Source organism: Miscanthus floridulus, chromosome 7, assembly GCF_019320115.1.
Source record: "Miscanthus floridulus cultivar M001 chromosome 7, ASM1932011v1, whole genome shotgun sequence".
Taxonomy (NCBI): Eukaryota; Viridiplantae; Streptophyta; class Magnoliopsida; order Poales; family Poaceae; genus Miscanthus; species Miscanthus floridulus.
In genome coordinates this window covers 107110065-107182153 of record NC_089586.1, presented here as the reverse complement: position 1 = coordinate 107182153, position 72089 = coordinate 107110065, and the positions used below count along the sequence as shown (strand labels likewise).

The 72089-nt window shown below is 46.6% G+C and overlaps 2 protein-coding genes across 3 annotated transcripts in view; one reads left to right on the top strand and one right to left on the bottom strand.

Moving 5' to 3' along the window:
• Positions 1–8411, bottom strand: part of LOC136467494 (calcium-dependent protein kinase 5-like) — a 13026-nt gene extending 4615 nt beyond the window's left edge. Inside the window, exons 1-5 of one of the 2 annotated variants that reach the window (XM_066466210.1) lie at positions 7252–8408; positions 6259–6402; positions 5924–6076; positions 5579–5694; positions 4953–5120 (exon numbers count right to left, since the gene is read on the bottom strand). In XM_066466210.1, the coding sequence (XP_066322307.1) occupies positions 4953–5120; positions 5579–5694; positions 5924–6076; positions 6259–6402; positions 7252–8008 (1338 nt within the window). In that variant the 5' untranslated portion in view covers positions 8009–8408. Of the gene's footprint in view, positions 1–4952; positions 5121–5578; positions 5695–5923; positions 6077–6258; positions 6403–7251 lie in introns of both variants that reach the window. The other variant, XM_066466211.1, reaches the window with a different exon arrangement.
• A 27128-nt stretch (positions 8412–35539) lies between these two features.
• On the top strand, positions 35540–38303 carry LOC136464161 (probable protein phosphatase 2C 25). Its single transcript, XM_066463117.1, has 5 exons — positions 35540–35707; positions 35878–36304; positions 36981–37345; positions 37539–37775; positions 37860–38303. Exons 2-5 carry the CDS (start codon positions 35989–35991, stop codon positions 38118–38120), a joined length of 1179 nt encoding a protein of 392 aa, XP_066319214.1. The 5' UTR covers positions 35540–35707; positions 35878–35988; the 3' UTR covers positions 38121–38303.
• Positions 38304–72089: the final 33786 nt, after the last annotated feature.

Below are 72089 nucleotides of genomic sequence, written 5' to 3'. Positions count from 1 at the left end.
GCTTGGCACCACTCCTAGAGTGCTCGGCATCCCTCCCGGAGTGCTCGGCACCGCCCCAAGAGTGCTCGGCTCTGTGGAGTGGTCGGCACCTCCTCTCCAGCGTCTCCACCACCATGAATGACCAAGTGCTTGACGACGAAGATGCTGGTGAAGCCGCCAGCTTCTCCTATGCCCGGACTGTCCCAGTCCCACCCGGACTGTCCCAGTCCCAGGCCGCCTTCTCGTCAAAAACGACGTCGCGCGAGAAAACCACCTTGCCTCCACGTGGGTCGTAGAGTCGGTACGCCTTGTTACCTTCCTCGTAGCCCAGGAGCACCATCGGTGTGCTCCTGTCCTCCAGTTTGGTGAGGACCGACTTCGTCTTCCTAACGTGGCTGATGCAGTCGAATGTCCGGAGGAAGGACACGCTCGGCTTGCGCCCATACCAAGCTTCAAACGGCGTCACGCCCTTTAGGGCCTTTGTGGGCGCGCGGTTGAGGATGAACACCATCGTAGTCACCGTCTCATCCCAGAACCTTGCCGGCATGCTCTTGGCCTTCATCATGGATCGAGCCATGCCAACCACCATCTGGTTCAGCCGCTCCACCATGCCATTTTGCTGTGGCGAGTACGGTGCGGTGTGGTGTCGCACCACACCTTGATCCGCGCAGTACGCAACGAACTCCACCGAAGTGAATTCGTCGCCGCGATCAGTCCACAACACGCGCAACTTCTTACCGCTCTCCGCCTCCACGCGCGCCTTGAACTTCTTGATCGCCTCCGCCGCCTCGTCCTTGCTCGTCAGGAGTTGCAGCCACATAGCGACTGCAATCATCCACGAGCAGGAGGAAGTACCGCCGACCACCGTTTGTGGCTGGCGTGATTGGCCCGCAGAGATCACCGTGGACGAGCTCGAGAGCGTCCGCCGTGCGATACTTGGCCGCCTTTGGGAATGGCAGGATCCTCTGCTTCCCGGCCAGGCAACTGTCACACAGCTCGCCTGCGTGCTTGATGTGGGGCAGCCCTCGAACCATCTTCTCCAGCCGACCGAGTGCGTCGAAGCTAAGATGGCCGAACCGGGCATGCCACAGCCACGGCTCCTCGGTGTACCGTGCTGCCAGGCACACCGGCTGCTCCACCTTCAAGTCGAGCAGGTACAGCCGGTTCCGAGACCTCTTCACCTTGGCAAGAATCCGTTGTTCCCGGTCCCTGATCCTGAGGACGCCGTCCTTGATCAATACCTCGCTGCCGCGCTCATCCAGCTGACCAATGCTGATGATGCTTGAACGCAGCTGCGGGATGTAATATACATCCGTCAGCGCGCGGTGCTCGCCGTTCTGGCACCTAAAGATGATGGTGTCGAGTCCTCGGATCGCTACCCTTGAGCCGTCACCGAACTTCACCGTGCCGATCACGTGGCCGTCGAGCTCGGAGAAGGCTTCCTTGGAGCCAGTGATGTGGTTGCCGGCGCCGGAGTCCAGGTACCACCGCTGCTCCTGCTCGCCGCCCACACTTCCGAGGTGGACTTGGGCGCGCGGTTCGTCGAGGTTGACAGCCTTCAGAGCCTTGCCGTGCCCTTTCACCGCCAGCACCTCTCCCTTCTCCTTAGTCTCAACATCGTGCAGTGCACAGAACGCAGCCATCAGGAGAGTGGCATCATCGTCCTCATCAGCATACGCTAAATGAGCCTTAGCCTTCTTCTCCTGCTTGCGATTTGGGCACTCATTTGCCCAATGACACGTCTTCCCGTAGCGCCGACAGGCGTTGAGGTCAACCTTATTCTTCTTCTCCGAAGAAGCCTTGCCGCGGCGCCTGCCATCGCCACCGCGGCAAGAGGAGGCTTCCCCGGACTTTTTCATCCGGACAGCCCACTCCTCCTCTATCAGCAGCAGCTTGCCTCTGTCCGTCGTTGCTGTGGCCTGCTCCATGCGCTCGTCCACCGCCCGCAGACTGGCCTGTCATATCCTCGATGGTGAGGGTGGACAAGTCCAGCATCAGTCTCTATGGAGAGAGCGATCTGGATGTACTTCACCGGCACGGAGTGGTGGTACTTGGAGACCGCTCCTCTTCTTCGTCGATGGTGACGTCAGTGGCTCCTCAGCTTGCTGATGAGCGACTGCATGCGGAGGGAGAAGTCCTCCACCGACTCACCATCCTTGAACTTGATGGTGGCGTACTCCTGCTTCAGCAGCTTGGCCATCGCCTTCTTTGCGCGGTCGGAGCCGACGCGCATCGCTGCAATGGCCTCCCACGCCTCCTTAGCAGAGTTCTTCGCCCCCTAACGGCTCCCTGTACTCCGCTGGCACAGCAGCGAGGATAGCCTCCAACGCTGACATGTCGCCTTCTTCGTTGTCGGTACCCTTGTCAATGGCATTCCAGAGCCGTCGGGCTCTGAGCTTGACCTTCATGGTCACCGCCCACTCACCATAGTTGGTGCGAGTCAGCGTCGGCCAACTGGTGCCGCTGACCTCCCGCACCTTGCGCACGACGACCTCCTGTCGTGGCTGGACAGCCATAGCAGCGCCGCTACTGTCGTCCATCTCCAAACCGTCCGTCATCGCCAGCAGTTAGTTCGACGACGACGCTTGTACGGCTCTGATACCACTTGTTGGCCCCTGGATCTCCGGCACGGGTGAGCCGACCGCTCACCGACGTTGCCGACCACACTATGGCTAGAGGTAGAAGAAGGGAGGGAGAACAGAGCACACACACAGCACAAGCACCAGCGTTGGCCACAGCTCTGCAGAGGAGATGGCAAAATGGAACTCACTCACTTTATTGAGTTGCAGTGGAAAGCTATATATACAACTCTACCCATCTAATCCTAGTGCACAGACATGTCAGACTGCCATGCTGCTACAGTGACTAGATGGGACAGCAGGGCTGACTTTAGCGCCTACCCCTGCTGTGGCTACAGTGCGGCAGGTGAGCCTTTCGGCGCCTTCCCTTGCAGCGGCTACAGTGCAGCAGCAGGGGAGCCTTTTCGGCGCTGCCACTGCCGCGCCGTACAGAGGAGAGCAGCAGATTACTTAACATGTTGCAGCCTTTATCCAGGATGCCAATCCAGCATAGGATTTCTCTATATGCAGATGACGTGGCCCTCTTTCTCCAGCCGACAGCTGCAGACATTAACTTGACACTGAACATACTCCAACTATCTGGAGATGCTTCCGGTCGACCAATGTGCAAAAGAGCAACGTGCTGCCAATTTAGTTTTCGGAAGAAAATATGGCTCTCATTCAGAATCTGCTACCTTGTGAAATCCTCGACTTCCCTAGCAAGTACCTTGGGCTACCACTCTCCCTTAGGAAACTAACTAGAGAGCAATTCCAGCCCATTATTGACAGAATTGCCGATCAGTAGAGCAGAAAGAGTGGTACAGGTTCAGTTTGTTCTCACGGCAATGTTAGTTTATCTGGCCATGACAACTAACCTGCCACCTTGGGCAATTAAAGCAATCGATAAAATCAAATGAGCTTTTGTCTGGAGGGGTCGCAAAGAAGCAAAAGGAGGACACTGTCTCATTGCTTGGCCTAAAGTGTGTCGATCTCGGGAACTTGGTGGACTGAATATCTCTGATCTGAAATCCCTGAATTATTCCGTAAGGGTTAGATGGCCATGGCTCCAGAAAACTGAACCTGACAAGCCCTGGGCAACCCTGCCACTTCAAGTTTGTAAGGAGGTTGAAAGCCTCCTCTCCCTGGCAGTGTGTACTGAAATTGGAGATGGGGCCAACACTTTATTTTGGAGAGATAGATGGCTGGCCGGGAAGAGCATCCAGTACCTTGCCCCAAAGGTGTATGCATTAGTGACTAAAAGGAGGTCTGGAAGGCGCACTGTGATGGAGGCCCTCAATAATGATAAATGGCTGGAGGATATTCAAGGCGCCATCTCCCTGGAAGCACTAATGGAGTACCTGGAGCTTTGGGACATAATTTCTGCTGTGGTACTTCAGGAAGGCGTACCTGACAGACATATTTGGAGGCTATCCACTACTGGTCAGTACACCGCAAAATCTGCTTATGATGCTCTTTTTTAGGGTGCCATCTGCTTTGAACCCTATGAACGAATATGGAAGTCATGGGCTCCACCAAAGTGTCGCTTCTTCATGTGGCTGGTGGCACATAACCGATGTTGGACAGCAGATCGGCTGGCCAAGTGAGGGCTCCCCCACCATGATCGCTGCCTCATGAGGAAGACATCCAACACCTCTTGATTGGATGCGTGTTTGCCAGACAGTTCTGGTTTTCCCTTCTTCAGCAGGTCGGCCTCTCCACCCTCGCTCCGCAGCCCAGCGATACATCTCTGGATGAATGGTGTCCAGTGCGGAAAGGGTGGTTACGGATGATGTAAAGAAAGGGCTAACTCTATTATCATCCTTGGATCCTGGATTATTTGGAGGCACCGCAATGACTGTGTTCAATGGAGCTGCTCCCAACACTAGAGCGGCTTTGGCCCTTGATATGGAGGAGGTAAAGCGGTGGAGTCTGGCAGGGGCAAAGGGGCTCACCCTGCTCACTGCTAGGGAGAGAGGTTAAGGTTGTGCTCTCCCAACATTGGTCGGGTCTTGCCTTTATGTAATAGGTGATTAGGATCAGAAACTTCTAGTGGTGTGTGTGTGGGGTGGGGGGGGGGGGGGGGGGGGGGGGGGGGGGGTCAATGATACGCAGCTTTCCTGCGTGTTCGAGAGAAGAGAGAGAGAGAGAGAGAGAGAGATCTTTAGTATCCAAAACATTCCCAGCTCTGGCAAATTTAAATATCACCTAAAGTCCTTAACACTAGGACGGCAAGAACAGCATACATGTCATACCATATTTCCTAATCCAAGAATACTGATCATATTGTGCAAGAAAAACCCGCTGGCAAAAGCTTAAACGTAAGGTCCTTTTCGTCAACAACCTAAAGCTGTCTCATAGCAGATCCAAAACAACAACAAAAAGTCCTAAGCGATAATTGATATTAAAAAAACTTACCGCCTCCATGAGATCACGAATTTCAGTATCCTTTAATGTGGAACCATACTTTCTCAATCCTTCTTTCAGTTCATCATATGTAATTGCACCGCTATTATCTGTATCCATTGCCATGAACATTTCCTTCAGCCCTGCAATCTCCTCCTCCGAAAGGCTCTCGGCAATTACCTGGTCGAAGTAGAATAAATACAAATCCTCTATTAACAGAAAAGTCAAGAAAGCTGCTCGAATACAATGCAGCAACATGAGGACGATACCAACACAACTATACTAAAAATACTAATAGCCTTGGGCTGGTAGCAGTTGGTAATCTTAGGTAAAGATGGCAGATCAGTTGCAGAAAATGGAACCCAGTTGATTTATATAAATAATTAATCATGTAAAGCAATAATCAAAATTGCATGTAATATAATAGTGGAAGCACTAGCCTTCACAAGACAGAGGTCCTACATAATATAGATTAGAAAAAAGTAAGAAGAAACAAAAACTAAGCACATATGCAAATGGCAGGAACTTCACTGTTATGCACCCAGACAGGAACAAGCATTGTGAAGGCCAATGAACCATTACTACACCTATGTAAAAAAACTATATAATCCACCCAAAGAAAAAATAAATGCTCTTACCTGCAAAGCCATCTTCTTTAACTTATTCATCGCTGAGAACTGCTTGATGCGAGACAGGACGGCTGGATCAAGAGGACGATCAGGAGCAACTCCATGGTCACAAATCCATGGATGACCTGAACACAAGAAAATTGTGTTTCTTATCAGAACAACTGTGCAGATATTAATACTAGGCATTAAAAAAAGTGGGTGCACAGTCACTGTTCACAATTTCAAGTAGCCATGCTTAGCATATACTTGTATCTGCACAATAGAAATGTACAGAAGAACAGTATATTCAACTAACCAACGAAATTATTAGAGAAAAGGGAAGCAACAAGCTCTGTACAGGTGAAACTAACTAACATAGAACTTCATGTGCTGTTAAGCGCTCCGATGGGAGAGGATTCAACATTCTTATTATAAGATCCTTCGCACTCTCAGAGATCACAGGCCAGGGATCCGAATCAAAATCAATTACACCTTTCAAAACAGCATCGAAAATTCCTTGCTGTGTCTCTGCAATGATTACATTTAGAAAATCAGTCTTGAAGAGGAAAAGATCTGTCCATTAAAAACTGAATTTGGACCTTTGGTAATCAAGGGTCAATAGAATGCCAATACCTCGCGTAAAAATATTATGGACTTTGAACAGCAAACATTTTACTGAAAATAGGAAGAAAACAAAGATGAAGCTGTACCTGCCCAAAATGGCGGTACGCCACTTAGAAGTATGTAAAGAATTATTCCAGCTGTCCACACATCAGCTTCTGGTCCATATCGTTTCCGCAGCACTTCTGGAGCTACATAGTAAGGGCTTCCCACAACATCGGTAAAAATTTGACCTAAAATAAATAAACAACAAGGGGAAACATGGTTTACGATCTGCAGCAAGCAGCATTGAACGTAAACTTCAATATCCTAATCAAATGAATGCATTTGCACAAGAGAACAAGGGGGAGAGGGTTTTAAGAGATAGTAGTAGAATAACGTTTCAAGTAAGCAAATGAATGCTAATTTGAATGACTTCAAAACTTGCCTTCAGCAATAGAAAAATAGTCGAAATACTTTGCCAGTAATTTCAGTGACGTTATCTAGAATAATGTTTTTGCAGTAATGTTTTCCCCTTTCAATGCTATCTTGAATAATGTTTCGCAAGTTCTCTCAGTAATCTATAATATAATTGTCATGATTCTTTTGGGACAGTAAAATGAAACTGACCCACAATCGCAAATCACTGCATAACAAATCAAATATGTAAACTGTTCAGCACACACTAACAATTGCAGTGCATAATAAATCATGTCTACAGAGTTGCAGTGACATAACTCTTGAAAATTGCATGGACACAAACTTTGGGCGCAGCATTTCCTTCAATAGTAGTATGATTCCAAGATGGAACCTCCCCAATTCTTGACAGCCAACGTTACTAAGTCATTCTCTGTTTTGCTTTTAACTCATTTTATTGTTTTCTGTTCCTCTCTCCTCACCTCATTGTAAAAATCTACAAGGACTTCCATGTCTCATTGTAATTATACACCACTTGCAATAAAAGTTCAGGTTGCCTATTGGGCCACCGTAGTTTATTCCTTTTTTAATTAAGTCATTGTAATGCAGACTATATCGATGTTTCACCAATTAGCATCAAGACAAAGCAAGCACAATGAACACAAGCCCCCCCAACGGTGACTCACCAGGCTTGAAGAACACTGAGAGGCCGAAGTCGATGGCCTTGAGCGACATATCGTCATCCTTGTTCGCGAGCAAGAAGTTCTCGGGCTTGAGATCCCTGTGCATTACCCCGAGCGAGTGGCACGCTTCGACGACCCCAACGATAATGCGCGTGAGTTCCGCGGCCTTACGCTCGCTGTAATGTCCACGCTGTATGATACGGTCGAACAGCTCCCCGCCCGCGCAGAGCTCCATAACGATGTGGACGTACTGCTGGTCCTCGAACGCGCCCTTGATGGCGACGACGTTACGGTGGTCGGCCAGGTGGTGCATAATCTGGATCTCGCGGCGCACGTCCTCGACATCCTCCCTGGTGATGAGCTTCCGCTTGGCTATACTCTTGCAGGCGTAGTCCACGCCCGTGGCGAGGTCCGTGCAGAGGTAGGTGGTGCCGAACTGCCCCTGCCCCAGCTTGCGGCCGAGCGCGTAGTGGTCGCGGAGGCTCGGGGTCGGGTGGCCCAGCACGTTGGCCGTGAGCTCCGCGGGGGCCGGCACCCCGCGCCGCATGCCTGGGGCGGGGGGCGGGGCTAAGCCGTCCGCCGCGGCTCCCGCCTCGGCCGGACGCGTGGCTCGCTTCCCGTTCCCGTGCGGCGCGGGCTCATCGGCGGCCGCGGAGGCGGCGACGGGTGCGTAACCCGCCGCGTCGCGGCGCTGCGACGCGCTTCCGCGGAAGCTGGCGAAGTACTTGGATCTAAGCGTGACGCCGCACGTGTTGCCCATCACACTCTCGGCGCGGGCGCGGGCGCGGGCGCGGGCGCGGCGGGGACGCCGATCACTCTCGCATGTACCTCGGCCTCCCTCGGGGTTTAGGGGGGAGAAGAAGTCGCGGCGTGGCGTGGGCACGAGACGCGGGGCGCGGGCGATGGAGATGGAAAGGAGAGAGCGCCTCGGGTGCGAATTGGAGTCGGGGCTCGGATGTCGGCGCAAGTGGGAGAGAGGAGCGCGGGCGGGGAGGAGGAGGGTTCACGGCGGCTTCGCGGTCAGTCGGTCTCGCTGCGGGGAAAGCGAAGCGAAGGCCGCTTTGCTGCGGTCGCGCTGTGCCCTGTCTGGCTGGCGGTGGCGCTGCTCCGGTTGGATCGGCAGACTGGAGAGGATATACTATCTGCCATTGTCAGCGCGCTGCTACCACAGCCGTACTCCTATGCAAAAATATCCAGTCAAACAGCCTGCTAGCTGGTGTTGGTTCGTTGTGAGGAAAAAATACTGATAAGTTCTGGTTGAAACCAAGCAACGAACATGCTGAAGAAAAAGTTTTGACCGGTTATTTCCGTTGTTGGCATTGGAAACGTTTTCGATTTCTTCTTGCGCTAAGGTTTCCCTCATTTGGTCATTTGGCTTACGCATTGAGTGACTTTTGGTGTGTTTGATTTGTGAGTCAACTAAGCTTTATGAGGTGATGCATCATGAGTTCATCCTATGTATTTTGGTGGAATCAACTTATTACTAATTATTAGCCTGTAAGAAATGAGGTGATGATAGATCAACTCAGTGCATTTCACGAACCAAATACAAAAAAGTGAGAAGTAGAAAAATGATGAATCACCTCATTTCTCAACCAAACACATAACAATGTCTAGAGTAGTTCATACGAGGAGAGGGTCATCCTCCTAAACCGAATATTGTTGTTAGATTCACGACAATTCCATCTCTTAGGGCGTGGTTAATTAGGTTTCGTTTCTACGTAGCCATGATGATATCTGTCAACGAGGCTCTCGCAGGCTTACATTCTTTGCAATGCAAGATAGCAAGATAGTTTGTTTGGCTCACATTTTCTGTTCGTAGTGTGTGACCGTTGAAGATGATTAATTTGGTCTCTTGCTACTCACAGCCTATAAGAAACTAGGTGGTTTTTCTCCCAAAATCAAATAATACTTCGGTTGTAAGTTCACAGACCCCATGCTTGCTGCCTTCGTGTTGAAGATTGTTGATCGGAGTCGTCGGAGCTCAGCAGACCGCACACGGCTAGTATGTGCGCCACGGGCAACGTGCGGCGGCGGGGATCAGGGGCGCTCGTGCGTACGGGCGGATACCGGATAGGTGCGCGCTCCGGCTTGCCAGTTGCCACGCGCGCCGGCACCCTTTCTCTCGCTGCCATGCGGTGCCGGACAGATACGGACCCTGCTGACAGTGAAGCTTTGTGCTGCAGCAAGAGCGTTTCTCGTTAATTTTTAGCTGGTCCGTGGACGTTTTAGCTGTTCGAGGCCAACTGCAGCCAGGGTATAGCTGTGCCTGTCCGCTAGGGCGAGTGCCAAGTGGGGTGGGAAATGATGGGCATAGGGAAAGAGGCGGTCCGTGGTGCTGGCAGCTGCAGCCAGGAGAAGCCAGCAACTGGAGGAAACAGGAAAGTGCCACTCGGTGCATGACTTTCGACGGCACACAACGTATGGATGCGATCGTGGAGGAGCTGCGGGTCACTGGATCAGATCCGTTTTCAACCAAAAGGCTTGCCGGTTATCATTGCTTCTCGTGCTGCTTTAGAGCTTTATCAGCTCTCGTAAATGCACAAATTAGGCTCCCTAGGCCCTAGCGATGTTTCAGAAGAGTCGTCATCCCTCCATTTCTTTTATATAGGAGTTGCATATATTTTAAGGTCCAAACATTGCAAACTTTAGTCATAAGTCAAACTTTGTATCAAGTGACATTTGATTCGCTCTTATCCAATCTCTTGACCAGTTCTGCATGCATGCATACAAAATCGGTCTCTTCTAGCTCATCTTAACTTTGTTTTTTGAAATTGGGATCCATTTTTTAATTAGATTTCAAATATTGTCATCAGCTATTTCTGTGGAGATGACTCTCCTGAGTGCACACAAGATATAAAAAAAGTTGTTGAAAGGAGGAAAGATACAGAGAGAGGTTTTTGTTTAAATGGCTCTTCAAATGAGAATTTGGAGAGTGGACTTAAGAATGACTATTGAAAATGCCCTAATGGAATCAAAATCCCCACCACTATAAGGACGCCAACATGGAGAGCACAGCATGTTCGCTTGTTGGTTTCAGCCAGCCCAAACCAGCCAGCCAATAGTGTTTTTCTCTCACAACAAACCAGCATCAGCCAGCCCAAACCAGCCCAGAAACCAACCAGCGAACAGGGCCCATGTCGAGGAACAAAGACACGAAAACTGATGGATCGCTTGGAAGATTAATATATTTTTTAATAAAGACACTCAAACTAGCACCTCAATCAAATACATAATATATATATCAAGGAAATAGCTAGTACAAAAGATACATAACTTGATTTTGTTTGTATAATATAAGGACGCCGTGTCAAAGAATGCGAGCCTGTCACTATCGACCTTGCTCTTGTGTTTCAGGTAACTTAAATTATTTTATCAACAAAACTATACCGATTATTACGAACCATACCGAACCAGATCACATCGCTTGTCATATTTTTTTTGAATCGCATCACGTCATATTTTGAAACCGGTCGAGCAGTAACAAGTTAAAATTCGACCGAAGTGCAAAAGGCCCATGGCCCATGGGCCCTTCGACTTAGTAGACTATTGGCCCAAATGAACTTAAACGGGCCATTTATTCAGCATTTCCATGATGTTTCCAAAAGTAGTAGAACTGATCTCCTTCTCTCTCGAACTGAAAAGTTGACCCGAGTTTAAGCTCCACCCACCAGCTTATCATGTGATAAGTCGTATCGTGGATTTATTTGCTCACGAGAAGGTTCAGCCGCGATTAAGCAAACGCTAGTTTGGGCAAACAATCACCCTGTTCGCTTATGCTGATAGCCTGATACTTATACTGAAATATTGTGAGAGAAAAACACTATTCTATGGCTGAAAAGTAGCTCTAAGCGAACAGAGCAAATGTAGGAAGAGGAAAGAGACATGGAACCATCACAGATCACACCCACGCCTCGCCGTAGCACAAGTCCTGAAAAGGCAGAGACCATCCGTGGTCAAAGCTCACAGACAGTTCATGCGATCGACCATCATCGCCTAGCTGTGTCAGTTATCGGCGACCAACTTTGAGCAGTGAGCGATGGTGATCTTAGGAAAGGGAAGCCGATACAGCACGTATCGCATGTGTACAGTACTTGTACGAAACACGGTCTTGAAGCTTAGCTCGTTACGGACGGCGCCAGAAATGGTGTGGTAGCATAGCAACTAGCAAGTGCCATCTGACTCGGATCCACAGGTCACATTCACCTCGAGACCCACGCACACATGGCCACCACTTCCCTCGCCATCATCAAGCTCGCTAGGTTGCCTACGGGCGGCGACCGCTCTCGAGGCAAAGCAGAGCCACTGACCTTACCGGCCTAGCGATCTGCTCCCACCTCCCCTTGCCCCGACGACCTTATCACATCAGCGGCCACGCTTTTCGATCGCCGGAAACGGAGATCGCTAGCCTAGCGGTAGTAGCGGCTGCCGCCGCGGCCCGCGTGCGTGTGCATGCCCGACAGACGTTGCAAGCGCTCAGAAAACTGGCCACGCACACACACGCGCTCATTGAAGGCGAGGTGCCGAGGTGCTGCTGGCTGGACCACCACACCAGCTGAGCGCGTCGTTACGTGGACGAAAAGCGCCACCCGGCCAGCTCCGTTCGCTGCGCTTTTTCCTTTTGTCCGTGGCCGCTTTATCACCGAAGGCACGAGGAGCGGAGCGGAGCGGAGGTCGGGAGGAGCAAAGGAGGCCATGGCTATCTATCGTTAACCCTGCTTATCGCGATCGCCGCAGGGCTTGACTTGCCCTTGCGCGATGCGCGCGCACGCTGCTTGCGTGGAGCTCATCAAAACCGGCGGTCGCAGTTGCAATCCTCACCATGAGGTCCATGACTGATGACTCGATCTGGAAGTTTGTTGCGTGCGTGCGTGCGTGCGTGGTTTAGGGCCGTTCATTCTGGCCGTGGTTTGACTTTTGACGGTTGGGTGTTGTTGGGTGGTTGACGCAGCCGCCCGTCCGGCGTCCGGTACCGTTCACCTGTCTCGCGGAGTTCTCGCTGCTGTGATCTCATTCCGTGTGCTCTTTTCTGCACCTTTTTTTCGCGCCTTTTCACGTTATATATGCCCATGGCCTGATCTGGAGCTCAGAGGGTCTCGGCAAGGAGCCTTTTGCTACGGCGTCTTTCTGTACACTTCCAGCTATCAATGCATCATGAGTGCTTCCCTTCAATGGCAGCGAAAGTTTTGTGTGCGCTTTAGTTTGCCACCGTTCAAATCCTCATGCCTTTTTTTTTTTGCAGAAAATAAAATTTCATAGCCTGTCGCGTGCATGATTCCACCGTCTGCAACAACCCAATCTCTGTCTTCGGATTATTTAGGCCTTCCTTTGGTAGAGCTCTTAGTGGCTCCAGCTTTGATGTATGCGCTGTTTATAGAAGCTCTTTTTCTTTCTGCTCTCCCGAGCTCTACTAAATGAAGCCTTAATGTTCACGACCGAGCGCCAGTGTCCATATATAATTATGTCTCTGTTTAGATTAGCTAAACCTTTTATAAGCTTCAATGGCCGGAAGGAGCTAGCTAATAGCTTTTTTATAAGTTGAATGGTTGAATAGTTCAAAATTTGATCTACAAGACTTACTGTTTGATCAGCTAGAGCTATTTTTAGCAACTAGCAACTTAGTAGTTTTTCTCTCATCCCAGGTTATCAGCCACGGTACAGTGTTTTCCTCTCATAATAAAATAACATCAACTGACTTATCAGTCGCAAAAACCATCAGCCGAACAGCTTAAGGGTTCTCTTGCCTGCTGTCATATGTGAGTCGTAGCTTGTTCTCTTGCCTTTGGGAAGAATCTTCACCTTTTCATAGGAACTCATCATTGGACTGCAAAGAGAGCGACCGAAGCAGATTACATCACAATCTTACTCAGTTCATCTCCAACTCCTCATTGATAGTAGCTCCATGAAACAGATGAATAAGAAAAGGTGGTTCAGCAAAAGCTACTCACTGACAGAGGGCTCCTCTCAGGTATAGAGAGCAGAGAGGGCAGATGAATGGAATATTGGAATGACATTATCAGAGAACAAACGAAGCTTCTCATGACCCTGGTAATTCACACATGAGCAATTGGATTAAATTCATCCTCCCTGTTCTTTCTGTCCAGCGACAGCAGCTCCTCCTCTCGACACTCAACCGATCAGCACACCTCCTAGCGCGATGGACCATGCCCCTGACGACGCCGATCCTCCTCCCATCGTTGTCATCGCCGATCCTCCTCTCAATCGCCGTCGTCGCCGATCCTCCTCTCATTGTCGTCGTCGCCGATCAGCCGCTGGCCGATCCTGCTACTCCTCCTCCTCCCACTGTCAATGATCAGCTGCCGATCCTGCTGCTGCTGCTCCTCCTCCCACAATCGATGATCAGCTGCCCCTATTTTAGCCTGAAGCAGTGTGCGTGCCCTAGTGACGGAACTATGACGGAACTAGGACTTTTGGTTAAGGGGAAGACAACATGATGACACCTCGTAAATATAATAAATATATACATAGAGTTACTCTCTCTATCTCTAAATAACTGTCGCTTTTGGTTTCTATGCCGTAATAAATATATACATCGAATGTACTCCATCCCTAAATAATTGTCGTTTTTTTGTTTCCGCGCCGCAAATTTGACTGGATTTATAGAAAACACGTACAACTTTTGTATCTCCAAATAAATTTATTATCAAAATAGATTCAACTATCTATCTAATTATATTAATTATGTATCATAAATATTAATATTTTTATTTTTTTTGTGAAATTGTTGCTCGGAAAGCGAAAACATCATTTATTTAGGGACGGAGTAAAGATGGCAACGGGTAGAGAATACCCGCAAACTCGTGGGCAACAAACCCGATGGGCGCGGATACGGGCGCCAAACTGTGCCCACGGGCACGGGTGCGGGCACAGCTGTCAACCCGATGGATATTTGATAACGGGCAAAGAAATAATCTACCCGCACCCGCAAACCCGATAGACCCGCTCCGATCACTGACAAGTGGACCGCCACTCTCCTCCCTAACACCACACCGCACCCTCCTCCTCCTCCTCTATCTCACTTCTCTCTCTTTTCACGTTCTTTGCCAAGAACAGAAAGAACAGAGAAACAAATCCTCTTCTTCCTCTCCCAAATCCCACCTCCAAATCCAGGAATCAGGTTATGCATGTCACACCACCGCATTCTCACCACCACATTCTCCATCTTGAGAGCTTTCCATTCTCCTATGGGGCTCTCGCTAGCATGGAATATCGGAGGAGATCAAAGAAGGTTGCCCTCCATGGCCACCTCAACTGTTTCCATGCCGCTTGCGTCACCAGGGTTGGGCGCGCCCAGCACCTGCCCAGCTTGGCAACCGCCACCAGGCCATGCTCCCCATCTCTACATCGGCGACATCTTCCTGCTCGACCTCCTCTGTCCAGGCGTGGGATTCGCGGGAGCACAGGACGAGCGCGTGCATGAGCGGTGAAGCAGGAGTGCGGGACGGGCGCGCGCGGGGAGGCGAATTAGGGAAGAATACGGCGGAGCACTAGATCTAGAGAGCAAAGGCTAGAAATGGCCAGAGCCCTCCCCTCCTGTCTCATGCTTCCTCGAGCGGGGGCCATGGCGGCGGGGCCACCGGACGACGGCGAGCCATCCTCTTCGCTCGTCCTCGTTGCTCCACCAGCCATCCTCGTCGCTCCGCCCACCGTCCTCGTCGATCGCCCGGGCCAGCCGCCTTCCTCGTAGCTCGCCCTCGTTGCTCCGCCGGCCATCCTCGTCGCTCGCCCTGGCCGGCCACCTTCCTCGTCGCTCTCCCCGGCCGGCCGCCGTCCTCGTTGACCTACCGACGGGCACACGGGCATGCCCGCTGAAAGCTCTAGTTTGGTTTTGGTGAATTGATGAAACCCTAAGTGCTAACTTAGTTTATCAAGTGATCATGAGATAGGTAGCACATTCCAAGTGGTGAAGCAAATAAAGATCATGACATGATAATGGTGATACCATGGTGATGATCAAGTGCTTGGACATGAAAAGAAGAAAGAGAAAAATAAAAGGCTCAAGGCAAATATATAAATGGTAGGAGCTATTTTGTTTTGGTGATCAAGACACTTGGAGAGTGTGATCACATTTAGGTTCGATAGTCGTACTATTAAGAAGGATGAAACTCGTATCGAAATCCGATTATCAAAGTGCCACTAGATGCTCTAACTCATTGCATATGCGTTTAGGATCTAGTGGAGTGCTAACACCCTTGAAAATGTTTGTGAAAATATGCTAACACATGTGCACAAGGTTATACACTTGGTGGTTGGCACATTTGAGCAAGGGTTAGGAACTTCACCGGTGGAGTGTCTGCCCATAGAGTGCGGATAGTCCGACAGTGCCACCGACGCCCTAGACAGAAAAGATGGAGGTCACTGTAAGTGACTAGACACTGGTCTCTGAAGGACCGGCACGTTCGGTCAGTAGCAACAGAAAAAGCGCAGCGTCGGTCGTCGACCGGACACTGACGCTGAAATGACCGGACGCTGGCTGGATACGTCCAGTCACATTGACATGGTCGCGCACAGAGGAGTCGCCGAGTGACCGGACGCTGGGTGCGTCCGGTTGAAAGCTCTAGTTTGGTTTTGGTTAATTGATGAAACCCAAAGTGCTAACCTAGTTTATTAAAGTGATCATGAGATAGGTAGCACTATTCTAAGTGATGAAGCAATGACGAAGATCATGACAATGGTGATGGCATGGTTATGATCAAAGGCTTGAACTTGAAAAGAAGAAATAGAAAAACAAAAGGCTCAAGACAAAGGTATAAAATGAAGGAGCCATTTTGTTTTAGTGATCAAGACACTTAGTGAGTGTGATCACATTTAGGATAGATAGCCATACTATTAAGAGGAGTGAAACTCGTATCGAAATACAGTTATCAAAGTGCCACTAGATGCTCTAATTCATTGCATATGCATTTAGGATCTAGTTGAGTGCTAACACCCTTGAAAATATTTGTGAAAATATGCTAACACATGTGCACAAGGTGATACACTTGGTGGCTGACATATTTGAGCAAGGGTGAAGGAGATAGAGATGACAGAGGGTCAGTCTTACTATTTTACAACTGACCGAACGCTGGTCTCAGGGGGACCGACGCGTCTGGTCAGGCGTGGCAGTGATACCCTAGCGTCGGTCTTATGACCGAACGCTGGGCCTCTGACTGACCGGACGCTGGAAGGCAGTATCCAATCAGAGGTGATGTAGCTGTATAGTAATCAGGGAGACTGACCGGACGCTGGCTGAGTCTGGTCAAGTGCCACCGGACGAGTCCGGTTGAAGAAAACTGGTTTTGGAACCTTACTATAAACAACCGAACGCTGGGGGTTCAGCGTCCGATCACTTGTGCCAGAGCGTCCGGTCAACTATTGACCGTTGAGATCAGATGATTCCTGTTGAACACATGATGACATGTGGCCACCATCGGGCGACCGGACGCTAGGCCCTGCGTCCGATCAATATGACCGAAGCGTCCAGTCGGCCCGTGTTCAGTGCAGTGAGGAGCCCAATGGCTCTATTTCATGAGGGCTTCTATTTAAGCCCCATGGCTGGCTCAAGCTCACCCTCTTGCACATTTTCATTGACATAGCAACCTTGTGAGCTTAGCCAAAGCCATCCCACTCATCTCCATCATTGATTCATCATCTTTGTGAGATTGGAAGAGAATCCAAGTGCATTGCTTGAGTGATTGCATCTAGAGGCACTTGGTATCCATGTTGCGCTGCGGATTTTGCTTGTTACTCTTGGTGATCGCCACCACCTAGATGGCTCGGTGCAGCGGTGGAGGATCGGCATGAGTTGGTGATTGTTCGTGGCCATCTCCAGTGATTGTGAGGGGAGTTGTACCTTCCCCGGCGGAGTGTCGAAAGGTAACTCTAGTGAATTGCTCGTGTCATTGAGTTACCTCACTTGTGAGTAGGTTCTTGCGGTGTCCAATTGTGTGGACGAGGTTTGTGAAACACCTCTTAGCCGCCGAACCACCAAGTGTTGGTTGACACAACGGGAATGTAGCATGTTGGCAAGCACGTGAACCTCAGGAGAAAATCGGTTGTCTCTTGTCATTTACATTCTCTCGGTGATTGGCGTAATCTTCATCTTGTGATTGGTTCATTCCTCTACACAACAGTATAATCATCCTACTCACTCGTTTATATTCTTGCAAATTAGTTGTAGCAAGCTCTTTAGTGTAATTAGATTTGAGAGCTTGCTTTTCTATTTAAGTTTGCTTAGTGGAGCTCTTTAGAGTAGAAAGATTGAGAGCTCTTAGTGAGTAGTATCATAGCAAATTGTGTGTCTAGCTATCATTGCAACTAGAATTGTTGGATAGGTGGCTTGCAACCCTTGTAGAGCTAGAGCAAGTTTGCATTTTGCTATTTGTCATACTAATCAAATTGCTCTAGTTGATTTGTAGATTTTTTTAAATAGGCTATTCACCCCCCCCTCTAGCCATATTAGGACCTTTCAAGTGGTATCAGAGCCGTGGTCACCGTTTGATTGAAGGCCTAACAACCTTAGTGTCAAATTATGGCTCAAGTTGTGTTCAACCATGTGGGGGGGGGCAAACCACCGTTCTTTGATGGCACATGCTATGATTATTGGAAGAGAAAGATGAGGATGTATCTTGGTTCAATCAATGATCAAGTATGGGAAGTGACCGAAAATGACTATGATATCATTGATCCCGATGATCCCACCAACCAAGATAAGATCAACAAGCAATGTAATACAATGGCTCTCAACACTATCTACAATGCCATTGATTCTAAGGTGTTTGAGCAAATCAAGGATTGTGAAAGAGCAAATGAGGTGTGGAAGAGATTGGAAGAAACATATGAGGGCACACCGGCGGTGAAGAGTGCCAAGTTGTACATCCTCAAGGACAAGTTGACAAGCTTCAAGATGAAGGATGATGAGAGCATTCCAAAGATGTTCCATCGGTTACAAGTAATTGTCAATGACTTGAAGGCTTTGGGAGAAAAGATCAAAGATGATGATGTCTCTCATCGGTTTTTGATGTGCCTACCTCCAAGATTTGAGATATTGAGATTGCTCATCATAAGAGGAGGATTGAAGGAGATAACCCCCAAACAAGTACTAGGTGATGTCATGACACAAGAGACATATCATGTGGAAAGGAAGGGGGATGACAAGGATGACAAGAAGGAAGAAGAAGACAAGAAGAAGAAAAGCATAGCATTCAAGGCTAGCTCATTGTCGATAGAATATGCTCGGCAGTCCACCGAGGGGTATCCCGTGATGGTAGATTTGTCGGTGGAGATGCGCGTAATCAGGAACCGGATGGTGACACAAGGCGCAGAGACAGCGATTTAGACAGGTTCGGGCCGCCCAATCGGCGTAATACCCTACGTCCTGTATCTTTGGTGTATTGTATTGAATACATAATGTCGAGTAGAGGACCCCTGCCTCTCCTTATATACTCTGGAGGGGCAGGGTTACAAGTAAAGTATCCTATTTGGTACTATACAATGTCTTGCGATGCACGCCGTGCACGCTTTGATCTTGTGGGCCGGGCCACCTCCGATGGTGCGGCCCATGTCTTGGGGGCCATACCCCCACAGTTAGTCCCTGAGTCTGACAGTAGGTGACGCAGTCACGTGGTGCCAGGGTCATAAAGTAGAAGACCAGCTAAGCAGGCAGCTAGTTCCCGAGCGTAGCCTCGAGATGAGAACAAGCACATTCACCGCAAGGTGAAGTGTGCCCACTTAGTCCCCAAGCCTGCTGGAAGATGAAGAATGAATCTTGTAGCAGGGTCAAAGAATTCTAAAAGCTTGCTGACGTCGTCTGACATGCGCGTATCAAGACCCCCGACGTGCTGCCCAAGATCAGCACCCTGATCCGAACAGCATGGAGCAGCTTGATAGCACACCGACGAGACATAGCAAGATCCAAGCAGCAAGGAGTCCCCGGCGTCGCTGGCGATGTCCGAGCACCGAGGAGCGAGGAGTTCCCAGCGTCGCTGGCGATGACCGAGCACCGAGGAGCGAGGAGTCCCCGGCATCGCTGGCGATGTCCAAGCACCGAGGAGCGAGGAGTCCCTAGCGTCGCTGGCGATGTCCGAGCATCGAGGAGCGAGGAGTCCCCAGCGTCGCTGGCGATGACTGAGCACCGAGGAGCGAGGAGTCCCCGACGTCGCTGGCAATGTCCGAGCACCAAGGAGCGAGGAGTCCCCGACGTCGCTGGCGATGTCCGAGCACCGAGGAGCGAGGAGTCCCCGGCGTCCCTGGCGATGACCGAGCACCGAGGAGCGAGGAGTTTCCGGCGTCGCTGGCGATGACCGAGCACCGAGGAGCGAGGAGTCCCCGACGTCGCTGGTGATGTCCAAGCACTGAGGAGCGAGGAGTCCCCGGCGTCGCTGGCGATGACCGAGCACCGAGGAGCGAGGAGTCCCCGGCATCGCTGGCTATGTCTGAGCACCGAGGAGCGAGGAGTCCCCGACATCGCTGGCTATGACCGAGCACCGAGGAGCGAGGAATCCCTAACGTCGCTGGCGATGTTCGAGCACCGAGGAGCGAGGAGTCCACGGCGTCGTTGGCGATGTCTGAGCACCGAGGAGCGAGGAGTCCCCAGCATCGCTGGCGATGACCGAGCACCGAGGAGCGAGGAGTCCTCGACGTCGCTGGCGATGACCGAGCACCGAGGAGCGAGGAGTCCTCGGCATCGCTGGTGATGTCCGAGCACCGAGGAGCGAGGAGCGAGGAGTCTCCGGCATAGACGGCGATGACCGAGCACCAAGGAGCAAGGAGCGAGGAGTCCCCGACATAGGCAGCGATGACCGAGCACCGAGGAGCGAGGAGCGAGGAGTCCCCAGCGTAGGCGGCGATGACCGAGCACCGAGGAGCGAGGAGTCCCCGGCGTCGCTAGCGATGACCGAGCACTGAGGAGTCCCTGGCGTAGGTGGCAATGACCGAGCGCCGAGGAGCGAGGAGTCCCCGGCATCGCTGGCGATGATCGAGCACCAAGGAGCGAGGAGCGAGGAGTCCCCGACGTAGACGGCGATGACCGAGCACTGAGGAGCAAGGAGCGAGGAGTCCCCGACATAGGCGGCGATGACCGAGCGCCGAGGAGCGAGGAGCGAGGAGTCCCCGGCGTAGGCGGCGATGACCGAGCACCGAGGAGCGAGGAGTCCCCAGCGTCGCTAGCAATGACCTAGCACCGAGGAGTCCCCGGCGTAGGCGGCGATGACCGAGCGCCGAGGAGCGAGGAGTCCCCGGCGTTGCTGGCGATGACCGAGCACCGAGGAGCGAGGAGTCTCCGGCGTCGTTGGCGATGATCGAGCACCGAGGAGTCCTCGACGTAGGCGGCGAGGTCCGAGCACCGACATAGCTGACGACGTCCATGTGGTGAAGTGTGCCCACTTAGTCCTCGAGCACGAAGAATCCGAGCGCTGAGGAGTAACCGGCGTAGCTGGCGATGAAGCACGAGCAGCGAACAGTCTGGTCAACTGGTCGGCGACGAAGTGAACATTGAGTAGAAACGATCGGCGAACAGTCCGATCAACTGGTCGGCGATGGAGTCCATGAACCAAGCGGTCCGACCAGTTGATCGGTGGAGAAGTCCGAGCACCAGGTGGTCCGATCACCTGGACGATGATCCTGCAATACAAACATGTAGAACGGGTAGTACATGATGCACAAATAAATAAACTTTGGAGAAAAATCAGCAATGGTGATGAAACGGCGTATGTAGTTCGGCGATCAGTTGGCATGAAAATATATTTATGTTTAATATAAACTGCCCGAACAGTTAGTGTGTAGCTGAGTCTCCAGCCCTAGCTAGCCCATAGTCCATAACGTCGAGCGCGGAGCCCGTGCACGTGTAGGAGGAACAGGCGTGACCAAGGAGCCACTGCCGACCACCCATAACGCAGAGCGTGGAGCCCGTAGCACGTGTAGGGAGGAGCTGGAGACAGGGCCGTCTCTGGAGGTGTCCGAGCATCAATGCGACTGTTCGGGGGTTCGAAAAATCGTTTGGAGAGCAAACATGGAGAAAACAGTTTGGAGAAATATTATGACAATATATGGAGATTGGAGAATATTTAGAAGAATATTAAAACGTGACTTAGCTTTAGACAGAATGTCTGGTCAGCGGCGTATGGCGTTATCTGGTCGGCGACGCGGGCAGCTCGCTTGCAGCTCGACGACGACAAGGGATGTCGGTGAGGGCCGCCGAGTAATGACGACGACACAACGGTGAGGGCCATCGGCGAAGGATATCGGCGAGGGCCACCGAGCGGTGATGATGAGTCGACAGCGAGAGACATCGGCGAAGGCCGTCGAGCGGTGACAATGAGTCGATGGCGAGGGACATCGGCGAAGGATGTCGGCGAAGGCCGCTGAGCGGTGACGACGAGTCGACGGTGAGGGACGTCGACGAAGGATGTCGACAAAGGCCGCCGAGCGGTGACGACGAGTCGACGGCGAGGGACGTCGGTGAAGGATGTCGGCGAAGGCCACCGAGCGGTGACGACGAGTCGACGGCGAGGGACGTCGGCGAAGGATGTCGACGAAGGCTGTCGAGCGGTGACGACGAGTCAACGGCGAGGGACATCAGCAAAAGATGTCGGCGAAGGCCGCCGAGCGGTGACGATGAGTCGACGGCGAGGGACGTCGGCGAAAGATGTCGGCGAAGGCCACCGAGGGTAGCGGTGGCGAGTTGTCGATGAGGGCAGCGGCGGCGAGTCATCGATGAGGGCAGCAGCGGTGAGTCGTCGACGAGGGCTGATGAGGGCAGCGGCGGCGAGTCGTCGACGAGGGCCAACTAGAGCAACGGCGGCTAGTCGTCGACGAGGGCTAACGAGAGCAGCGGCGGTGAGTTGTTGGTGAAGATGACCTCAGAGGTGGTTCCGAGATCGGATCTGCTGTTGCAGGGGCTGGTATAGCAGTGATGAATCATCGTCGTGGACCGGGATGGATCTCCACGAGATTGATGACGAGAACGCGTTGTTGATTTGAGATCCATCTGGCTCGTCATGGATCAAGCGCACACCCCTACCTGGCGCGCCAACTGTCGACAGAATATGCTCGGCAGTCCACCGAGGGGTATCCTGCGATGGTAGATTGATCGGTAGAGGAGCGTGTAATCGAGAACAAGAAGGCAACAGAGACACACGAGTTATACAGGTTCAGGCCGTCGGTACGACGTAATACCTTACTCCTGTGGTCTGTTGGTTTGCATTAGCTATCGTATGATTTGCCATGAATTCGTAGGGGGTCCCTGCCCGCCTTATATGGTCTGGGGGGCAAGGTTACAAGTCGGTTAGATCTGAGAGATAACCAGAAAGTAATAACAGATTACAAGAAACATGGGATCGTATATATCCTATCAGATCTCGTAACATCTTTAGGATATCCTCTCCGTGCCTTGCGGGGGTCGCCGAGCAGAATTGTGCCCCACAAGGCTCCTTCTTGTGGGCTAGACCGCCCCTAGAGGCATAGCCCATGTGACCTACCATGGGTATTCGGGGTCGTACCCCCCATAGCTAGTCCCCGAGCGCCTTGTACCCGTTGTGCAACGCCGTCTTGAGACTTTCCGAGCAGATGCGAACCAAGACCGAGCTGTCCAAATTGTGGTTCGACCACCATAAGGAGTAGCCGATCAGTTGTGAGCAACTGCCGAGTAGTGTACAACATCGCCGAGCAGTGTGTTTCGAGCACGGCTTGTCATAAGGGTGTAAGGAGCTCAAGTCCAAAATTAAAAATTCCTGTATGGTAAAGTCCACCGAGGGGTATCCCGCGATGTTAGATTTGTCAGTGGGGATGCACGTAATCAGGAACTGGATGGTGACACAAGGCGCAGAGATAGCGATTTAGACAGGTTCGGGCCGCCCAATTGGCGTAATACCCTACATCCTGTGTCTTTGGTGTATTGTATTGAATACATAATGTCGAGTAGAGGACCCCTGCCTCTCCTTATATACTCTAGAGGGGCAGAGTTACAAGTAAAGTATCCTATTTGGTACTATACAATGTCTTGCGGTGCATGCCGTGCACGCCTTGATCTTGTAGGTCGGGCCACCTCCAATGGTGCGGCCCATGTCTTGGGGGCCATACCCCCACACTCATCATCATCCAAGAACAAGGGCAAGTCCAATAAAGAATCAAGTGATGATGATGATCTTAGTGACATTGATGATGAAGCAATGGCCCTCTTTGTCCGCAAGATGGGAAAATTCATGAAGAAAAAGGGCTATGGTGCAAGAAAGAGAAGAGATCACACCAAGAGCAAAGAGTATGTGAGAAGATGCTACAATTGCAAAAGCCCCGATCATGTTGTAGCAAATTATCCCTACAATAGTGATAATGATGAAGATGAGAAGAAGAAGCACAAGAAAGATAAAAATGAAAAGAAAGAGAAGAAGGAGAAGAGAATGATCTTCCAAAAGAAGAAGGGTGGAGGCTATGTAGTCACTTGGGATAGTGATGGTTCTTCAGATGGTGATAGCTCTAGTGATGATGATAAGAAATCTATCAAGAGAGCTCTAGCAAGCTTTGCCATCAACAAGAAGCTCTCCATCTTCGACACTCTATCAACATGCCTCATGGCAAAGCCTACCAAGGTAAAATATGATGAGAGTGATGATGATGAATGTGAAGTGACTCTTGTAGGAATGATAATGATGATGAGGATGAGGAGTACACCAAGGAGGAGCTCTTGGACATGTGTGAGCAAGTGCACGCTTGTAATGAGATGAAAAGAAAGGAGTGCAAAGAATTGCGCAAGAAAGTACAATTTCTTGAGCAATCCTTTGATGAGCTCATTGCCACTCATGAGAGGCTAATGGAAGCCCATGAGAAGCTTGGCAAAGCTCACTCTAAGCTTGAAAAGGCTCACTCCTCTCTCATTGAGCAAGTAAAAGTGGAGGAAGCCAAGAAGGAGCAAGTGATCATATCATGTGATGTGGGACTAACATGTGATCTTATCAATGAATCTATTTTTGTTGCTCCCACTAATACTTCTTGTAGCAATATCACTTCTACTTCACCTTTGAATGATGGTCTCACTTGTGAAACCTCACTAATGGTGGAAAATAAGACCCTCAAGAAGAAGGTGAATGAGCTCACTCGTGCCTTAGGCAATGCCTATGGTGGAGAAGCCCACTTGCTAAAGTGCTTGGGTAGCCAAAGGTTTTCTCTCAACAAAGAGGGATTAGGCTATACCTCCAAGAAAGGCAAGACGACCTTTGTCACTCCCAAAGCTAGCTTTGTGAAGGGCAATGGTCAGTTTTGCAATAGATGCAAGCAAGTTGGGCATATAGAGTAAAATTACAAGACTAACAAGAACAATCTACCTAATGTATCCTCAATCAAATTTGATTCTTGTTACATGCTTTATAAGGGTGCCAACGGTGTGAATGCTAAGTTCATTGGTACACCAATTGTGGGCCCAAAGAAGAAGGCCATTTGGGTACCAAAGACCTTGGTAACTAACCTTCAAGGACCCAAGCAAGTTTGGGTACCTAAAAAGAATTGATCTTCTTTTATAGGTCAATTATAAAGTCGGAGGAAGGCATTGGGTACTTGATAGTGGGTGCACACAACACATGACCGGTGATCCAAGAATGTTCAATTTAATCAATGAAAACAAGAGCAATGGGATTGATAGTATCACATTTGGTGACAATGGCAAAGGCAAGGTCAAAGGGCTTGGTAAGATTGCAATATCTAATGATTTGAGCATCTCCAATGTGCTACTAGTAGAGAGCTTGAACTTCAACCTATTGTCGGTAGCTCAATTGTGTGATCTTGGTTTCAAGTGCATATTTGGTGTGGATAATGTAGAGACCATAAGTGTAGATGGCTCTAACTTGATATTCAAAGGATTTAGATATGAGAATCTATATTTAGTTGATTTTAATGCTAGAGAAGCTCAATTGTCAACATGTTTGATCACTAAGTCTAGCATGGGTTGGTTATGGCATAGAAGGCTTGGTCACGTTGGAATAAAACAATTGAACAAGTTGATCAAGCATGATTTAGTTAGAGGCTTGAAAGATGTCACATTTGAGAAGGATAAGCTATGTAGTGCATGTCAAGCCGGAAAGCAAGTTGGTAACACACATCCTAAGAAGAGCATGATGAGCACATCTAAGACATTTGAGTTCATGCACATGGACTTGTTTAGACCAACCACATACACTAGCATTGGTGGAAATAAATATGAATTTATGATTGTGGATGATTTCACTAGATACACATGGATATTCTTTCTAGTGGGCAAGAGTAATGTGTTTACAACATTCAAATCATTTGTCAAGGGCATTCAAAATGAGTTTGAAACAACCATCAAGAAAGTTAGAAGTGACAATGGTAGTGAATTCAAGAACACTAGAATTAATGAGTTGTGTGATGAATTTGGAATTAGACATCAATTCTCGGCCAAGTACACTTCTTAATCAAATGGCTTAGTTGAAAGGAAGAATAGAACTTTGATTGACATGGCAAGATCAATGTTGAGTGAGTACAATGTGAGTCATTCATTTTAGGCCGAAGCAATCAACACGGCTTGCTATTATAGCAACCAACTCTATTGTCACCCCATGATGCAGAAGACACCTTATGAGCTATTGAATGGGAGAAAGCCCAACATAGCATACTTTTAGGTCTTTGGTTGTAAATGCTACATATTGAAGAAAGGCACTAGATTGAGTAAGTTTGAAAAGAAATGTGTTGAAGGTTTCTTGCTTGGCTACTCCACTACTAGCAAGGCATATAGAATTTAGAATTTGGCTAGTGGTACTCTTGAGGAGGTTCATGATGTGGAGTTTGATGAAACAAATGGTTCCTAAGAGGAAGATGAGAATCTAGATGATGTAAAAGGCATTCAATTGGTCAATGCAATGAAGAATATAGACATTGGTGAGTTAAGGCCTAGAGTGGTGATTGATGTTGAAGATGACAAAAATCAAGTACTCTCTAACTCAAATGTGCAAGCTAGTGGTACTCATGATCAAATCCAAGCAAGCACTAGTGATGGCAATATGCAAGATCAACAAATGGCTAGTTCATCATCTCAACCAAGTGATCAATCAAATGCTAGCAATCAAGTGCAAGTGCTTCAACCAACCAATGTTGCAAGAGATCATCCCTTGGACACTATCATTGGTGATATTTTAAGAGGTGTGCAAACTAGATCAAGATTGGCTTCATTTTGTGAGCATTTCTCATTCGTGTCATCCATTGAACCTAAGAAGATAGATGAAGCTTTGAAGGATGTTGATTGGGTCAATGCTATGCATAAAGAGCTAAACAACTTCACAAGAAACCAAGTATGGGAGTTAGATGAGAGGCCTAAGGATCATAATGTGATTGGAACTAAGTGGGTCTTTTGGAACAAGCAAGATCAAGATGGGATAGTAATAAGGAACAAAGCAAGATTAGTGGCTCAAGGTTACACTCAAGTCGAAGGTCTTGACTTTGGAAAAACATATGCCCTGGTTGCAAGATTGGAAGCAATTAGGATCTTTTAGCCTATGCTTGTGCCCACAACATCAAGTTGTACCAAATAGATGTAGAGAGTGCATTTCTCAATGGGTACATCAATGAGCTTGTGTATGTCGAGCAACCTTCTGGTTTTGAAGATGAAAAGAAACCCAACCATGTTTATAAATTAAAAAAGGCTTTGTATGGGTTGAAATAAGCACCAAGAGCATGATATGAGAGATTGAGGGATTTCCTACTCTCTAAGGGATTCAAGATGGGAAAGGTTGACACCACTCTCTTCACCAAGAAGGTTGGAAATGACTTGTTTGTAATGTAAATCTATGTTGATGATATCATATTTGAGTCAACCAATCAAGATTTTTGTGAGGAGTTTGGCAAGATAATGGCAAGTGAGTTTGAGATGTACATGATTGGAGAACTTATACTTCCTTGGTCTTCAAATCAAGCAAATGAAGAATGACACATTTGTGAGTCAAGGCAAATATATTAAGAACACGCTAAAGAAGTTTGGAATGGATGATAGTAAATCTATTAGTACATCAATAGGGACAAGTGGAAGCTTAGATAGTGATGCAAGTGGCAATATGGTGGATCAAAAGATGTATCGGTCTATGATTGGAAGCCTACTCTATGTGACCGTGTCAAGACCGGATGTGATGTTTAGTGTATGCATGTGTGCTAGATTTCAAGCCTCACCAAGAGAAAGTCATTTGAAAGCAACAAAGAGAATATTGAGGTACTTGAAGCATACACAAAATGTTGGGTTGTGGTATCCCAAAGGAGCAAGGTTTGAGTTGATTGGATATCCAGACTCTGATTATGCGGGATACAAAGTTGAGAGAAAGAGCACATCGGGCACATGTCAACTATTGGGAAGATCACTTGTATCTTGGTCATCAAAGAAGCAAAATAGTGTAGCACTTTTAACCGCCAAAGCGGAGTATATTTCGGCCGGTAGTTGTTGTGCTCAATTACTTTGGATGAAGGCTACTTTGAGTGACTTTGGAATCAAGTTCAAGAAAGTGTCATTGCTATGTGACAATGAGAGTGCAATCAAGTTGACCAACAATCTGGTTCAACATGCAAGAACAAAGCACATTGATGTCCACCACCATTTCATAAGAGATCACCAACAAAAAGGAGACATTTGCATTAAGAGTGTAGGCACCGAAGATCAACTTGCCGATATATTCACCAAGCCATTGGATGAGAAAAGGTTTTGCAAGCTAAGGAATGAATTGAACATACTTGACTTCACCAATATGTGTTGATGCAACCACATTATATGACATGCCTCTCCTTCGAGCAATACAAGGTATAAATTGATTGGCGTGACATTCATCCTTGCTAAGGACATGATTAGTGCATCTAGACATATTTGACATTTGAATAGGTTCATTCATGAAAATCAAATGAATTTGATGCTTGTATGTTACCACTATTGCTTGTATGTTTAAAACGATCTAGTGGTAGCATATGACATGTTTGTGGGCTTGTAAACCTAGTGTTTGATCTATAAAATGAGCTATAAGTGTTTAACTCAACATGGTATAAGATAACCCTTATTTGGAGGTGTGAAGAAGCTTGTCCTTGGATCAAACCGAGTTAAACATCTTTTGCAAGTAATCTAGATTGAACCAAATTGAAAAATGATCCTCATTTCACATGGTTTTACCTCAACCTATCTATAATTTGAACCTATCTATACTTTAAGTCTTTGTGGTTATTGATGACAAAGGGGGAGAGAAACAAAGATAAGTGATAGGGGAGAAATAGTGTAGAGAGATAAGATATGACAAAGGAAGGGGATCAATTAAAATCTTGAGCACACAAGTAGGGGGAGCAAGCTCATGAACTTGTATGGTGCATTTGAATGTGCATTTCATATGTTTGCTTGCATGGCACGAGTTTTAAATTTCAACATCTATGCTTGTGTGGTGTATGCTAATTGTAATTTGCATGATGAAATATAAATCTAGCATGTATAGGTCATCTAATGATTTCATTCCCATATATTTACAAGTGGTATCTAGCTATCAAGTGGTATCTAGCTAAAGTAACTAGACTTATGTTCATCATACGGAAACTAGACCCTTACTTGTAATATTGATCTCATGGGGTATTCTAGTTTTTATGTATGTCTAGTTACTAATGGTGCTAAGGATGGTATAATGGTGCACTCCGATTGGTATCACGCTTCAAAGGTCCATCTCTTGTACCTTAGCATCATTTGGTAGAAATTGTCTCCTATATTTCCTATCTAAGCATATGTGCAAAGCTACAATCCAAACTCTTATCACATATATAGGGGGAGCAATTGCTGCCATATGGAGTTCATGAAACTTGTCCATATCCTTTACACATGGTAAATATGCTTGGGCAAGCAACATGAACTCAATTGAATCTTATTTCATATCTTTGTATAAGGGTTGTCATCAATTACCAAAAAGGGGGAGATTGAAAGCTCTAGTTTGGTTTTGGTTAATTGATGAAACCCGAAGTGCTAACCTAGTTTATCAAAGTGATCATGAGATAGGTAGCACTATTCCAAGTGATGAAGCAATGACGAAGATCATGACAATGGTGATGGCATGGTTATGATCAAAGGCTTGAAATTGAAAAGAAGAAATAGAAAAACAAAAGGCTCAAGGCAAAGGTATAAAATGAAGGAGCCATTTTGTTTTAGTGATCAAGACACTTAGTGAGTGTGATCATATTTAGGATAGATAGCCGTACTATTAAGAGAAGTGAAACTCGTATCGAAATATGGTTATCAAAGTGCCACTAGATGCTCTAATTCATTGCATATGCATTTAGGATCTAGTGGAGTGCTAACACCCTTGAAAATATTTGTGAAAATATGCTAACACATGTGCATAAGGTGATACACTTGGTGGCTGGCACATTTGAGCAAGGGTGAAGGAGATAGAGATGATAGAGGGTTAGTTTTGTTGTTTTACAACTGACTAGACGCTGGTCTCAGGGGGACCGGCGCGTCCGGTTAGGCGTGGCAGTGATACCCTGGCGTCGGTCATGTGACCGGATGTTGGGCCTCTGACTGACCGGACGCTGGAAGGCAGTGTCCGGTCAGAGTTGACGTAGCTGCACAGTAATCAGGGAGACTGACCGGACGCTGGCTGAGTTCGGTCAAGTGCCACCAGACGAGTCCGGTCGAAGAAAACTGGTTTTGGAACCTTACTATAAACGACCGGACGCTAGGGGTTCAGCGTCCGGTCACTTGTGCCGGAGCGTCCGGTCAACTATTGACCGTTGAGATCAGACGATTCCTGTTGAACACAAGATGACACGTGGCCGCCATCGGGCGACCGGACGCTGGGCCCTGCGTCCGGTCAATATGACCGGAGCGTCTGGTCGGCTCGTGTTCAGTGCAGTGAGGAGCCTAACGGCTCTATTTCATGGGGGCTTTTATTTAAGCCCCATGGCCGGCTCAAGCTCACCCTCTTGCACATTTTCATTGACATAGCAACCTTGTGAGCTTAGCCAAAGCCCTCCCACTCATCTCCATCATTGATTCATCATCTTTGTGAGATTAGAAGAGAATCCAAGTGCATTGCTTGAGTGATTGCATCTAGAGGCATTTGGTATTCGTGTTGTGCTGCAGATTTCGCTTGTTACTCTTGGTGGTTGCCACCACCTAGACGGCTCGGTGCAGCGGTGGAGGATCGGCATGAGTTGGTGATTGTTCGTGGCCGTCTCCGGTGATTGTGAGGGGAGTTGTACCTTCCCCAGTGGAGTGCCGAAAGGTAACTCTAGTGAATTGCTCATGTCATTGAGTTACCCCACTTGTGAGTAGGTTCTTGCGGTGTCCAATTGTGTGGATGAGGTTTGTGAAACACCTCTTAGCCACCGAACCACCAAGTGTTGGTCGACACAACGGGGACGTAGCGTGTTGGCAAGCACGTGAACCTCAGGAGAAAATCGGTTGTCTCTTGTCATTTGCATTCTCCCGGTGATTGGCGTAATCTTCATCTTATGATTGGTTCATTCCTCTATACGGCAGTATAATCATCCTACTCACTTGTTTATATTCTTGCAAATTAGTTGTAGCAAGCTCTTTAGTGTAATTAGATTTGAGAGCTTGCTTTTCTATTTAAGTTTGCTTAGTGGAGCTCTTTAGAGTAGAAAGATTGAGAGCTCTTAGTGAGTAGTATCATAGCAAATTGTGTGTCTAGCTATCATTGCAACTAGAATTATTGGATAGGTGGCTTGCAACCCTTGTAGAGCTAGAGCAAGTTTGCATTTCTTTATTTGTCATACTAATCAAATTGCTCTAGTTGATTTGTAGATTTTTTAAATAGGCTATTCACCCCCCTCTAGCCATATTAGGACCTTTCATCGGTCGAGCATGACCGGACGTGTCCGATCGTGAAAAGTCATCTCTGGATGCTTACTAGAAATGACCGGGCGTTGGGGTTCAGCGTCCGATCACTTTGAGCTGCAGCGTCCGGTCATCACTTGACATTAAGATCGGGCGATCAATATTTGAAGAGAGGGGACACGTGGCACATATCGCGTGACCAGACGCTGAGGTCCGGCGTCCAGTCGATATGACCGGAGCGTCCGGTCACCCCGTGTTGTGCCCAGTGAAGGGGTACAACGGCTCTATTTCATGGGGGCTTCTATTTAAGCCCCATGACCGGCTCAAGCTCACTCTCTTAGCCATTTGCATTGATATAGTAACCTTGTGAGCTTAGCCAAAGCCCTCCCACTGATCTCCATCATAGATTCAACATCTTTGTGAGATTGGGAGAGAATCCAAGTGCATTGATTGAGTGTTTACATCTAGAGGCACTTGGTGTTCGTGTTTCGCTGTGGGATTCGCTTGTTACTGTTGGTGGTTGCCGCCACCTAGATGGCTTGGAGCAGCGAGGATCGTCGAGCGGAGGGTGGTGATTGTCTCCGGCTCCGATCATGGTGATTGTGAAGGGTTCTTGACCTTTCCCTGGCGGAGAGCCAAAAGGTACTCTAGTGGATTGCTCGTGGCTTGTGTGATCCTCATCTTGTGTTGGTTGTGCGGTACCCTTTTGAGGGTTTGGCGTGTGATGTCAATTAGCTCGTGAACCTCCAAGTGAGTGAATCGCCACAACGAGGAGTAGCTTGTCGGCAAGCAAGTGAACCTCGGTAAAAATCATTGTGTTCATCATTTGATTCCGAGGTGATTAGTCTTCAATGGTATTCATTCTTGTGATTGGTTGGCTCTTTCCTCGACACGGCGGTATAAACAAATTGCTCACTCTCTTTACTTTACCGCAAACTAGTTGTCAAGCTCTTTAGTGTAGCTAGTTGTGAGAGCTTGTTAGTTTGGTTAGTGTGGCCCTTTAGTTAGCCTTTGAGAGCACAGTAATTTAGTGTAGTGTCATAACTTTTGTGTGAATAGAAACTATATAAACTAGAATTGTGGTAGGTGGCTTGCTATTTTAGTAGGCTAGCGCAACACTTGCTTCGCCTCATAATTATCTAACCGGTTTGTTAAGTGTTGTTGTAGAAATTTTTAATAGGCTATTCACCCCCCTCTAGCCATTAGGACCTTTCACCCGCGGGCGAGCCTTGCCCGCGGATAGCGGGCACGGGCATAGGTTGCTGCCCGTGGCGGGTGGCAAGCGCAGGTGCGGGCATGAGATTTTGCTCGCGGGCGCGGACGTGCGAAGCCACTATCCGCGCGGATATTGCCCGTTGCCATCTTTAGGACGGAGGGAGTATGTCTCTTTAATGTTTGACTTAGTATTCATAAAACACACACAATTTTATCATAAAAAATAGGTGAAATAATAAATTTTGTGTTATACAATTGAATTTTTTTTATGTTATTACAAAAAAATCGGGGGGGGGGGGGGGGGATGGCCCCTCATGGCACCCTTGTTTCGCCAGTGGCATGCCCCTATCGTCATGGCCGATCCTGCAGCTCTCTTCGGCCTTTTTGGCTACGACGCAGCTGTCGTCATTGGCCTCATCACGGAGCTGCGATGTGTCACCGCCTGGAACGCCGCGCCACAGGTCGCCTTCAGAGTTGTAGTGCTGACGGTGACCGTCATTCTGCTCCCGGTCACGCTCATGGCGGCTCTAAAGAACTGCCTCTCCTTCCCATCTGCGCCAAGCTGGCGGCCATCATCCTCACCGATCTACCGGTCGCCGCCATCTCCATGTGGTTTGGACACCGCAGGAGCCTGGCCGTTGTGCCCTTCGCCGCCGTCGTGACGTGCATCATGGCCGTCAAGTCAAAGTTGCTTCTCGAAAAGCGAAAACGATAGTTATTTAGGGACGGAGGGAGTATGACTCAATAGTTTTTAATGTTTGACTTAGTATTCATTAAAAATACACAAATTTATAAAATAGGTAAATTATAACCTTTTGTGTTGTGAAATTTTGATTTTTACATGATGCGGGGGGGGGGGGGGGGGGGGGGGGCACGGCCCCCTGGTTCCGCTAGTGGCACGCCCCTACCATCGTCGCCGATCCTGCACCTCTCTTCGGGCTTCTTGGCTACGACGCAGTTGTTGTCATTAGCCTCGTCACACGTCGTAGGTCACCTTCGGAGTTCTGGTGTTGATGGTGTCTGTCGTTCTGCTCCCGGGCGCGCTCATGGTGGCTCTGAAGAATTGCCTGTCCCTCTCATCTTCACCAAGCTGGCGGCCATCGTCCTCACCGATCTGCTGGTCGCCTCCATCTCGATGCGATTTGGGCACCACGGGAGCCTAGCCGTTGTGCCCTTCGTCACACGGTCGTGATGTGAGTTCTAGGGAGCAGCTAAAGAAGAAGATTCGCTAGTGTAAGGAGTATGTGTGCAGGAGGCCAGGAGTAGTGCGGGGAGCAGCTAAAGAAGATTCGCTGGTGTAAAGGAGGACCGAGTGTTTAGGGTCTGTTTGGAACGCGTGATATATTTTTTGTTCCTACGTTTTTCCTGTAAAATTGAACCGGTTCCTGTGAAATTTCTGCACGATTCATGCGTTCCAAACAAGCCCTTAGAACAAAGGCATCTACTGTTGGATCCCACCTCGACACATGGGTCCTCTAAGTGACTAAGTGTTCTCTTTTCTCTCATACCTCTCGTGTTCTTGTGTTTTTCTACCGTGTCTCGTCTCCTGTTTTTCTACCATGTCTCATGTCTCGTGCATTTGAAGGCATACGTATCTCTGATTACACTCGTGCCATATCCTTTAAAAGCAAATCGCTAGAGTTCCCCTATCGACGAACAATTCAATTATAAAAAACAAACACAATCTGTTTATGTTCATTGTTTGGAAACACAAAAGTAGGATCGACCCCTTGCCCTTCTCTCTTTCTCAAACAATTTTTTGGGGAGCCTGTCTGAGCACATATTAAATTAAAACTAGAAAGGTTACAACATAATGATGTTAGCAAGCGGGACCTACATAACTATTCTCTTTAACCACTCAGGAATCCTGGCCTCTAGCGGCATCGGAAGGAGCTAGCTAATAGCTTCAATGGCCGAAAGGAGCTAGCTAATAGCTTTTTTATAAGTTGAATGGTTGAATAGTTCAAAATTTGATCTATAATGGATCAGCTAGAGCTATTTTTAGCAACTAGCAACTTAGGAGTATTCTATACATTGTTTGCTTGAACTGATAGGTATGGTATAATATTTTTCTCTCACAACAAAACAATATCAGTCGACTTATCAGTCGTAAAAATCATCGGCCGAACGGCTCCGTATATATATAGCCAAGATTATCTAGCACTAGTACTTCCTCTGTCCTCAATTAGCCGGCTTAGTTGATCCAAACATGACCTCACTCATATATATAGCTAAGATTATCTAGCACTAGTACTATATAACTCCATTTTATATTAAAAGAGAAAAAGAAATTTTGGACACACTCCATGTATATAGCTACGAGTAATTGGTTAATTTGTCACTGCATACTCCGTGTACAGAACATGGCTAGGAGTAATTGGTTTGTCACTGCATATTTCCACACCAGACCATACTAGGTGTCGCCAACAATTGATTTGTGACGTACGGTTAGCAGTACACTTCCAGTATCGATGCATCATGAGTACATTTGTAGTATATAGTATGTAGAGTACGATTTGGCAAATACAAGAGTTATAGGACAAAAGCATGTCAAGCCACTTTATAACAAAGGTTCACCGTTTAGCATGATAAAATTCATGACCAACAAAGGCCCCATTCGTTTGGAGGAATCTGGAGAAATCTGTGAAAGAAAAACACGGTTTTGGATAAAAAAAAGAAACGGATCAAGCCAAATTTAAGGACACGCGAACAGGACCAAAACCTGTGACTCAACCTAAGACGATAACAAACTGTCTATTTGTGCAGCTTTGTAGTCGACAAACACTCGGTGATGCTTGAAATGCATAGACTGACGCATAGGTGGGACTAATCAGAGGTGAGAGTGTACGTGACCTAATCAGAGCACAGCAAACATTTTTCTCTCACTATTTTAGCAGTAATTTTCAACAAACTAATAGTATTTTTCTCTCACAGTAATTTAATATAAACATCAACGTAAGCCAAATTTCAACGTGAGCGAACAGCGTGAGCGGTTGAAATAATTCGTGCACTCCCATGAGCCAATAGCCATGAGCTCATGACCACATAAACCAAACCAGAGAGTCAAAGGCCCAAGCCCTCTCCAATCCGACGATTCCAGTCGCGGTCACAGGTGCGCGCTTTTGCTTTTTCGGTGCACTTTTTTTTCGCACATTTCTACAGGCTGCCACCCTCGTAAATAACCTCAACCTCAGGGTCGTTCTAACTAAACGGCTCTATAAATAGATCTGCTGATCCGGTCCCCTGCAAAACTCACGCTGAGCCGCCGCCTGTAAAGCCTGTTCCACCTCTCCAAACCAAAAACTCCTGGGTCTTCTTCGCTACAACCTCATTGACGATCCGAGCTTCCAAAGTCGAAATCTCCGCGAGCCGATAGTTTCTCTAGTCTAGTTTCCTAAACGTGAATTCCAATCATTGCACTAATAAGCGGCCGTTTCCGTAAGATTCTGACTTTCCGAGAGTTCTCTCTTCCATTCTGCAATTCTCGTGCTTCGAGGAGAAGCAATCTGAATAAAGAACAAATTGTAGCCCTTGCTGGATGTTGTGTTTAATTATATAAGCAACGACTGGGGGATCGGCCTTGAAAGTCTAATTTCGTCATGTTACAGGTGTAATTTTGCCAGGAAGAGGGGCGAATTCGTGGTGCTAATAAGAGACCCCATCCGGTGCGGCGGTTCTGGGGTTCGGGGAGGAGCGGCGAGTCAGGTGGGAAATGAGGGATGTGGTCGTGGTTGACGAAGATTGCGTCCGCGTGCTTGGGCCCGGTCCGGAGGTGCGCGCGTACGAGGAAGGATGAGGACGGCGGCGGCAGCGATAACGGCCGCGGCGTCGCCGACGACCTGCTGTGGTCGCGGGACCTCGGGCGCCACGCGGCGGGTGAGTTCTCGTTTGCCGTCGTGCAGGCCAACGAGGCGTTGGAGGACCACAGCCAAGTAGAGACAGGCTCTGCCGCAACATTCGTGGGCGTCTACGACGGTCACGGCGGCGCTGAGGCCTCCCGCTTCATATCTGACCACCTCTTCGCACACCTCATCCGTAAGTAGCAGCCTTCGGAATAACTCAATTCACTTGTAATAATGGTGATGATGATTTTTTTTCCCTGTAGGTCTCATTTTTTAGTGTGATGATTAATGATTTTGTATTTTTTTACTGCTAATAGCCATCTGTGATTGTTAGCTCTGCGCACTTAAGTTTTGTGCTTCCGTTTTTTAAGTGGGCACTTACGAGGCCTGAAACATGTTTTTTTTAATTGAGCACTTACAAGGGCTCACGCACATGTTACTTTTGTTTTTGGAACATCAATCTGTATGTTTGAAAAATGAGAAATTTGATGAGTGCTGTTTTCCTAAGCGCAGTACATGTTGGATTACTTTCCACTTATTAAGCATGCTGTTGTTTCATGAGCAGAGCAATGGACAGTGCAATACTCTTTCCAGTGACTGAGTGGATTCTGATCATTGGACGAGCTATCAGTATTCGTGGTCCTTTGCAATAGCAGATTAGGTAGATTCTTGTTGTGTAATTGTGTTCAGTTGCTCAACTTTATGTTGTGTAATTCTGGCAGATTGACTTCACTTGTTGTCGTTGAGGTGCTGCTGAGCACCTGTGGCTACTGTGACCTTTCTTATCATTGCAAATGGCAAGCATACTCTGACTGATCCTGTTTTCTCCACTGCGCTATAATAATATCCTCTGCTGTCCTATCTTGTAGGACTTGCTCAGGAAAATGGAACAATATCTGAGGATGTAGTTCGGAGTGCGGTTTCTGCTACTGAGGAAGGCTTCTTGACACTTGTGCGGAGAACATGTTTTATAAAGCCTTTGATTGCTGCGGTTGGATCCTGCTGTCTAGTTGGTGTCATATGGAGAGGGACACTATATGTGGCTAATCTAGGTGATTCCAGGGCTGTAATTGGCTGTCTAGGTAGATCAAACAAGATCGTGGCTGAACCACTCACAAGAGATCATAATGCAAGTATGGAGGAGGTCAGGCAGGAACTTATATCCCGTCATCCAGATGATTCTCAAATTGTTGTTCTCAAGCATGGTGTTTGGCGCATCAAGGGCATAATTCAGGTTGGTGAACAACAGTTACTGCATCTTAATATCTTTCTTAGCCTAAGGAAACGTTAAATATTATAACTTGCAGCTTTATGTCTGTTAGTGACATACAGGTAATATTTTACCTTTTTTTTTTAAAAAAAAAGAGAATATCTTGCCAAAATTAATGATACCCTTTTGATCATGTTTCCTGATTTTTTTCTAATAGGTTTCAAGGACAATTGGGGATGCTTACTTGAAGAGGCGAGAATTTGCTCTTGATCCCTCTATTACTCGTTTCCGCCTTTCGGAGCCTCTCCGCCGGCCTGTTCTTACAGCAGAGCCATCTATCTGTACAAGGGTGCTTAATCCACAAGATAAATTTATTATTTTTGCATCTGATGGTCTTTGGGAGCAGTTGACAAATCAACAGGCCGTTGAAATTGTCCACAGCAATCCACGAAGAGTATGTCTTCAACACCTAACTGTCAAATGGTTTGTTCTCTTTGTAGAAAGACTTACTTAAATCTAATGCCCCCAATGCTGATAGGGAATCGCAAAGAGGCTGGTAAGGGCAGCATTGAAACAAGCTGCGCAGAAGAGGGAAATGAGGTATGATGACCTCAGGAAAGTTGAAAAGGGAGTTCGCCGCTTCTTCCACGATGACATTACAGTAGTTGTTGTTTACATAGAACATGGATTACTGCAAGAGAGGGATACTTCTGTGCCAGAACTTTCAGTCCGTGGTTTTGTTGATTCAGTTGGCCCTTCAAGTTTCTCAGGGATAACCGCCATATCATCTCACAACTAATTGAGCAGCACAATTTTGATGTACGGCATTCAAGTAGCATCTGACTATCTGAGTGTTATGCTTTACCAGGCTTTGCCTTTTAGTTTTGCCTTTGCTGAGTACCAAGTACAATACTTCATGGCACTTTTGCAATGTCTGATTTGCTCGAAATAAGAGGCTATGCATGCTGTTGTGCGATGCTTAACAATATTGATGATGCGGGAAATGCTTTGTGCACTAGTGAGTGGCTGAAATTTGTTTGCTTCAACATTAGGTTTTGCGGTATCATAGCTCGATTAGGAGTTTATATGAGCAACTCTAGGTGTTTTCTAAAATTAACTTACTAAACTAATATGTTTAGCAAGTTAACAAAATAAGTAGCAACATCAATTTATTTCCCTCTAATAGTTTTCTTTATTAATTTCTTAAACAATTTTGCATTTGGAACCTTGAACTATTTTTGACAAACCTAACCTCTTTTAATAGTTTCTTTGTCCCTTACAATTTTCTCACCTTGAAACTTTTTTTCTTAATTTACTCATGTGTCCAATAATTTCAATCTCATTGGAAAAAGATGGATGGAAATTTCGATCTCATGAGAAAAAGCTGGATGGAGAGCGGATACGACTGCGGAAATTGGAGGAGACTTTTTTCTTTTTTCTTTACTAGTATCGTGCCCGTGCGTTGCCACGAGATAACAAAATTTTTATATTAAAATACATAGATCGCACAATAACATAACAATATTATAAAATTAAACACTGACATTAAAATGACATTTAATCTAAAAAAAGCAAAGTTCCCGAGATTAATAGCCATGTTATAGCACATTGGCAACTGGACTGTACATACTAATAACTAATACCCGTTGTTCATTCTCAGACTTATCGAACACCATGACTGCAAGACATCTGTACGGGCCATGTCCTTGAAAATTGCACAAACGGTAAACAAAGGCTCCAGTAGACAATTTCTGGTAGCATATATAACACCAATACAAGTTTCATAATGAGGATTTCAGTTTGGAATGTCAGAGGCCTAGGGAAATACAACAACAACAACAACATAGTCTTTCAGTCCCAAGCAAGTTGGGGTAGGCTAGAGTTGAAACCCACCAAGAGCCCCAAGTCACTGTTCAGGCACTTCAATAGCTGCTTTCCAAGTACTATTCAAACATAGATCTCTAGGTATATCCCAAACTTTCAAATCTCTTTTTATTACCTCCCCCCATGTCAATTTCAGTCTTCCTCTACCTCTCCTCATATTATTATTAGCTTGGCTTAGGACTCCACAATGCACTGGTGCCTCTAGAGGTCTTCTTTGGACATGGCCAAACCACCTCAACCGATGTTGGACAAGCTTTTCTTCAATTGGTGCTACCTCTAGGCGATCACGTATATCATCGTTCCAAACTCGGTCCATTCTTGTGTGACTGCAAATCCATCGCAACATACGCATTTCTGCAACACTCAGTTGTTGAACATGTCGAATCTTTGTAGGCTAACATTCTGCTCCATACAACATAGCCGGTCTAATCGTCGTTCTATAGAACTTGCCTTTTAGCTTTTGTGGTACCCTCTTGTCACAGAGAATGCCAGAAGCTTGTCGCCACTTGATCCACCCTGCTTTGATTCTATAGCTAACGTCCGCATCAATATCTCCATCCCTCTGTAGCATCGATCCCAGATGCTGAAAGGTATCCTTCTTAGGCACTACTTGACCTTCCAAACTCACATCTCCCTCCTCGTGTATAGCTCCGTCAAAGTCGTATCTCATGTATTCGGTTTTAGTTCTACTCAATCTAAAACCTTTAGACTCAAGGGTCTGCCGCCATAACTCTAGTTTCCTGTTTACTCCCACCTGGCTTTCGTCCACTAACACTACATCATCAGCGAACAACATACACCAAGGAATATCCCCTTGTATGTTCCTGGTAACCTCATCCATTACCAAGGCAAAGAGATACGGGCTTAAGGCTGACCCTTGATGAAGTCCAATTTTAATCGGGAAGCAATCTGTGTTACCATCGTTTGTTCGAACACCAGTCATAACATTGTTGTACAAGTCCTTGATGAGGGTCGCGTACTTTGATGGGACTTTATGTTTATCCAAAGACCACCACATAACATTTCTCGGTATCTTGTCCTAAGCCTTCTCCAAGTCAATGAAAACCAAGTGGAGGTCCTTCTTCTGCTCTCAAAACTGCTCCATAACCTGTCTTATTAAGAAGATTGCTTCTGTGGTTGACCTTCCGAGTATGAAACAAAATTGGTTTGTTGATATCTGCGTCGTTCCTCGGCGTAGGGAAATACAACAGAAGAAAATTAGTTAGGGATCACATTCTACAAGAGGAGTTAGACATTGTTGCCCTACAAGAGACTATTAAACAAGACTTTGGAGATTGGGAGTTGAAAGAAATGGCTGGTAACAAGGATTTTAGTTGGAGATGGTCTCCAGCTAGAGGTCACTCAGGGGGTATGATCTTGGGTATTAGGAATGATGATTTGGAATTTGAACAAGTAGAGTTGGCTAGTTATTTTTTGGCTGCTCTGATTAGGAATAGGATTAAAAATTTTAGATTCTAGATGGTTAATGTTTATGGTCCTGCCCAGCATGAGCATTCTGGTGATTTCTTACAAGAACTGTCTGATTTTTGTGGAAAGGAATCTTTACCTATCCTGTTTGGGGGCGACTTTAATCTGATTAGAAGTGATAAAGAAAGGAATGTTGGTCAAGGGGACCAGAAATTGATGACTTTGTTCAATGACTTCATTGGGAGATTTCATCTAAGGGAGCTTTTTATATCAGGTGCTAAATTTACTTGGTCTAATAAACAGAAGCATCCTATTCAGGTGAAATTAGATAGAATTCTAGCTACTAATGATTGGGAGGACAGGTTTCCCAAATGCTTTGCTTGGTCAAAAGCTAGGGTGGGCTCTGACCACTGCCCCCTGATTTTGGACTCTGGGGAACAGGGGAACCCCAGGCTAAAATACTTCTTCTTTCAAGAACAATGGATGCACAGTGATGGTTTCCACAAGATGGTTTCTGATAAATGGAGTGAAGTCAGGGCCAAATTTAGTGACCAAACTTACTCTTTGGACAAGTGGCATGGGTGCCTGCAAGCTCTTAGGAAGTTTTTAAAAGGGTGGAACCTGAATTTGGTTGGCTCACAAAGGGAGAACAAAGTATAACCAAGAGAATGCAGGAAATTGACTCTTTTGCTGAAAGCAGACTATTAGATATCTTGGAACGGGAGGAGAGGATTGATTTGGAGAAACAGCTAGAGGAAATGGACAAATTGGAAGAAATATACTGGAAACAAAGTGTTGGTGATAATTGGATTCTAAAAGGTGATGCTAACACTAAGTGTTGCCACCAGTTTGCTAATGGGAGAAGGAGGAAGAATAATATTGCATATTTGGAGACAGATAATGGAGAAATCAGAGGACAAAAGGAGGTGACTGCTCATGTGGTAGAATATTACAAGGGTTTGTTTGGACATAATGATGCCTGTTTTTTGAGGCTAGGGGGCATTTTTTGGCCATCTAGTTTAACTCTGGATGATGGGGATAAAGCTGACTTGATTAAAGCTTTTAGTCTGGAGGAGATTAAATCTGTTATAATGGAGATGAAAGAGTGTTCTGCTCCTGGTCCATATGGCTTTGGAGTCACTTTCTACAATAATTTTTGGGAATTAATCAAGAAGGATTTGATGGCAATGTTTCAGGATTTTTGGGCTGGTCTGTTGGACATGAAAAGACTTAATTACAGGGTGATTACCTTGGTTCCAAGGCTTAAAGAGGCTAACACTATAAAGCAGTTCAGACCTATTTGTCTGCTCAATGTGGTTTACAAATGGTTTACCAAGGTTCTCACTAATAGACTAGTTCCTATTGCTCAAAAGTGTATTGGGAGAAACCAAACTGGATTTATAAAAGGGAGAAATATCTTGGAAGGAGTGGTGGTGCTACATAAAGTCTTACATGAGATGAGGAAGTCTAAGAGAAAAGGTTTGATTTTAAAGATTGATTTTGAGAAGACATATGACAGGGTGAGATGGGATTTTTTTTGAGAAGATTTTGGAAGGGAGAGGGTTCCCTTCTTAATGGATCAAATGGGTCATGGATACTGTTAAAGGGGGTAGAGTGTGTGTGAATGTTAATGGAGAGAAGCTCCTACTTTAGAACTTATAGAGGACTTCGACAGGGGGATCCACTATCCCCTCTTCTCTTTAACCTGGTAGCTGATGCTCTAGGGGTAATGATAGAAAAGGCTGTCCAAAAAATCATATTAAAGGGGTTTTGGATGATCTTATCCCTAGGGGGATCTCTCACGCAGTATGCAGATGATACTGTTCTGATGATAGACGGTTCAGAGCAATCTATAATTAATTTGAAATTGGTACTATACTGCTTTGAATGGTTATCTGGGCTGAAATTTAATTTTCATAAGAGTGAAGTTTTTGTTTTTGGGTTACTCAAGGGGAGAAAGAACTTATGGCCAACAAACTGAATTGTGTTTTGGGAGATTTACTTGTTAAGTACTTGGGGATTCCTGTGAGTGACTCTCAGATCACTATAGCTCTGGCTTTAGTCATATTGTTCAGAAAATTTTTAGGATATTGGACCCTTGGAAAGGGAAGCATTTAACTTCTGGGGGTAAACATATTCTCACTAATTCTTGTTTGAGTAGTATTCCTATCTACTGTATGGGGTTATATTATCTCCAGGATGGGGTACATAAACAAACGGATAGTATTAGGGCAAAGTTCCTTTGGCAAGGGACCGTTGGCAATTTCAAGTATTATATGACAAAAATGGGAGATGGTTACTAGGCCTAAGGACCAGGGGGGTCTAGGCATCATAAATACAAGAACCATGAATGATTGTTTGTTGGTTAAGTGGATTTGGAAACTCTTTCAAGAACCAGATGAGTTGTGGTTTAAATTGGTTAAGGCTAAATATATGCCTGAGGGGAGTTTTTTTTATTCTAACATAAAGTCAAACATCTTTTTAAGTGGGGGGCTATCTTTAGAGTTGGAGATAGATGTCACTGCAAGTTCTGGTTAGATTGTTGGTTACATGAAGTACCTCTCTGCATTTCATATGATGATCTGTTCAAGATGGTGAGAGAGCCTAATAGTTCTGTGGCAGATTGTCTAGATGAAGGCCAATGGGGGATAGAGTTCAGGAGAACTTTATCTGTGAGTGAATATAACAGAAGGTTGGAGCTGGTGGGTGAACTTCATGCTGTCAATTTAAATTCTAACCGGGATTCAGTTATCTGGGCTCTTGAAAGTAATAAGAAATTCTCAACTAAATCACTATATCGATTCTTAACTGATTGTGGGGTAGCTAGTAAAATGGCTAGTTACATTTGGAAAGCCAAACTGCCATTAAAGATCAAGGTTTTCTTGTGGCAGATTTTTAATAACAAACTGCAGGTTGCACAAAGTCTGATCAAAAGGGGTGGAAAGGCAGCAGGGGCTGCTGTGTGTGTGGGAACTCTGAAATGGTGGATCACATTTTCTTTAAATATCACATTGCTAAGTTTGTTTGGCGTGTGATTGAGGAGGTTTTCAACCTGCGTTCTCCAAAGTCTATAGGGGAGTTTAGTTTCTGGATTCAGGGCAAGGGACCCTTTCCTAGTAGAATGATCATATTCATGTTTGCAGGATTTGCTTGGACAATCTGGACGACAAGGAACAAGATGGCGATAGAGAAAAATTTTCCTAAAGCTCCTTCTGATGTCATCTATTGTGCTATATTCTTAATGCAGAAGTGGAGGCTGTTGCTAAAGGAGGAAGACAGGAAGCTCTTTGATCTCGCTAAGGATGATATCATGAAGTGGATGAAGAACTTCCAGCCCAGCGCCTATTCTGAGTCTGACATCGTAGAAATATAGTCTCTATAATAGGGTTGTGATTCTGTTGATGCTCTTTTGTAGCTGGTAACCCCAGCATGTACCATATATTTCTGTTGCTTTCTATAAAAGCAGAGGTAAAACTCCTTTTTTTAAAGGTGCGTGGCCCTCGACATCGACATGGCAGCGACTCCCTCCATCTTCTTTTGCTCCTTGATCCGCAGCTTCTCGAGCTGCGCCACGTCGAGGCCACGCTGCGGGATCTTTTTGGGCTTGCTCTTCATCGACGCATGCGCCACGTCGGTGGCCGCGCCAGCGCCCACGCCATTGTCGTACCTCGGCAGTTGGTGATGGTGGTTGTTGCAACGACAGGGCTGCCGGCATCGACAGCACCGAGGATGGTGCCAGACTCCCAATTTTTTTTGCAATTTGACCCTTTTTTTTGAAAAAAAAAATCAGGTTTAGACCCCTAAGCGACGTAAACTCAGCTTTGGACCATAGGGATCGGTGCCGTGATTCACGACGTCAAGGTTACACGTCTCGGCGCCATAACTCACGGCGTCGAGGTGCCTGGCCCTATTTTGCGTGGACGACGATCTGGCGCTTACGTGGCACACACCTCAGTGCCAGGATCACGGCGTCGAGCTCGGCGCTACGATCTGTAGCGCCGAGGTATTAACCCTATATGCGGCCCAAACCAGCGCCACTTCTCTCTCTTTCTCCCTCTCACGCTCGTCTCGGCCAACCACACTGCCACCATCGTCACCACCGCCATCCGCCCCCCACCGGTGCCCTCGCAGCCCGCGGCTGCCTGGGCAGGCCGCGCCCCCATCCCGGCCGCCCTCATCGCCCCCTTCCCTCCTCCTCCGCGCTGTCCGACGGTGAGGGCGACCCGCCACCGCTCGCAGGAGGTCCCGCCGGCCGGCCGGCCTCCGGCCCCCGCGCCCCCTGCCCCATCGGCGCCCCACTCCTCTACACCCCGGCCCCTCTGGTGCCTGCAGCAAGGTAAATTTTTTAAGTTAAATTAGTTAATCTACTTTAGATAATTTAGTTAGTAATTTATTTAGAATATTTAGCAAATTTAGTTAGCAAATTTAATTACATAGGTAGGTAGATAGATACTTATTTATTTAGTTACATTATTGACTTAGGAATATATTTATGTAGCTTATTTAGTTAGATTAGATTGTTAGAAACATAATTAGGTAGTTAGTTACTTATTAATTTAGTTAGCTAGTTAGTAAGTGTAGTTAGAAAATCTCTTATATTGTTAGAGGGATAGACAGTTAGATACTTATTTGTTTAGGTAGATAGTTGGGTAATTTAGTTAGCAAATGTAGTTAGATATTGTGGTTAGTCATCTTATAATAATATACCCCTAATAACTTGGTTGTTGTGCATACCAACTAGATGGACAACGTAGTCACCCTATATCATGGAGGAAGTCTGGAGGCATATGAGTTTGTGAATGTCCGTTTTGTTGGAATGCAAAGGGTGCGAGTGATATTTGATGATCGACCATTGTTTTGTGAGTTGTTTGCTAGGGTTCGTGACGAGCTTAAATGCAATTCAAATGAAGATGCCATCTTAGTTGAGGGGGTACTTCACCATGGCAAGTCAGGGACAATTTTTAGGCGGTTGGTCCCAATTGCATCAAAGACTCAATGGGACAAATATGTCAAAACTGTCATGAAGAACGAGTTTCAATGTTTGGATTTGGTTGTGCAGAAGTTGTCCAATGATCCCACCCCTCATGGTATTCACCCCCTCGTGGGTTCTCACCAGAACCGGAGAATCTAGCACCTTCTGAGCCTCCGTTACCCAACTACGAGGTGGATGTGGAAGATGTGGTTGTGGTACCCGATGCTCAATCCGCCCTGAATGAGGTTGGAATATGTGCCGATGATGTTGCTTCTTGCCCTCAGGAGATCCCTTTGACCTAGAATCATCCAAGTAAGTGACGTAGTAGCACTTTGGCTTTCCTTTTTCTTCCTTTATTGCGTTCCTTTGTCTCAATTCTCTCCATATTTGTGCTTTAAATGCAGGAGACAATCCGGATAATCATGGTTGTCATCCTGTGCCTCCATCAATCAATGTGGACCTAGGGTTTATAGCCTCTAACAGTGTGGATGTTAATATTGAGGATGATGAGGAGCCTTATGGAACAGCAAGAGCCGTTGATTCTGATGATGACCGCCCAGTTGCAGCTTTGAGCGAACAAAAAATGGAGCTCATCAGACATTTTTGTCCTGATCGTGATCCACTAGTTTATGAATTCAGCGACCTTAGTCATTCTCAACATGCTTATGGAGAAGGAGGAGATGACAAGCTGCTAGAGGCTCCTAAGGCTGATGACAATGTGGAAATTCAGAAGGGCCTACTCTTCAAGGACTTGCCAACATTGAGAAGGTGGTTACAAGAATATTATGTGAGACGTAAAAGACCTGTGCCGAGAAAGATCTAAACCAGAAGCATCGACAGTTGACTTCTACCCTCATTGCTATAACTCTGTACTCAATATTGAAGGGTCAGCCCAACTTGAAGGTCAGGACAATTATGGAGATGACTTAGAAAATATTTCATTATGACATAAAGTATGGAAAAGCATGGAGGGTTCAACAACGGGCCTGGAAGATGATATATGGGGATTGGGAGGAGAGGCATGAGATGTTGCCAGCATTATTTAATACAATGAAAGTAGCTAACCTAGGCATGCATTACGAGTGCATCCCGAAGCCGAATGAATGGAAGAATGGGAGGTAGATAATTTTCTGTGCATTCTGGTGCTTTCCCTAGTGCGTTGAGGCCTTTAGGCACTGTCGTCCAGTGTTATCCATTGATGGTACTTTTCTGCTTAGCAAGTACATGGGCACACTCTTGGTAGCCATTTCCTATAACACAGACAACACATTGGTTCCTTTAGCGTTTGCTTTGGTGGAGAGGGAGAACAAAGACAACTAGGGATGGTTCTTGCGACTTGTTTGGATACATGTCATAGGCCCTGGCAGGGAGGTTGGTGTCATATCTGATAGACACCGGGGTATACTTAGTACCGTGTAGGAGCAGATTTCAGGGTATGCACCTTCGCACCATCGTTGGTGCACTCGGCACCTCGCCGATAATTTATTCTAGAAGGATGGTTCGATGGATAACTTTTCGCTATTTGAGGAGGTTGCTCGCATGCTTGAGGTGCCATTCTTTGAGGAGAAGTTGGAGCAGCTAAAAATGGCAACAAATGCAGAAGGTAGGCAGTGGCTGAGAGGATTGTTGAGGGAACCTAAGAAATGGACACGAGCATATGACGATGGTGGATGGAGGTACGAGTTTCAGACTAGCAACATGGCTGAATCATTTAACAGTGGGCTTAAGGGTATACATGCCATGCCCGTCAATGCTATCGTATCATTCACCTTCTATAGGCTAGTTGCATGGTTTAATGAGAGGCACACTCAAGCAATGACACTACGGAGCAAGAATCAGTCATGGGCACCTAAACCTAACCGACATCTTTAGAAGGCAAAGGCAAGGGCTTGCACACATGATGTCGAGTTTTGTTTTGACCACAACACAGGCAAGTACCAGGTCATGGAAAGGGGTGGTACAACATTTGATGGTGAGGTCCAGCCATCAAGGAGTTATATTGTGGTACTTAGTGATTTTTCATGCAGATGTGGGAGAATAAGGCAGTACCACTTTCTGTGTTCTCATTATATTGTAGCATCTTGGCATTGCAACTTTGACTATGAGATCAATATACCATGGGAGTTCAGTGTTGACAGCTTTGTACTTACTTGGTCACTCCGTTTCTAGCCTTACCTAGACGAGGGGCAGTGGCGACAATACACTGGGCTGAAGTACATTGCGGATCTAGGTACATGTTGGGACAAATGTGGAACCATGAAGAGGACGAGGCACAAGATGGTCATGGACTAGGTTTCTGGTAGAACGAGACGAGGGAGAGCAACCCCTTTCTTCCTGACCCCGAGCAGAACCAATGTGGCAAATGCAGTAGACTTGGGCACAACTCACGTACATGCCACTAGCCGCTTAGTCAGGTGCATGTTAGATTCTAGCTACTACAGTTGGTCAATAGTTAGTGCACTAATTGTTAAATTGTTTAATTCTATATGCATGGTACTTTATTTGTTTTGCTATCTTATTATTTATTTACAATTGCTTGCTCTTTTTTATAGGATGGAGCCGTTCCACCTCCTGGATCTGTACTACGAGGAGAAGCACCAAGGTCGACGCACCGCGGAGGGGGAGGTTGTCGGTGTGGGACCCACCGGATACCCCGCAAGGAAGGGAGAAGAACTAGCCTAACAAGGATTCTTCCCATGTAATCTTAGTAGTAGTATTATTCTGTAATCCTACTAGGAACTCTCATTGTAAACCGACTAGGACTCTGGCCTCCTGACTATATAAAGGAGGGCAGGGCTCCTTGGATCGGGAGTTCAGAGAACAATTGTACAACACAACACTTTATAATCAATCCAACGCAAAAGGCTAACGCCGACTGGACGTAGGGCTATTACTCGATCAAAGATCGAGGGCCCGAACCAGGATAAATCGAATGTCTCTTGCATTAACCGTCGAGTTCCGCATACGCTGAAGCCCGAACATACTGCCCCGGGGACCCCCGTGGCAAGCTATCGGTGGTCAAACATCGATAGCTGGCGTGCCAGGTAGGGGCTTTCGGCGACTTTGCATCCGAGAGCTCGACGGGCCTCACCAAAATGATCTTCTCGACGGGATCAACCTTCATCTTTGGTTCATGAATCTACGAGGCAGGCGACGATGGCAAGCTCCAAGGCCGTCTCCTCGAAGATTTGGATCATCATCAGGACTTTTCCATTTCGGCGACAATGACAGATCAGCTTGCCGGAAGATTCATGCAGCTCGTAATGTCCAATCCAACTCGAATTCTGTGACTTCACGCATTCGATTCAAACTCAAGTTCCGCTTCTGAGACAAAGTCTTATCCGAGTTCTTTCAGAAAACCGAGTTCTTTTCTGACAAAGCTCCAGAACCTGACGTCAACCTATCAAGAATACTACTCGGAGTACACTCAGAGTACTTCAAAAAAGTTGGGTCCTCTTCCGTTCGGACCCCACAGCATGGCGACATCTTATCAGACATGGCCCGAAGAATCCACCTATCCCGTGCTTTGAATGCCACTAAGGGGAGCCCAGGAAGGTCTCGTTTTAACTATAACATCTCAAGACTGCATCGTTCACTGGCCAGGTACCGTTCCTGAGGATGACGGCACCCAACTAGTCGACAATACGACAACAGCAACTCTACCCTACCAAGAAGGAGATTTGATCTATGACCTTGAAACCTCTACTGAAGTTATCAACAGCTCTAGCAGTACAGAAATCAACGACGATGACAGAACAACTCACGCTAGAGAAGTATTCATGATTCACCGTCCTCAATCACCATTGATCCCCCTAGAAGTACCCGATGTGAGGTCTTTAGATGAATCCGAATCCAACATATCACCATTTATCCAGGGGCACGATGGTGAGACTGAGAGTCAGAGGCAAGTGAGAGAAATAAAGAACAAATTGAAACAAGGACGTCAACGCCGTGCTAAGCAGCGAAAGGACACTTGGATCAAATATGAATAAGACCTAGCCGAGTACAATAGAAGAAAATCAGAATGAGAGGTCGAAGAAGGACGAGCAGCGAATACACCCTACGATAAGATCCGAGAAGCACTAGAAGAACTTAGGGTGACCTCATATCCCAATGAAAAACAAGAACAGCTCCGAGACTTTCTCCGATCAATAGTCTTTAGGACACACGATGGAAGGGCAACATCTCATGAATAGGAAGATCAAAATCAAAGGAAGTCCGCTTTCGAAAGACTTGGACCAAGCGGAAGTCACAACGGAGAGAGCCGAAGAAATCATAGTCAAAACAACCGAGTCGAACAACCAAGAAAGGCCAGAAGCAAAGCACCTACTCGGACAGCCACGCAGAACTACTCTCACCAAGATGACAGTTGGCAAGAAGGGGGCACAGAATCAGAATATACAGAAGCTAGAACGCATGATAGATTCCCCTGTTTTGCAAACAGACTTGCTTCAATACAACTACCTCACAAGTTCAAGCCATCCAACCACTCCAAGTATGATGGCAAGACCGAACCAAAACAATGGCTTAGGATTTACTCACAATCGATTGAATTGGCCGGAGGAGATGATGACATCAAAACCTTGTTCTTTCCCATGGCCCTAGAAACCATGCCACTTCAATGGTTTGACAAATTGAATCCAGGATCAATCAGAAATTGGGAAGACTTGCAAAGAGCTTTCTGTGAAAATTTTGTGGGAATTATTACACATCCAACCACCCACGCAGAGTTAAAAGGACTCAAGCAGAAGGGAGGGGAAAGTCTAAGAAATTACTATCGACGATTTGGCGAACTATGAGCTCAAGTACATGACATCACCCAATGAGAAGTAATCGAAGCTTTCTCACACGGAATCATGGCTAGGTGGCAATTTCAAGACTTCTGCAAAGAAAACCCAAGAAACAATGAAGAATTCAGACGGACAGTGGAAAAGATGATTACTGCAGAGGAAAAAACAAGAGAAAGATTCCCGGATAGAAACAACAGAGACAACCCGGACAGGCAAAACCTTCGAAACAACCGACATCAGGAGAGAAAACATGGTCCAGACAACACAGTAGCAATGGCTGACAAATCAAAGAAATTTACCAAGCCTAGAAGATATGATGACATTGAGAACATACGTTGCCCCTTGCACCCCAATGGAAAGCACACCATCGGAAATTGCTACACCTTCAACGAAAGATACACTAGAAAAGATAGCAAGGGAAACAATAAAGAAGACAATCAGAAAAAAGAAGGAGACAACCATGAAGACAAGGGATTCCAAAAATCCAGAGGGACAGTGGCAGTAATCTTTGTCGGGGTTCTAGATTCCAGAAGCAAACATCAAGAAAAACTAGCGTTATGAACCATCATGGCAGCAGAACCTGCTACACCAAGATATCTCAATTGGTTAGAGTATCCAATCCAATTTTCAAGAGAAGACCAATGGACCAGCGTAGGAAACACAGGCCATTACCCACTGGTTCTAGATCCAACTATTGCTGGTATGACTATCACCAAGGTACTAATCGATGGGGGAGCCGAACTCAACATCATCTTTTCAGAAACGCTAAGGAAGATGGGATTACAACTCGCCGGGATGATTACACCAACAAGTACACCTTTTTATGGAATAGTACCCAGCAAGACAGCCATGCCACTCGGACAAATTACTCTACCAGTTACTTTTGGAACTCCCTCGAACTATCGTACAGAGTTCATCAAGTTTGAGGTTACGGACTTCGATTCATCATACCATGCAATCCTCGGGCGCCCAGCGCTAGCAAAATTCATGGCAATACCACATTATCCATACCTACTGCTTAAGATGCCAGGGTCTAACGGTGTCCTTTCTCTCCAAAGTGATTTAAAGCGCGCATTTGACCGTGATGTTCAGGCAATTCAAATTGCAGCAAGAGCACAGGCAAACGATGGAAGAAAAGAAATAGCCACTATTGCTGTAGAAATAAGCCAAGAAAAACTAGAGATACCGGCTAAAAAGCCAAGCATCCTAGCACCGCCAAAAGAAGTCGACATCAAGCAAATCGACCTGGGCACCGGTGATCCCTCAAAAACAACAACCATCAGCGACAATAGAGATATCTTCGCTTGGAAGCCGGCCGACATGCCAGGTGTCCCAAGAGAGCTGGCTGAGCACATAATTGATATCAATAAAGGCTCCAAGCCTATAAAACAATGACTATGACGGTTCTCACCTGGCAAGAAGGCAGCGATAAAAAAAGAAATCACAAAGCTAATGGCAGCTGGATTCATCAAAGAGATCCTTCATCTAGATTGGCTAGCAAACCCAGTTCTAGTACAGAAAAAGAATACGGATGAGTGGCACATGTGTGTCGACTACACAGATCTCAACAAACACTACCCGAAAGATCCATTCAGGCTACCACGCATTGATCAAATAGTTGATTCAATAGCAGGATCTGCCCTAATATCCTTTCTTGATTGCTATTCCGGATATCACCAGATCACATTAAAAGAATAGGACCAAAGCAAGACATCTTTCATCACTCCGTTCGGCGCCTACTGCTACAAGACCATGTCGTTTGGACTCAAGAATGCTGGAGCCACTTACCAAAGAGCTATCCAAACATGCCTTGGTGATCAGATCAGCGAAAACGTAGAAGCATATGTGGATGACGTGGTTGTAAAAACAAAGAACCCAGATGCACTGATTGAAGACTTAAAACAAACCTTCGAGAATCTAAAAAGGTGAAGGTGGAAATTGAACCCAAACAAGTGTGTATTCGGAGTTTCTTCAGGACAACTACTCAGATTCTTGGTCAGTCATCGCGAAATCAAAGCAAGCACCAAGCAAATTTGAGCCATAACAGAGATGGGCCCTCCTCGAAGCGTCAAAGATGTACAAAAACTAACAGGCTGCATGGTAGCACTCAATCGTTTCATATCAAGACTCGGCGAAAAAGGGTTACCTTTCTTTAAACTACTAAAGAAGACAGACAAGTTCGAGTGGACGGAAGAAGCCAATGAAGCTTTCAAGAAACTTAAGGCATACCTCACCTCCTCACCAGTCCTCACACCTCCAAAGAAAGACGAAGACATGATGCTATACATTGTAGCAACTTCTACTATAGTCAGCACGACGACAGTAGTAGAAAGAGAAGAAGAAGAGCGCGTGTATAAAGTACAACGCCTAGTGTACTACATCAGCGAAGTACTGTTAGAATAAAAAATCCGGTACCTGCATGTGCAAAAACTACTCTACGCACTTCTGATCACTTCATGCAAGCTTCGTCACTATTTTAAAAGCCACAAGATTACCGTAGTGACATATTTCCCACTTGGAGACATCTTACACAACAGAGATGCAACAGGGCGCATATCTATGTGGACGGTTGAACTCGGTGCTCTCAACATCGATTTCACCCCGCGAAAAGCAATTAAATCTCAAGCCCTTGCTGATTTTGTTACCGAATGGACATAAATTCAACAACCCATGTCAAGCACCATCCTTGATCATTGGAAGATGTACTTTGATGGATCACTCAAGCTAGGCGGAGCCGGTGCAGGCGTCCTCCTAATTTCTCCGGACGGAAAACAACTCAAGTATGTCCTTTAGATATTATGGCAAGCTACCAACAATGAAGCAGAATACAAAGCTCTCATCCATGGGTTACGAGTGGCAATTACCCTCAGAATCAAGCGATTACTCGTATACGGTGATTCGGTAGTAGTCATCAACCAAGTCAACAAAGATTGGGATTGCACCAAAGAAAACATGGGTGCTTACTGCGCTGAAATCCGAAAACTCGAAAAACATTTCCAAGGATTAGAAATTCTACATGTCCTACGTGATTCCAACATTGCAGCAGATGTCCTCGCCAAGCTTGGATCATACAGGGCAAAGGTCCCACCAGGCGTATTCATAGAGGAGTTATCAGCTCCTTCTATCAAACAACCCAGTGAGAAAACCCCAGAACTCATAGCCAAAGGCAACCAGATTCTGGTAATCAACACTTCATGGACACAGGCTTTTATTGATTATATCAAAGAAAATAAGTTGCCAGCAGATAAAGAGGAAGCTACCCGAGTAGTTCGTAGAAGCAAAAACTATGTCCTAGTGGGGGACAAGCTATACAAAAGAGCCGCATTATCAGGAGTACTCCTAAAATGTGTCTCATTTGAAGAAGGCAAACAAATCCTAGACGAAATACACTCAGGTTGCTGCGGAAATCACGCCGCTTCAAGAACACTAGTCGGCAAAGCATTTCACACTGGTTTCTACTGGCCAACCGCTTTGAAAGACATAGAAGAACTCGTTAGAAGATGCAAAAGTTGTCAGATGTTCGCAAGACAGGCTCATGTGCCAGCCCACAACCTCATCTGCATACCACCTGCTTGGCCCTTCTCCTGCTAGGGGCTAGATCAAGTAGGACCTCTCAAGAAAGAAAAAGGCGGATTCGAGTACATCTTCGTGGCAATTGACAAGTTCACCAAATGGATTGAATTCAAACCACTAGCAAAATACAGCGCAGCCAAAGCAGTCGAGTTCATCCAAGACATTATGCACCGCTTCGGCATGCCCAATCAAATCATCATAGATTTGGGTTCTCCCTTCACGGCCACAGAATTCCAAAGTTGGGCACAGGACTGCAGTTTCAAAATAGATTATGCATCAGTCGCACACCCAGAGGCCAATGGATAGGTAGAAAGGGAAAATGGACTCATACTAGCAGGATTAAAACCAAGACTGTATGAAGAACTAGTAGACTATGGGATCAAAATGGATTGAAGAATTACCCAAGGTTGTATGGGGGCTACGGACTCAAATAAGCAGAGCCACCGGATACTCACCTTTCTTCCTGGTGTATGGATCAGAAGCCGTACTACCCGCAGACTTGATCTGGACGTCACCAAGGATAGAGCAATACGACGAAAGAGAAGCAGAACACACCCGAAGATTAGAACTCGATAGTACAGAAGAAGTCAGAGTAAACTGCTACCCTGCAATCAGCAAGATACCTCCAAGGACTAAGGCGCCACTACAACAAGAATACCCAGTCTCGATCATTACAAGTCGAAGACCTAGTACTAAGAAGAATACAAAAAACTGATGGACGCCACAAACTACTCAGTCCATGGGAAGGTCCTTTTATTGTCACAAAAGTCATCGGACCGGGCACATACAAGCTCATAACTGAAGATGGAAAAGAAGTCAACAATACATGGCACATCAGTCAGCTATGAAGATTCTAAGCATGAAAACAACTCAAGGGAAAATATGTATACAAGACACAAGAGATCAACGTTCATGATCAACAAAGATAGCGCTCACCAAAAACATATGTATCATTGTGACATATCAATATTCATGATCAATAAAGATGATTCTTTCTCGACAAACATATGTCTCATCATGGCTTTCCCTGAGTTGTTTCTTAAAAGCAAAATGGCTGAAAAGACGCCTGAGCATCTCGACCGAGAGCAAAATAGCTGAAAAGATGCTTGAGCCCGCCGATGAGGGTAGCTAACAAGCTAACACCCGAAATAAAAAGCAAAATGGCTGAAAAGATGCCTGAGCATCCCGGCTGAGAGCAAAATAGCTAAAAAGATGCTTGAGCCCGCCGATGAGGGTAGCTAACAAGCTAACACCCGAAATAAAAAGCAAAATGGCTTAAAAGACGCCTAAGCATCCCGGCCGAGAGCAAAATAGCTAAAAAGAGGCTTGAGCCCGCCGATGAGGGTAGCTAACAAGCTAACACCCAAAATAAAAAGCAAAATGGCTGAAAAGACACCTGAGCATCCCGGCCGAGAGCAAAATAGCTGAAAAGATGCTTGAGCCCGCCGATGAGGGTAGCTAACAAGCTAACACCCGAAATAAAAAGCAAAATGACTAAAAATACGCCTGAGCATCCCGGCTGAAGCAAAATAGCTGAAAAGATGCTTGAGCCCGCCGATGAGGGTAGCTAACAAGCTAACACCCGAAACAAAAAGCAAAACGACTGAAACTAAGCCTGAGCATAGACCACAGCAATTTCAAGACAAGACCCTCCAGCTACTTGTTCCAAATAGCAAGAGGCTCGGGGGCTACACTAGAGATACCCAAGAACACAAAGATCTACATATAATGAGTTGTTTACATGGCACAAAAGAAGACTAGACAAGCACTCGACAGATCAAGAAAGGTTGTCAACACAAAAGATCTATATATAACGAGTTGTTTACATGGGACATAAAAGTACTCGACAAATCAAGAAAGTTTGTCAAGATAGCGCGCAGAGTTGTTTACAAGGCAAAAACGAAAGCAAGACAAAGTACTCGGCAAGTCAAGTAACTCTGACCAATTGGACAAATCATCCAAGGAATAAACAAGGCATCCAGGCAAAGAAGACATCAACAAAAAATCTTCATTCAAAAAGAAGTATAATGTCATATTACAAGGCACAGGCATAAAGGTCAAATACATCAAGCGTCATCATCAGGAGAAGAGATAACAATATTAAGATTATCTACAATTCTACTAGCTAAGTCTTCAACCTCAGGCTCCATCCTCTCAACGGCATCAATGTATTCTTGACTATCGGCTTCCTCTGCTATCTTGGACAAAGGAGCCGCTGGAGCAAGAACCCGGACCTAGGCCAGGACATTCTTGGTACACAGTTGGGCGCACCTCTTCATGAACTCTTGGAAACGAGTCAGAATTCGAAGGAATTAACTGAGCCCAAGATTGCCCATCATCCGCTGGAGTTCGAAGAACGTCGGCTACTGAACGAAAGGATTTCCACAAAGCTTTCCAGTTTTCAGTAGCCGTCGCCAACTTGCCAGACAAGTCTTCAATAGTTTTTTGGGCCTGCACAAGATCTCTATCAGCTCCACGCCTAATCAACTTAGCAAGCGCAAGTTCTTCCTCAGCATGAGTAATTACCTCCTCAGCCTTGTTGTGACTAGAACGAACAAGAGTCTTCATTTCATCAACGCCCTCCAAGAGCTTCTGCTTTTCAACTCGGAGAGCTGGACAAGGCAACAAACAACAAGTCAGTAGAAAGAAGAGTTTGAATGCAGAAGGAAACAAAAAGAACCCGTAATACCGTTGCACTCCTTCTTCATGGCCTCCAAGTTCTTCATGGCCTCTGAATTCTTTAAAGCCTCCTAGATAGCGGCATCCCTCTGCTTCTCGGCCTACAACAACCCGGGCACGAAGACCTTGTTCCTCCTTCTGATGTGTTTGGCGCTTAGCCTCCATCTCGGCCTAGCAGAGATCTAGCTCTGCCTTCAGGGCGCTCAACTCAGAAGACAACTTCTTCTTGGTTTCCGATGAGAAGAAGAAGCCGGTATGGTCCCAAGAGAAGGACTGAACAAAAAGAAAGAGAGAAAAAAGGCATAAGAACAGGAGAAAGATGAACATCCAAAGAAAGAACTTCAAAAAACTTACTTGGAGTTTTTCTCCAAAAGAAGTTGCAAAGGTTGCGAAGTCTCCCCAAGAAGCGGTCAACTCTGACAACCGATGAGTGGCATCAAATTGATGAACCACATCTTCAGTAGAAAGAGGAGCGGAGGGAGAAGATGGCCGATGTAGAGAAGACAAGGTCAAGGACACATCATGGGAAGTCCTGGCTACCTCCCTAGATGAGTCCACCGCAATGGCCATGGTCACCTCCGGAGCAACCAAGTCAGCAGCAGCATCGTCACCAGAAAGCCTTGTCACCCCCACAACCACTTCACCAACAGTGCGCTGCGAGTCCTAAGGCTTAGTACTCGGTGGCATAACAGAGGGCTGGCAAGAAGTCGACGGAGGGACGAGAGAAGACGAAGGCCTAAAAGTTGATAAAGAAACTCGCCAATGAGAACAAGAGAAAAGGAGAATAGAAGCAAAGAGATGAAACCAGAATCCACTCACCCGGCTATCTTCTTCTTCGTAAAACAAAAAGAAGACCTCACAGGAGGAACCACGGCAGCAAAAACATCCTCGCCACTCAGCGGTAGGAGCGGTGTAGCTGGTACCGGAGCCCCGGAAGAACTCGGTACCAGAGCTATGGAAGAACACGGCTCCGGAGCTATAGAAGAACCCGGAGCAGGAGCCTCAGAAGAGCTCATACCCGATGACCGCTTACTACAAAAAGATCAAACCAAAGTCAAAACAAAAAGAAGATTTCAAGTGCAGGGAAATAAGAAAACAACTCACCGCCGCATGATAAGGGGCACATCATCCTCTTCTTCCTCAGTCTCGACCAAGGCCACCATAGCGCCAGCTGAAAAAAGAACAAAAGAACTCGGTTCAAGACAAAAACAAGAAGGCAAAGGGACATAGTGTATTAATATGCTCACCTAAGAGCATGCTAGCTACAACTAGAGTACCTGGATGAGTACTTGGCTGGCGAGACTTCTTAGAAGTAGGTAAACCAGATTTAGAACCATCCACTCGGCCCCTCTTCGAGACACTACGAGGACCTCGAAGGACTGGACGAGGAACATATTCTTCATATACATCAACAACTCTGGAAGAAACTCCAGGAAACACTGTGGTGATTGGGAACTTATTGGTTACAGAAGCCCCAGCAAGGTTCTCCCTAGTATTCACCATGGCAGGGAGAACGTCAAGGGGGATCGAGTCAACAAAGTTGCGCCCCAATTCCTACGAAAAGAATAAAACAACAAGACAAGGAAAATTAAGCAAAAATGGATATAGCAAAAGAAATACAGAAAGTACCCGCACAAAGAGAAAATGACTTACAGCTAGAGGTGGGTTGTTGACAGAGTACTCGGAGATAGTAAGCGGGACAATGCTTGCTCCTTTTAGCATCTTCTGGAGACGCTCGAGTACCTCCTCGTCGGTCAACTCAAGGGCAGGGACCATGCGTGAAGGATCCTCAGCCCCAGAGTACTCGAAACCAAGGTTCTCTCGCTCCTTCAGAGGCTGAACATGGCGACGAAGAAAGCTCGAGACAATACCAAAACCGGTCAAGCCCTGCTGCTTTAGAGTGCTTATCCGCTCAAGGAACGGCTGGATCGCCTGGAGCTCGTTTGGCGTCAGAGAGTTCTTTTCCCACCAGTCATTAACCGAGGGACCAGATCCAGAATGTATGGCAAGAGAAGGAATCAAATTGGCAGCATAGAACCAATCAGCGTGCCAATCCCTCATAGAATCAACCAGGTCATAGTCAAAGAACTTGCTTTTAAGACCCTGGCAAAACTGAATCCCACAGCCGCCAAGAACATTGGTGTCTTCACGGTAGGGTTGAGGCTTCAAAAGAAAGAAGTGACGTAAAAGAGAAAGAGAAGGAGGAATTCCAAGGAAAGCTTCACAGAGATGTACGAAAACAGAAAGATGGAGGATGGCATTGGGAGTTAGATGGTTCAGACTAACCCTAAAATAACCAAGAAATTGATGAAGGAAGGCGGAAGCAGGAAGGCAAAGACCGGCACGGATAAAGGAGACGAAAAGGATAATCTCACCAGGACCTGGAGCAGGGACCCGATGCTCGCCTAGAACTCTCCATTCAGCAATGGCCTTGCTCTGGATCAGACCATCGCCGGCAAGCTCGCGAAGCTGGTCTTCAGTTGTTGTCGGAGCCGGCCAAGCTTTCTGGGTAGCCCTCATGGCCACGAACTCCATGGTTCTCGATCACAGGAAAGAGATGACTCCTCATCCATGAAGGTTGCCTGGGACTTGCTCGTAGTTTTCTTCCTACCCATGTACTAACAGGAGGCAAGAAGGAACTAGGGGAAGAGAAGGCTTGGACGGTGGCGCTAAGATGGCGGCGGTAATGGCGACGGTGGATTTCTAAAAGCTAGGGTTTCAAGGCAAGAGAAGGGCTAGTAAAGAAAAAGAAGATGAAGGGTCTTTAAATAGATTTTACAGCGATAAAAATAGGCCCACCAGGCCCATTAAAGCACCGTGTGAGAACGCAACGGTCCATTTACTGACACAGCTAAAATGACAGAGGGCATAATCCACACAACGGTATAATTCAATGGGCAGATTTCAGACTTATCCATCCAGCACTACGGCGGAGTTATCAGATTACTGCAAAAAACAACCCGTCAACCATGAAGAAAAGAAGGGCTACCTCACAAGGAACATAAGAACTCGGTTCTTACAGAAAGAACTCGGGAATCTCATGAACAACCAGGACTACAAGCAGAAAAATAAATGACAACTCAGAAGACAAGATTCTTTCCATTACAAGCTGACTTCAAAAATAGAAGATTACAAATCTTACAAGACCCAACGAACTCGGTACCACGAAAAGCAAAGTAGCAAAGAGGAACCCGGACATGGCTAGGCTCTGGAACGACTACGTGTCCCAAATTGCTACTCGGAAGGACAAACCGCCCTCGGCTACACTGTTTTCTTCAAAGGACGGACGCAGTGCATCCAAGGCGGAAATCAGCAGCACGGTGGGACAACATGGAGCAGAGAAGGCCGGCAGGCATCTGTCTACCCAAGACCGATGTGATGCTGGATATGGTGTTGATCTACACCGGACAGTCTCAGGACAGGCGACGAGGATCAACCCAGAACTGCCAGATGAAGGAACGAAGCCCACATCACAAGACTTCCTCCAACTACCGCCACGTACATCCTGGTACATTGCTGCTGCGGGATTAGCCTACCTCTAATCCCTATCACAAGACTTCCTCCAGCTACGACAAGACACACAGGAACTACGAAAACACTGCCCGGGGGCTGCTCTACTTCACAAACTACCATATTCATGACTACGAAGGTTTCAACAGAATGTTCAATGGATGAAAACAAGCACTCCAGGAGGGTATTTATAGATCGAAGGAGCGGTGCACATGGACTAGGAGTACCAACGAAACAAGCCTAACAAAGGACATAGTGAAAAGACAGGGCTCAATAATGGAAGACTCAGGCGAGAGGGAACAGTACTCGAAGACGAGCATATTCGGAAGAATATACCAACACAGTACAACCCATGAACAAAAGGCATTTACACTCAACCACCACCATACAACTACATCTGACAACAGCAGACTACCAGAGAATATGCCAAGACCCTGCATCCAAGTTCTTCCTAACAAAAAAACCGGGATATATGCTCAGGGGCTACGAAAGGAAAGGTATACAAGTTCTTTTGAACAACTCAGATTTAAGACCCTCCAACTTTTTGTTCCAAATAGCAAGAGGCTCGGGGGCTACACTCAGTGAGTGCACTTTTTTCTTCAAAAAGCGCACGTCACTTCAGAACACTTCTTCAAGACAAATGACTTCAAGGCCACAAGATAAAAAGAACCCAGACCTAGCTTATATCCGAGCTCTTTTTGACAAAAAGAACCCGAACATAGCTAAATCAGAGCTCTTTTCAACAAAGAAACCGGGTATATGCTCCGGAGCCTTTCAACGAAGAATCAGGGAGATTTTAAGAAAAGACCCTCAAGCTCCTTGTGCCAAACAGCAAGAGGCTCAGGGGCTACATCCAAATAGAGGGTACTTTTTTCTTCAAAAAGGTACACACCACGCGAAGATCTTACGAAGCGCTGCACGGTTTCGCTCAAGAAAGCACTCGGACGACGCTTGTTCCTGCTCGACAAGACTTGAAGGAACAAGACGAGGCTTCTAGAACTCAACCATGAAGTGCTCGGGGGCTTGTTGGTGCGGGACCCACTGGATACCCCGCAAGGAAGGGAGAAGAACTAGCCTAACTAGGATTCTTCCCCTGTAATCTTAGTAGTAGTATTATTCTGTAATCCTACTAGGAACTCTCATTGTAAACCGACTAGGACTCTGGCCTCCTGACTATATAAAGGAGGGCAGGGCTCCTTGGATCGGGAGTTCAGAGAACAATTGTACAACACAACACTTTATAATCAATCCAACGCAAAGGCTAACGCCGACTGGACGTAGGGCTATTACTCGATCAAAGATCGAGGGCCCGAACCAGGATAAATCGACTGTCTCTTGCGTTAACCGTTGAGTTCCGCATACGCTGAAGCCCGAACATACTGCCCCGGGGACCCCCATGGCAGGCTATCGGTGGTCAAACATCGACAGAGGTACTGACTGTAATTTTTTGTTGTGACCTTTTATTTCTTTTATTTCTCATGCATTAAATAAAATAACTACAATGGTTGCAGGAACTGGCCCCTCTTTGTCCTCGAACCCATGGCAAGTTCGAGGAGATGCGGTACGATGACAGGTACACGCCTTTGCTACAGAGGGCTAGCCTAGATGTCGTATCGTATCAGGTTCGCCGTGGGTTGCCTGCAACTTTGGTTGATAGGTACACCCATTATCAATACTAATAGTTTATTTTCCACTTCTATTTTTTATGTCCTTGATGTCCTCCTAACAATATTACTCGTTCATTGCTTATGTAGGTGGAGGCTGGAAACTCATAGTTTCCACCTACCTTGTGGAGAGATGACTGTTACGCTTGAGGATACTCAGAAGTTCCTTGGTGTGAGTGTTAGAGGCCATCCAGTTATCAGCTAGATAACTATTTTATATATTAGTTTCGTTTAGACTTACATAAATAGTTCTTCTAGTTCTCAAGTACCAATTGATTCATGCAAATGTAAGTGGTAGGAGATGATATTTTTTCCTAAAATTGTATATCACAAGCAATGAACACTTTTAGGATTGATCGTTAGAAACAGAAGAAGACGGTTGAGTTTGAGACGCTACACCGTGAGTACATGGAAGTGTGGGATCAGCTTCATGACAACCTGTACAAAAATGACCCAGCCACACACCAACTACAACTTCTATGCATACCTATCTTGGTACCATGGTGTCACACGGACAAGGTTGAAAACTCAATGGACCCAAGTCGCCTACGCCGACCTTGACTCTTCAGATGATGAAGACACGTCCTACGACCTTGCGACGCGACAAGGGACACTTGTGGAGGCAACACCTGTCTTGGACAGAGTGGTAAATGATCTTTAAACTTTTCTGTACTACAATCACTATAATAACCATAAACAACAAATAGCAATATAATATTTGTTTTATTTTGCAGGGCAACGCGCTGAAGCAATCTGTGCTTGACATCGAACGGTTTTCAAGGACAGGTGTGGACGAGCACACACTCAATAGCTTTCTTGGAGTAAGTTGACACCAACACAATCCTCTTGTTCCTCCTGTTGGCGCCCAGGGCAGCCTGCCTCCAGTTCTCCACTTGTCCTCTAGCTGTTTTATGCTTAATTAAGTTGTTGTCTGAGCTTGTGGTTTTCTACTAAATTAAGCTGCTATCCAAAGTGGTGCCTTAATATCTCACTGCTCAAGCATGACATCTAGCATAAAATGGTGGCTTGACATGTTTATTGTAACACCTCTGGTGTTACGAGCTCGCTTAGCACGGAGATTATGGTCGAAGAAATAGATCTATTAATATAGTGAGTAGTTACTTAAATGTGCTAATGAAATCTTAACAAGAAAATACGAGAAGCAGTTTACTTGTTGGCATGAAAAACAATTTTTATAAACAAAAATAAAATATAACTTGTAATTGGTACTTAAATAAAATTTGAAGTGCAAGTTTAGTAGATGAAAATGCAACTATTGATTTGGTAAATGGATGTTGTTCCATAGTATTTTTGATAGCTCCAAAAATCAAACCGGAAATTAAAATTAGTCATTTTTGTTGAATCGACAAAAATTAGAAGTTGTGTTGAAAGTACACTTTTTGGCGATTTTTAAAATGCAAAATAGTTAAATAACGCCCTGATGTTGTGGTTCTATTGTTTGGTATAAAGTGTGTGCTATGCCATGAAATGGTGGCCGGTGAAATTTGGTAAATTATTGACCATTTAAAAATTCAACCAAAAGTGGGAGTGTTATTTCTAACTGGAACGCGCTGTGATTTCAATCTGGTGCTCGTTCACTAACCGACGTTCAGCATAGTTCGCAACCACTCATCTCACCTACCTCGTCTGCTCTGCTTGGTGCCGCTGCCGCACTGAGCGAGCGCAGTAGGCGCCATTTGCACATGCTTCCTCGTGTCCTTGCTCGGGAGCGCCTTAAGAAGATGGTAGAGCCGCTGCTGTCCTTGCCTCACTGTCGTCCAGGCCGCTTGAATATGGTGGTGCATCCCCCCTGCTCTAAATCAATAGATCATCTAATTTATTAGTGTCGCGCCGTGTTGTCGGGCCCATCACCGTGTACGCGGGCTTGCTAGACATCACTGACCGAAGCTATGCCGCAGCTGCCTCGCTCGCCTCGGGCTGCCCCTTCCACTCCCCTCACCCTCCCTCTGCTTGCCTCGCGCCAAACCGCCTAGCTGCCTTGGCCAACGCTGGACCATGACCGTCACCGCCCGCCTGTTGCCAGTCACCCTCGCGGGGGAGCGTGAGCGCGCGTGAGCCCCTCGGCTTCACGCTGGACCTGCGACTCCGCAACAATGCCTTCCCGAGTCTCCTCCCATCGCTATGCCACGCCTCCCGCCGCCGTCACCGCCCCCCCTCACGCAAGTCCGCACGGTCCCGCGCTGGACTTGTGGCTCCACAGCACGACAGCTTCCTTCGCCTACTGCTGTGCACGCGAGCACTCCTAGGCCCGCGTTGCCCCACGCCGCTCCACCTCCGTCATCCACACCAGGCCGCCCCTGCTACGGCCGCGCATGGTCGCCGTGTCGTGCCCCACCTCAGTCCGTGCCGTAGCTAGGCCCAGGTCCTACCATGGCCTGCGCGCCTCCCTGGCTGCCCCCGCACTGCCACCTCACCGCCAGCGCACCCCCTTTGCCGTGTCGCCCCTCCCGAGCGCCGACACGTGTGGCCAGGTCTCCATGCTCTAGCTCTGGTCGAGCCACGTCCACCACCGGGTGCGCCCGGCAGCGGGCAAGCTGTGATGTCGCCTGCCCACCGCCATCGATGACCTCATGGCCGGATTCGGCCGCCGACCGATTCCCTTGCCCGTGCCCTGCTTTTGAGGAGGGAGAGAAGGTGAGGAAGTGGGAATAGAAACTAATATAGGGGGCTAGGTGTGAAAACTGTGACTCATATGAACATTAGCATACTAAATAGATAGCAGCATAGGGACATTTTTGCAAAACTGCCGTCGCGCCTGGGCTCGTCCGCGTTGGGCCACGCATGAGCCGGCCACTTTTGGCTGTTGGACCGTCCGTGCCGCCTGCCCCGCCTGGGCCGCGCGTCCATCTGGGCCGGCCTTGTGCCACCCGTGCCTGGGCCGCGCGCGTGCCTACGGGTCGAGCCGGCTAGTCGGTTGTGGGCCACGCTGAGGCCGCGCTCGGCGTGGGCCGATTTGGTGGCCGCTGGCCCTTTTAGTTTCCTAAAGCAATTGTTAATTTAGTTTTGGAAATAAACTTGTAAAATCAATATAAACTTGTGTAGCTGTCCAAAAATTATGAAACCAATTTTATTAAGTTCCTAAGATCATGATCTATCTATTAGCGTAATTAGTTCATCTAGTTTTAAAATATTTCTACGGTTGCCCTAATTATTTTAAAATATTTAGTATTGTTAAAATGTTAACTTGTAGGAATTTCTGTGATAAATCGGTGATAGTGTTGACTCTAAAAATTTTACAGTAACGTACAAATATTATTAGCTGCTCACTATAATTTGTATAGCTCCAGAATAATTAGTTTGCTAGATAGATAATGATGCCCTATTTCGAATAAAGATTAAACCGATAGAATGGAATAATGAAACAACTGGGTTTCTATAACTAAAATGCTCTTTGGGAAATGACACCTTTCTCGACGTTGTTGATACATAGATTAGTGCGTTAGTCTTTAGAGCTATCTAGTTAGTCCGTAGTATGTACTCTATTTTAAGAGTTGTTGTTGTCTGGTTAATTAACTGTTGCATCATCTCTGCATCGCATTGCATATCATAATAGGAATGACGGTGGATCGATGGTATCAAATCAAATGGAGTAGCTGAAAAGATGGTGCCAGGGATCAGGACACAAAGATGGAATGGTAACTTTTGGATATATTTTATCCAGGCAAGCCCCGGTGCATAACCCCTACTTTTCTACACTTTAAATTATATTTGTGCATTAAGTTTTAAGGAGTTGAATGAAACCCACTTGCATATATATATATATATATATATATATATATATATATATATATATATATATATATATATCTTTATCCAATGAGTCTTACTAGTATGACAGGATTGTGTAGATTGCTATGCTACAGTGAAGTCGAGTGATTGCATGTCACTCGTGAGAGATAGAAAATATATTATTGTTGTTACTATATTATTATCACTCATGATAAAATGGTAAAAGGAAAATGGAGACCGGGCAGAGATATGATTTGGGTATTGGTGGGTGTAAGAGGTTGTGTCCTAAATGAGGCATAGCTTGGTTACACTGTTTCCCTGTCTGTGTCGGTTTAGGACCGGCCGTTGCATTGGACTCTAGGCAAGTCACCGACTTATTATCCCGAGCACATACTTAGATATGGACGTAGGGAAGACTTGGTACTCTCTTGTCATGGGTTCTGGCTCTTTCTGGACTGACTTTCAGGGTGGTTTTTGGGTGGAGGTCCTAGCACCGCACTAAGTCTGTGACTCAGGGGTAGGGGCTTAGAGTCCAAGTTTGGACGGGGACATGGACCCCGTGATAGGAGGGTAGTGGGTTAGTCATGCTTGTGCCTGGGGTACAAGCGAGGCGTGTGTTTTGGGGTACCCAGCTAGGCTCATTGATTCGTGGATCGCCGCCGTGTCGGTACGACTTGTCTACACTCTAGCATCATAGTAAGAACTGGAAGATGAAAGATGGTAAAATGATTCTGATTGCTTACCACCTGCTTGAAAGTAGCATAGGTGCCTACATAGAATGGTTAGTTAATGAACTAATGATGACTGCTAATAAAATTGAATATATGGACTCACATTTAGTAATGCTCCTGCAGATGCAATAAACCCATAAGTCAGATAGTCTTGCATATCCTTAGAGTCTTTTCTTTTCTCCTATCGGGTAAGTCTTACTGAGTACAATTGAGTACTCATGGTTTTATTTCCCCCTGTTGTAGGTAATAGGCGGATGCTAGAGCTGACTCTTGTGTGTGGATCCCTCCTGGTGGGCTCAGAGATGATTCCGTTACGCTGCGATCATAGTTTTATTTATAATTCTCACTAACTGTTTTTATAAATGGAAGTTTTATAATCTGTTGTCATAGTTTATATATCGATGCTTCATCATGTTAGGAATAGATATTTATTTTCACTCTAACTCTGATCACATGTTTATATTCTGCTGTTAAATTAAATTGTTCATAACCCTGATAACATGTTTATATTCTGCTATTATAAATAATAAATATTATACTATGATGTTATATGGAAAGGGATGTAAGAAATGGCTAAAACATTGTAAGCTTTATTTCTCATTTGTGATCCTGATGGAAAAATATGGGTTTTTGGGTTCTCCCTTGGGGTGTGCTCGATGGAACCGCATAATTTGGTGTCCTCCCTTGGGTACTTAGTGTCTAATGGAAGACAAGTACTCCTAGGAGGCATTAGATTAGGCGGTTCTGCCACAGGTGGTATCAGAGCATAAATAAGGAAATAAAGCTTCGAAAACCTTTTGTAAAATAAAATTTGATAACAAATTCTTTTCAAAGAGTAGGACGGTTTTATGCGAAGTTATATAAGTATCCCTATTACTATGGTTATGTATCCATGATAGATGGCACTCTACTGACTTAGGTAGGCTTAATCAATTTTTCTATAGGTACACTGACTCTGAGCATAGTTCGATAGTATTGACTAGCTACAGGGAGAGAACGATGTGCCAAAAATTTAAGAACGGTTGCCCTATATGTTAGCAATAGTGGAAGGACGTATAGGACGTGCATTCATGCATATCATGTTTGTGCATTGTAGTGCTCGTATTACTTGCAGATATCTCACCATAGGTGTCATGCGTGTTGTATTGTGCACAACTGACTCGTTCCTATTCTAGAGTTATTTCTGCACTGTGGCTTCGTGCTCCGTGTTTGCCCATGGTTCACGCCGGTCGTGACCCACGTCTCCTGGTACCCTTTTCTGCGCTTTGGTCAGACCCTTGCCCTACAGTCGTACTAGTCAGTAATGGCCTCGGACATCGCTTGCCTCGAACGCGCAAAAAATTTGGTCGATTCATTTATAGCGATCTCGTGCTGGAACCCTGGTGGAGCGCGCTAGGACCACTGATCGCTCTACCTTTATAAGCAGGGCCTAGCTTAGCCATTGGTACCACCACTTGGCGCACCTTAGCTCGTCTAGCTTTTCTTTTGTGCAAGCTTTTCGCTTAGCCCTTCCTTGCAACCACCGCTAGGGATGGAAGGAGCTGGGTTAGTAGTTACTGCCTAAACATTGAGGGTTTTCCCAAAATCCTACATGCCACCCTGCAAAAACTTGAAGTCAAGGATCATCCCGAGTATGAGGACCGTGGGTATGAAAAGCATGGCACTAAGTGGTATGAGGTCACCGTCTATATTGGGAAGAGTGAAGAGTTCCCCGACATCACTAAAGCCTGGAATGTGACCGCAACCGGGTTTCGCTTCGTCGACACCTATAGGCTATGGCCCGCAAAGCCTTGCGGTATCTTTGCTAGATCTATGAAGAGCCCATTGCTCGTACCCCTATGAGGTTCTTTCCACCCTTGGAAAAGAATCGGCGGGCATAGAGGGCTCGTATGGAGGCTTTGCAAGGGCAGGATGCGCAAGAAGATAGTCCTATCGTGGTGCATTTGACCACGTATCTACTTGCTTTGGATGAGCAGTATGACCAGCAAGCCTTGGAGCTAAGGAAGTGCCTCCGTCGAGCCAAGGAAGCCAAGATCTTCTCCAGGATGCTCTAGGTGCAGTTTGCCAAAGCGCATGCCAGTGCAGCAGCCGCTGAGAGTCGGGGAGACTGCCATGTCGAAAGCTCTGAAGGAGGCTGAAGATCGACATACCCATCAGTTGGGAGAAGCCTATCTTGTCACTAGGGCCAAGTGGAGGACACTGGCTACTGAATGGCAGGATCCCTTAATCATGGAGGGAATCCCTGTCCACCCGCTAGAAAGAAGGAGAACCGGTGTTGCAGTGCCGCCAGCAACTCCACCTTCGGAAGTGTCAGAAGTAGAACCCTTGATTCCTCTCACTCAGCCGCTGCCCAGAGAGGAGGCAGATCCATAGCCAGGGCAGTAGAAGAATCCGTCGAGTCCGGGAATGAAGATGCGTGGTCCAGAGTAGATTAGTTACCTTAGGATGATGTACCCATAGTAGTAGTGATTTTCGTCGCTGTCCTCCGGTATTGTACTCTTGCCGTTGTTTTTCATCCGTAGTTGTTGAGATCGTCCGACCGAAGGTGAATAAGGTGTCGAGAATGGGAGAGTGAGTGCCTGTATGTTGTACCGCATAAGACCGTTGGAATGTGCATTTTATTTATTTCGCTGTGTTTATTACGTCCATCTACCCTTAAGTTTCGTGAAACATGCTTAGAGTTTTCAAGGGCGATGTTAAGTGGGATACAAGAGAAGCTACCACTCAGATACCAACAGACCAGCCATGATTGGAAAACATAGGATGCTGTATCGACTAATTATGGATGTCCCAGCAGAACACTTGAATCTCTTTAAATCAAATCTATTGTTGGATTTGAATTCCTTGTTCCTTGTTGCGAAAGGAACCTTTGTTGTTTGAATCTTCCCTTGAAATATTCGTCTTACTCTATGGTCTATGACCCCACCGCCTTCATGGCGTGTAAGTTGGTAAGGCTTGCCTGGTTAATAGCTTATGGTGCTGCGACAAAAATGAGGGCCCTGTGGAACAACTGCCACATGGTGACGCTGCTCGACACGCGCTGGTATTGAGGTTGTTGACCAAGTACCTTTACCAAGTTACACTGCCGTACTATTTTTGATATGAAATATTCTCCTTAGAAATATTCAGGTGTTCAAACAGAAAATCCACAACAGGTTGATGAAATAGTGTTCTCTCAAAGTAAACAAGAGAAGGTGGTGTTGGAGGAAGAGCATAGGACATGTTCTTCATCTACATGAAAGACAGATGTGGTCAAGGAAGGGAAAGAAAAAGAAGAGTAGTAAGGAAAATTACACCAGGGGTAGTCGGGAGTGATTGTAAAGCCTGAGTGGACGTCAAGTCTCAAGCACTGTGCACAGCTCGCCCACGCTTGGCATGCTGGGTTATTTCGCTGCATGTCCTGCGAACGCCGTCTGTGTCGGGCCCATTAGCACCCCATTCTCATGTGGCCATGGCATCATGCCACACTCGTCATCCTCGTGCACTGTGCGCTTCTCCTTTTTCCTAGCATCCTGTCGGCTCTCGACCCCATGCCTCATCCTCCATACCGGACCCCCCTTTTTCCCTCCCCTCTTTCTTCTTTTGGGGACACAACTGCCCGCACGCCTGCCTCATCGAGCGAACCCTCTCCTTATCCTCTCTGCCACTCGCATATGGAGCGCACCATGGCCATGTTTATCCCCACAACATGACTCATTTGTGTATCCCATTCACGCCGCCTCTACTTCTGGTGTGTTGCACCCCACCTCCATTCGCCACTATAAGATGCCCTTGGTCCTTGCTCTTCTTCTTCATTCCCATTCCCTCGAATCCAAAGCAGAGCCACGAGATCCAGTCGTCATTGTGGAATTAGGCTTGTCAGTCTGAAGTGATTGTGTAATCTGAGAAGAAGAAATGATCTGGTTTTCAAAGAAGGTCAAGTCCACCGTTGGTTAGTTCAGTCTTAGGGTTCATGATGTTTGATTTCTCAGTCTCCTATTTCTAGATCTGTTGGTCCTACTCCATATTTTGGATAATTATTATCTTGTTGTTTCTCCATTGCCCTCGTCTATCTTGACTTCTAGATTAAGCCTTGGTTGTATTAGGTTGCTCTTAACCATGTATCCCTAAATCCCCGTGTGGCTTAGTCTTCGAAGTCGTGTAATTTTTCATGTAGTTTTTAATCTATGAAATGTAATCATGTTTCCTCTCTTCTGGTTCTTTCTTCAAATCTCGGGACGAGATTCTTTTTAAGGGGGGTTGGTTGTAACACCTCTGGTGTTACAAGCTCACTTAGAATGGAGATTATGGTCAGAGAAATAGATCTATTAATATAGTGAGTAGTTACTTAAATGTGCTAATGAAATCTTAACAAGAAAATACAAGAAGCAGTTTACTTGTTGGTAAGAAAAACAATTTTTATAAACAAAAATAAAATATTACTTGTAATTGGTACTTAAATAAAATTTGAAGGGCAAGTTTAGTAGATGAAAATACAACTGTTGATTTGGTAAATGGATGTTATTCCATGGCATTTTTTATAGCTCCAAAAATCAAATCAGAAATTAAAATTAGTCCTTTTCGTTGAATTGACAAAAAATTGAAGTTGTGTTGAAAGTACACTTTTTGGCGATTTTTGAAATGCAAAATAGTTAAATAATGCCCTAATGTTGTGGTTCTATTGTTTGGTATAAAGTGTGTGCTATGCCGTGAAATGGTGGTTGGTGAAATTTGGTAAATTATTGACCATTTAAAAATTCAACCAAAAGTGGGAGTGTTATTTCTAACTGAATATGGTGGTGCGTCCCCCTGCTCTGAATCAATCGATCATCCGATTTATTAGCGTTGCGCCACGTTGTCGGGCCCAACGCCGTGTACGCAGGCTTGCTAGACATCACCGACCGGAGCCGTGCCGCTGCTGCCTCGCTCACCTCGCACTACCCCTTCCACTCCCCTCGCCCTCCCTCTGCTTGCCTCGCGTCGAACTGCCTGGCTGCCTTGGCCAGCGCTGGACCACGACCGTCACCGCCCGCCCGTTGCCAGTCACTCTCGCAGGGGAGCGTGAGCGCGCGCGAGCCCCTTGGCTCCACGTGGGACCTATGACTCTACAGCGCTGCCCTCCCGAGTCTCCTCCCATCGCTGTGCCGCGCCTCCTGCCGCCGTCGTCGTTTCCCCCCACCTTCGCGCGAGTGCGCGAGTGCGCGTGAGTCCGCATGGTCCCGCGCTGGACTTATGGCTCCATAGTGCAGCCGCTTCCTTCGTCTACCGCTGTGCGCGAGAGCACGCCTGGGCCCGCGTTGCCCCACGCTGCTCCACCTCCGTGCGGTACCTCGCGGCACCACCGTCGTCGTGCACACCAGGCCACCCCTACTGCGGCTGCGCATGGTCACCGTGTCATGCCCCGCCTCGGTCCATGCTGCGACCAGGCTTGGGTCCTACCGTGGCCTGCGTGCCTCCCTAGCCACCCCCGCACTGCCACCTCACCGCTGGTGCACCCCCATCGCTGTGACGCCCCTCTCGAGCGTCGACACGCGTGGCCAGGGCTCCACGCTCTAGCTCTTGCCGAGCCGCGTCCACCAGCGGGTGCGCCTGGCAGGGGGCAAGCTGTGATGTCGCCTCCCCACCGCCATCAGCGACCTCACGGTCGGATTCGGCCGCCGGCCAATTCCCCTGCCCGTGCCCTGCTTTTGAGGAGGCAGAGAAGGTGTGGAAGTGGGAATATAAACTAATATAAGGGGCTAGGTGTGAAAAATGTGACACATATGAACAGTAGCATACTAAATAGATAGAAGCATGGGGACATTTTTG

Bases quoted from the DNA above. Each gene is read 5' to 3' on its own strand.
- LOC136464161 (XM_066463117.1), top strand. From the start codon at position 35,989: ATGTGGTCGTGGTTGACGAAGATTGCGTCCGCGTGCTTGGGCCCGGTC. The intron at 37,346-37,538 runs GTTGGTGAACAA...TTTTTCTAATAG, and splicing joins GCATCAAGGGCATAATTCAG to GTTTCAAGGACAATTGGGGA. The intron at 37,776-37,859 runs GTATGTCTTCAA...CAATGCTGATAG, and splicing joins TCCACAGCAATCCACGAAGA to GGAATCGCAAAGAGGCTGGT.